At 44.2% G+C, this 56,599-nt stretch overlaps 1 protein-coding gene across 1 annotated transcript; it reads left to right on the top strand.

Annotated features, from left to right (window-relative positions):
- Nucleotides 1-2,668: 2,668 nt before the first annotated feature.
- LOC144768879 (uncharacterized) lies at nucleotides 2,669-25,442 on the top strand. Its single transcript, XM_078652887.1, has 4 exons — nucleotides 2,669-2,735; nucleotides 9,225-9,306; nucleotides 19,561-19,659; nucleotides 24,347-25,442. Exons 2-4 carry the CDS (start codon nucleotides 9,261-9,263, stop codon nucleotides 24,562-24,564), a joined length of 363 nt encoding a protein of 120 aa, XP_078509013.1. The 5' UTR covers nucleotides 2,669-2,735; nucleotides 9,225-9,260; the 3' UTR covers nucleotides 24,565-25,442.
- The last annotated feature ends 31,157 nt before the right edge of the window (nucleotides 25,443-56,599 follow it).

Here is a 56,599-nt window from a genome sequence, read left to right on the forward strand (position 1 = left end):
AGATTGGCTTCATCTTTTGAAGACTGTTTTGGTGGGAAACCACTGATGTCACTTCCTGCCTAAATGGATGATGGGAAATCCAGTGATGTTATTTCCTGTGCATATGGATGATGGGAAATAAAGTCCTTTTGTTTGGCTTCTTCTTTTAAACACGGTTTTGGTGGAAAAAAGCATTTCTGCCTTACAGCCTCAGAGCCTACAGCCAAGTTCTTCCACATCTCTAAACTTCCATGATGCTCCGAACTGTGATAATGGAATGTACAATGACCTGAATCTTATCAAGCGTTAATTATGTATTTTTATAATTTACAATAACACACAAATCACTGGTGCGATCTTGCTCTTACATGGTGTGCCTTAATAATCTCTTCCGTAGGGGAGTGCTCAATAAAATCAGCAAATCCAAAGTGTACGGTTGTATTCTTTTATAAAATTATTAACCTATAAGAAAGCTTTTTGCCTTCGCCCCTTATACAAGTGCTTCTTCCCCACAAAAGACCATTTAATTTAAAAAGAGACTGCGGCGAGGTGCAACGACAGCAAGCTTAACGTAAGTTACGTAACCACCTATGACATCCAAGCCAGAATGATGTGTTGTGCTTGCTGGCTGCGAGGGGGCACCTGGAGCGCAGGGCCCCACCGCAACGCGGGGGCTGTGGGGGGTGTGTTACGCCCCTGGTTGATGAATGTTGAATGAATGAAGTATGAATGTGGCATGAGTGACAGTATGTATTGGGTTTTAGCATGAGTGGTGTGTCAGGTTGAGCAACTTTGAGAACATACACTTATGGTTTTTGTGTACTACACATGTATTTACTTAAATACTGTGGCTGTTTATATATTTGTGTATGTGTATTTTGTTGATAGCCGTTTAAAGAAAAAAAAATTATAATACTGAACACGTTTCTTCTTCTATTAAGGATGTGTTGTGATTGTTTATGAGCTCAAGATTTTGTGTTGAATGTTAAAATATGAAGGTTATACTGATTCAAAGAAATCTGAGTTGGCAGGTTTTTGTGTTCCTATGGGTGACCCACGGGATTCTGGGCGCCCCAGGCTGCAGCAGTGACTAGAATCTTCTGCCGTGCTTACACAAGGTATGAGGGAGTATTTGAGAGTGACATCAACCCAAAAAAATGTTAGAAAATAAGAGCAAAGAACACCAGGCCAGGTCAAACTATACAGTGTTATATGCAGGTACTCTATAGATCTATAAAGAAGTTTTCTTTTTGTTATCATGGTGTATATATTAGTTTGTTTGTTGAAATGGATATGATATATTTCCCTATACTAATTACCACTAACCCTGTTTGGGTTCCAGAGTAGCGTGCTACTCATCGAAAAGCGCTTCACCACCTCATCAGGGGGAGCAAGCGCTATATAAATGCAAAACTTTCCCCCATTCTATCCCTCCACTATCCTTCTCAATCCAAATAACTGACTAACATATCCACCACTCAAATTACTTCCATATTTCACTATACTAATTCACCACTATTATATTCTGGGTTCTGGAGTAGCGTGCTATTCACCCAAAAAGCGCTTCGACGCCTCATCACACGTAGTGGGCACTCTATAAATGCAATTCTTTGAATCTTCGACCAGGCAGCTCGTGGTGCAGGCGACGGTGATTTCTCGGCTTGATTATGCCAGCTCCCTCTTGGTAGGGATGAACCAGGCTGAAATCACTCGTCTTCAATGCGTGCAAAACGCGGCAGCTAGAGCAGTGGTGGGTTTGCCCAGGTTCTGTTCCGCTGCCAATACTCTGCGTTCCCTCCATTGGCTGCCGGTTAAGCAGAGAATTCAATTTAAAGTGCTCTGTCTTTCTTATAAGATCCTTAAGGGCTCTCCTGCCCAGATTCTTTCGAATCTCTTGTCTCTCTATGTTCCTGTCCGCTCTCTACGTTCGCTGGGCCTTGAACTTGCAGTAGCCCCCCGGTTCAAGCGTAGTCGGGCTGGTGGCCGCTCATTTCGAGTACGTGCTGCTGCCTTGTGGAACTCCTTGCCTCCAAAGATCCGTGCCCTTGATGATCTTTTCTCATTTCGTAGGGCCATCAAGACTTTCTTATTCTCTTAAATTGTTTTACTTTTTAGTCTGGTGCCTCTTTTAGCTGTGTTATGTTGTTACCTTGTCCTGCGCCAGGACGCTCCTTTGCTGGAGCAGCTGTGCGCGTAATAAATCTCCATAACATAACATAACATAACATAACATAACATTGCAATACACAGTAAGCCTTAACATGTACTGTGTCTATTCACATTACATCTTCATCACCCTATACATATTTAAATCAACACATCGCCTTCTTATATTATGGGTCTTCTCAATATTCCCTTGGAATTATATGATCACGTAAGGTCTTCTGGTTAGCATTCAATTTCTGTCAGCCTTAGAGAGGTGCCTCGTCCCCGCCAAACTCTACAGGCCCCTCCTCGTGTCCTGTGTAAGCACGGCAGAAGAATCCCGGCGCCGCTGAAGCCTGGGGCACCCGGCACCCGGCGGGCACCCGTAGCTGCAGGCGAGGGAGGCAAACAGGGCTGTTTGAAGAGAAAGCATGAGACTTTTCTATTAGAATAAGAGCACATGCATTCTTGATAGGTGGGGGGAAGAGGGGCAGGCCCGAACCTCCGGCTTTCGTATCCTGCTTCACCGTATAAAATCTGGGCATCTCCAGAGCCCATCACAGACCAGCAAGCCAGAGCCCGGACGGTGGAGAAGCAGAGAGAAGAAGCGGGTAAGAACGGGTACTGTCCCCGGAAGAACGGGCGCTGCGCCGCATCCTTAGCTCTTGCTGTCCGTTGACTGTATTAACTTTTTTATAAAGTGCGTCACACTGACTTTAGTAGGGACTGTAGATAGCAGGTGGTTTCCATTGCCCGCTTTAATCGTACTCAATGCGTCGACCTCGCAATAAAAGTTTGAGCTGGTTTAGTCAGAATCGAACCTTTGACCTTTTAAATCTCAGTGGATGCTGCTAACACATTTCTCCCTCCAGTCTGTCGCATGCCCCTTTAAAAAAATGTTCCCTCAATTTTAATCTGCTAGCCGGCAGTTTTTGAGCAGTCGCTAAAGTGAATACAGCACACACAGCAATATACGTTTTCATTGAAAATATAAAATCAGAGTGTACAGCCTATATTAACCTTTAATAAGGCATATTTTTTCCACATTACCCATTATGGAAAGCCTTACTAGGGACACAGTGCTCGAATGAGTGACTCGCTGGGTTTATTGTGGTTGGATGGTTTTAGGCCTGAGCTTCGCAGATGAAGGGCGTGATGCTCCAGCCATTGTGTTTAGTTCAACAATCGAATACATTCTGGGAGTTGTAGTTCTAGTGCACTTTATTTGATCCCACTGAACTTACAGAAATGACTCACCCCCAGATTCCAACACAGCCAGATACCGAGGCAAGATGGCGCTGGGGTGGCAGTGGGCCCCACCAGCTCTGAGCCAGAGATGGGCACCAGTGTCCCCTTCGTCGTGGCTTACGCAGGGCTTTAAGTGGAATGAAAAAACTGGGGGTCTCTAAAAGGGGCGTGGGTGATGTAATTAAGGTCGTGGCTTAAAGAGACACAAGCTAAAAATCTGAGTTTAGCAGAGAGTGCCGTCCGACTGGTATTTTACTGCTTCTGTCATTGCATACAGATATATAATACAGCAAATAACATTACACCTACAACAAGTAGGGGCTATTGACTTTGCCAATGGTTGTGAGTTGTGTAAAATAAAGAAGCAACAACTATAGCTTCATTGTATAAAATACTGTAAATACCTTAGTTCTGAAATGATGAGACTGTGAAAGAACTATAACCGGTCTCTTTGAACTTATGTCAAAAGCACTGAAGGGTGGTACTGCTACAGAATAAAGATTCTTTTTTTACACCCTGAGGGTGAAAACGGAGAACCCAAGAGAGACCCGTCCCGGCACCTGCTTTTTAGAAATGCCGGTGCCGCGCACCAGCAGGAGTCCCAGGGCCGGCACTAGCCATGGGCAGTGTGGGAAGCTGCCCAGGGCCTCGCACTCTGCTCTGCCTGCCAGGATGTGGTCCTGCACAATGCAACACCCCACCAGTCCTCGTGTGCTCCTGCCGATCAGAGTGAAATAAATGCGTCTCTTTACAATTGGGCTCATGAGAGGGCCCCCCAGCCTCTAAGGGATGATGTGGGAAGGCCTTATGGAAGGGGGACACCTCTCGGAGTGCCCATTCAGAGACTCGGCAGGGCGGCCATTGTCAGCACTTTAGCCCACACAGGTTTAACTCAGCCCCCAAGCAATTTTCTCACCTTCAGTCCGAAATGGGCTGTGCAAGAGGTGCTTAAGGTGGCTGAGAGGAGGAGCGGCGGCCCAGGTGGAGTCTGCAAAAAGCAGCTTCCACAAGATCGGAAGGTGTCACTTATGTAAATATCAAGGGCCTCGCACATTCTCTTTTGCCCAGGGCCCTGAAATCCTAGGACCGGCCCTGGGCAGGACACTGCCCACTTAAAGCCAGGGCTTACCGCAACTCTGGGGCTCGACCCTGGTGATTTATTTAGTCCCAGGGAAGAGGCACGAGTCACACCACTATATACTTAGGAACACTTAATTAATCTCTAGGATCACCCTACCCTGGTTTAGGAAATATTCTGCATTAAAAGGGAGCTTCGCTGTCCCTGAGAGACAGTAGTGCCGTCTCAGATTTTGCAATAAATAATCCACTACCATTAAAACGTTACCATGTGGAAAGCTAACATGTACTCTGGTAGTGAATGCGTAATTCGGAATTCCTCACCTCAGTGGTGGACAGAGTACCAAATAGGTAAAGTAGGCACTGGCCTATGGGCCCCACTCCTTTTAGGGGCCCGCGACAACAGATCAAAATAATATTGATTTGATCTTGAAAGAAAGTACAATCAAGCTTTCTTAAATTTTTCCCAAAAACTAGAAACAAATGAATCAACTCAAAGAAACGAAAACTTTACATTGAAGACTCTATAGAGAAAATACTATATTAATGTAATGTACCCATTGAAAATTTAAAAGGGTGAGTGCCTCGAAAATAAGGGCCAGATGTGTCAAAGGGTTTTGCCCATTCTGTGTCTATGGGGAAATGTGTTGATACATATGGCCCTAAGAGTCCATTATCAGAGGGCAGTCCACAAACCAGCCTGTCTTTTCATACACCGACTAGTTTTCTAACTGCACTTTATATATGCCTGATGTACCAGTCGGTCCCATCGCAAAATGCACATTCCCAGGAAGCCCCAAATCCTGCTGGCTCCACATATATGAGGAGGGAGACATTTTGAGAGCCCCTGCAAACGCAGAGATGGAGGCCTGCGAGGGACCGGACTCTTCCATGCCTGCTGCTGCATTCCTTGCAATTCGACATTATCTTTAAAAGCATCGCCTGCTCCTTAAAGCGACAGAGGGTGCTTTTAAAAGAAAAAAAAAAGAAACATGGAATATTATAAGGGGGGCGTGCCACAGAACACTGGATCAGTGCCTGCACACTGAAGCCCCCCACTATCATTCACAAGGTGGAAGGAAGCAGTTACACGTGACCAGGTTCCATTTTGCAAGTCGGTTACAGCCCTAAATCGGGTGTCTGTAGTGTAAACTGTCAGAGGTTAACCAAAGCAGTGATCACAAAGCTTTGATACATGTGACTCAACTTGCTATGAAGAGGCAGGACACCCCTCTGAGTGATTTGGAATGAGTGTTCAGCGGGACCTTGTGAGTTGGAAATGCCTTTTTGACTTGCAAAGTATATTTCGTGAATTGTGACTTGAGCCTTTGCAATTGCAACGCATGTGATTCGCAGGGTTTGCAACCACAAAACACACGTTGTACATCTGGGCCAAATTAAATTCAAAATTCAAAGAAGTAAGCAGAAGAGCAGGATAACCCTCAAAGTTGCATATCACCATTTAACCCGGTGCACATAAGAGCTGGGACAACCAAACAAACATCAGACAAAAGCATAAAAGACCTCCTTTGACGGAGAAGATTACGCTTAAAATGGCAAAAGTCGGCAAACTTCATATCTCAGATTCCATACAGAAATCTGCATCAAGATTAAAGCCCACAGACAGAGGAGAGTGAACCAAAGTTGGAGAACTATCAAGAGGGACAGAGCATAAAGCCAAAGTATAAACGGACACATCAAGAAATTCGAAGCAAAAAATGCAAAATTCAGGGCCTTATTTAAAAGAAACTGACGCATCGATGCGTCAGTTTCCTTGCGCCTATGCCAAATGTTCTTGCAACACCATGCATGCACTGTATTTACAATACAGGGCTCCACGGAGCAATGATCAGCCAATGAGCCGAAAAGTCTGACACATCTGTTGGCGCAAAAGTGACGCATTGCTGGAGTTGGTCGTAAATCTGATGCAATCCTAGCAATGCATCAGAAAAAATAAGGCATGTCCAGCTGTGAAAGCCCATGTGTCATTCCAAGTAGGCATAAGGATTTTGACGCAATGAACTCGTAAAGTGATGCAGTGAAATGTTGTACATTTCACTGCACCAGTTCTCCATGGCTTTTTGCCTGGGAACGCCTACCCTGCATACATTATACCTGGCCCAGGTATAATGTGACGCAAGGATCTACAAAATGACGCACTGGACCCAATGTGTCAGTTTGTAGATATGGTGCAGTGTGGCACACTGATTGCACCACAGCTGAGTCAAAAAATGGTGAAGCAGAGGTGGCGCAAGGGGCTTGTAAATGAGACCCTCAGTTTTTGAAGGATTGCACTTTACAGATGATGAACTTGGGCAAAGTTTTATGGCTTTAGTCACCTGACCCAGGGTAAATTTACATTTTCTACTTCCTGGGCGTGCTGCAGCGGGGAATTGCGCTGCCTGTGGGGCTGTAACCATTCGGGTGGTATCCAGATACGACTTGCTAGGAGAATGGTTACCAAGCTGTGTTGGGTTACTGACGGTCAAACGCAGTCAAGGCAATGAGGTCCTACTGCCGCAATGGGCAGCTACTGGGGCCCCTATTTTTATACTGCATGGCCTTTGCAAATCAAAAAATCAAAAAAATCAAAGTTGAAAGTTGGGAAAGTTTAATTGCGAAGTTGCAAGTCGGGAATCTTTGCAACTTCTGACACTCCCTAATGGCATTACCCACGAACTGGAGAGTGACCATCCCTGTGTTACAGCCATCCTATTAGTATGCTGTTTTTAATAATGGGTGCATTTTACAGGATTTAACAATATCTGGTAAAAAGCCAGAGTCTAAAGAGGATCTAAAAAAGGCAGACCCCATGCTTCCAACAGGTTAAAATGTAAACAACCCCAACAGTGTTGCATGGAGAGACACTGAACCCCAGCAGTGTAACAGGAAGAGACCCTATCACCTCCAATATTGTAAAAGCTAGAGATCCTCACCTCAACTCTGTAACAGCTGTGCACAATGCTTAACATGTAAAAATAATAAAATAAGGACAGGGGTCCTAAGTTTCTGTTAGAAGCCAACCGCTGTTACTGCCAAGTTGCCAGGGTTGCAGCGTACCAAGCATGCCGAGTATGGATTCCACCTTCTGTATGCTTTCTTCCACCACCCTACACTTCTTGTCTCTTAAGCTCGCTCTTGAAGGTTATTTTTTGGTCCCTGCTTTCTTCCTTTGTCACTGTTTTTCCTATATTCCTCAGTCGCGTTCTTTTTTGTCTTTTCCACCTCACTCTCGTCCTCTCGGACAAATTCTGATGGGGAAACATAAGTCCTCGAGAAAAATAATCAAAATATGGGGCAAGTGGAATAAGAGACATGGAAAAAACTAAGTCGAAAAACTCTGCGACAGGCGCCAGAGTTAGCATGAAATGGTTTCTTACCGTGTCACTAGGGTCAGTGGTAAGCTCATTTGACATTTCCAACTATGACGTGTTCGGACTATATGACGGCTCAGTACGAGTCATCCCATGGATGTATCATGCAACAAGTATGTAGGCTGTAGCTTTACAAATGCCTATACCAGGTCACTCACTATGTTGGTATTTGTTAAAAACCAATTAAATTTTCTTTGCTGACCACCTCTAACAACTGGCAGAAATTGAGCAATGAATGGGCTTTTGAGATGTGGCCTTTTGGCTCGGGCTGCCGACTTTGGAACTGGGGAGCCAGGTTTGAATTCTGGTCTTGGCTCAACATCCTATATCTGGGAAAATTATTTAATCACCCCTCCATAAGAAATGTGTAATGTACTCAAATCTCCTGGGCCAGGATCGCACAAAATAATTAAAATGAACAAAAACCTAATTTCACGCTGAGTAATGACACCAGATCCTGCAGTTGGAAGCTTACCATTGGCTGGATTTCCCTCCTGGTTCTTGCTTCATATACGTTTTTTGAGCTGTATTCATGTAGCCTTATAGCCCGCCGTAGAGGGCTATACCGGCTATTAAAGGCCCTCTCCAGCGTTAAAGGCCTCGAGCCAAAGGCGAGGGCCTTTAACAAGGTAGAGGGACTTTAATAGCGGTATAGCCCATCTACGAAGGGCTATAAGGCTATTAGAACATTCTGTCACTAGAGGACAGAATGTTCTAACAAAAAAAACAAAGCCTTTTGGGAGCGTGAGGGGATTGGAATTCCCTCAGGTTCGCTAAAGCCTTTGTTCACAACCAGAGCCTTTGAACAAAGAAACATTGGAATGTTGGTGCTCCAGGCTTATACCAGCCATTATAAGCCCAGAACACTCCATTGTTTTCAATGGAGCTCCCAACATGCCAATTTTCTAATAGTAATTAATGTTTATGTCATGGAATATCTTGTCACATCATTCAGAATCAATAATATACGCTTTAATTTTTTGGCTTATTTGTTCAATTCTTAACATTTGCTGTTTGCTGTTGGAAATGTTCTCCCCAAAGGCCACTGTGGCCCACTGCCCCAAGTATTATGTCTTGCGGTCTCTAAATCTGGAAGCAGTCCAAACTCTTGGACCTATGGGAGGGCATTTTATAGTAAACTTCATGTTGTCAAATAAATTGAGTCTTTCCGGCTACTGAAATGTAGTAAATGCACAATTGTCTCACCAATGTACAAGACTTGCTCAACTCTGTTCCCTTATTCAAGGGTTCATGATCTTAATCTTACTCCATATTTTTATGGACTCCCCCGCTCTTTCTTCTACTTTCTGTGCTCTAACACGACATTATTCTTTCCTTTACCCGCCACACGCCTTCTCTTCACCTTTGTGAGATCGCTAACATATTCCTTTTGTTCTGCAGAATTCCGACTCGAGAGATCTCTGACAGGACACTACAATGCAGTTGCTATTTGTCGTCGTTATGCTGGCCTCAGCCTATTGTGGTAAGTTGTTGAATAATTAGTTCTCTAAAAAATGTTCAAAGGATTTCAGGGGTCTAAAACTTTTCATAGTAGCCTGCCACTGGCATTGTGACATGCCAGACGTGCCAGCTGCCAGAGGTATCTTGTTTTTATTCCACCACGTGCCTCTTTCTTTCATTACCCCACACTTCCTGTCATTTTAATTCACTCTGCAGGGTCCTTTTCATCCATGCTTATTCCATTTGCTGTGGTTGCTGTTTTACTACATTTGTCCTCCTTTCTCCCTTTTTATGTTTTTCTCTCTCTCTCTAGCTCTAGATCTAAGTCAAAGTCTTATATGAAAAATAAGTCCTTGTCCCCAAAAATGAGTAATGGTCCTCACTACCTATAACCACCAGCACGAATTGGGCACTGTAAATATTGTATTCCAATTTCAACCGGCTGCCATGGTTAAGGAATAGTTTGGGCTGCGTGGTGATGCATGCATGTCAAAAATCTTTCATGGTACCTATGTTAAAAATGTTGTGCATAGCCTCCAGTTTTTTTATTTAAGGAGCAATTCATAACTAGAAAAAATACCCTCAGAGGAAAGAGAAAACACAGCATGCGGCACCAACCAGTAATGTTGCGTTAGCCGATTAGTGAATAAACTTGTCTTAAAAAGATGGAAAAACCTTGTATCTTGAGCACGGCGATATTGGTCCTAAATGTAATCTATACTGTTCTTAACATAACATGTGTAGTTGTAAAGTGCACGTTTTACCCAAGGGTCTCAAGGTGGTGAATAACAGTTGATGTTGTTACCCAACTCAATGGTACTCATTTTATTGACCTCAGATGGATGAAAGGTTGAGTGCACCCCCTGAGATTAGAACCTATGACCATGAGGTCAAACACAGGCTACTTCAGTGGATGCATTAGTCCACTGCGCCACCAGACCCGGCATGTTCTTATACAATTTAATTCTAAACAGAACTCTATTCCTCAAAATCCTTCACAACCTGGGGGGGGGTTCATCGTTAAGTTGCTCCTCATCTGATGGGCAAGTCACAGATGGGTCTCATCAAAGTTCTTTTTCCATGTCCGAAGAAGCTATTTGTTGTATCTATAAGGCATTTTCTAATGATTTTTGTCCATAGTAAAACAAGCAGATACTGTTGAATATCAAAGTGTACATCTGAACATTCACAAAAAATAAAAAATCCAGTATTTGTAAAGCACGAACCCAAAGGGCATCCTGGTGCTGGGGGCCGCTGGGAAGATTAAGCGAGCTAATGCTCGGAGTAGCATGGTGCTGGGCTGACCTGCCACCAGTGATCGAACCGTGAGCCCCAGATTCCAGCGTCAGTCACCCTGGCCGCGGCACCACACCTCTTCCCCCTTCTTCAAATAATACTCTGCAACATCGAACCATACACAGTATGGAGTGATAACACTGCAACTAAAAGTGCTGTCAAACAGAGATCAACCAGGTGTAAACAAGTGCACAGAGACACCAAAAAAAAGAAGCCTAGATGCAAGAAATGGTTGTTTGCTTACAGGATTAGTTCAAGAGAGGGTCCATAGCAAAGCACTGGGTAAGGCAGTCCAAGGAGAATTGCCCAGGGTTGTGCTTATGGAGCTGTCTGTACCTGAAGAGGTGATCCGCCAACCCTGCTGAGTGGCATTCAGAAGAACTCCACAGACCTCTGAAGAGTGAAAAGTCGAGAGTGAGCTTGGAACAGTGCCATTCTTCAATGACACCAAAGAAAGAAACCAAGTTTCTTGTCAGTGTCAAAGACGACCCAGAGGCTAGTACATCACACGGCCTCAGAATTGGTTTGCATAAACAAGATCACCACACTGTGATGAAAAACATTACTCTCAATGTCAGTAAGTTCCACACATGGTTATAATTCTATTGCCTTCTTGAATCCACCATAATCATTCGATACTGCCAAAAAGCTAAATATTAGTGACGGTCCGGACTGTGTGGATAGAGACATTTCAAGATTTCATTGATGCACTTGCAGAGACTGATAACAAACAGATGATCAAGTACCTCAAAAATCTCGCTGGTAATGGCATAAAGGAAGTCATAAAGAAGATGCTATGAACTGAAGAAGAAATCACATACCGTCCGATTAAAGAAACTTGGAATTTCAAGTTCAATGCTGGAACGAGTGCTAATGGCTGATAGAGCTGAAGAGCATGCTGATCGACAAGCTGCTGACATGGAACCCTGAGGTTTCCAGACTGAATCAGTCATGAGTGTGAAAAGCAAGTCACAGGTAAAAGACTAAGGGACACATGGATATGTCTACAGGTAAATAGATGTTATGTTTTTGATGTAAATTTTCATTTCCACACAAACACATAGGCGAGGTCAGCGCTCAAGTCGGGCCGGCCTCCCACCCTCCTCCTCCCTATATTATGTGTCACCCAACCAGACGGCGCAGCGGGCTGGCGCAGCGGGCGCGCCGGAAGCGCGCCGAAGTCGAGCCAAAGTCCAGCCCGTCTGCGCCCGTCAGCGGCAGTCCGGGGCTCGGGGCCACAACCCCTGGCAGTTCAACTCAAAACACCATAAGGTATGGCAGACACGCACTACTTGCTCTACAACCAGACACACCTATCGATTGCAAACACGCAATGTCTGCCCAGTCACTTACAGAATGCACGAGGTGTCGCTTTGTACCCCTTCCTCAAATCCCTGACACTAACTCGGGCCCTATCATCAAAGCTGCACTATTGAACTGTAGATCCCTACGGAAGCATGCTTTAGAAATCTACCATTTACTAGAAGACCTAAATCTTCAGATCCTCTTTCTAACTGAAACCTGGCTAGATGATCACTCGGATCCGGACATCATCCAGGCCATGCCCGACGGCTATTCCCTAGCTAGATTGGACAGACAGGACGGCAGAGGAGGCGGCATCGCCATAGCCACGAAAGCTCCTCTAGTCTGTTCCCTAGTACACACTCAGGTTGATCACAGTGAAGCCGGCACCTTCACAATTAACACTGGCCCCAATCATTCGATCTCTGGCATTTTGATATACCGACCGCCAGGTACACTACATGAGTTTACATCGACCCTAATGGAAGCGGTCACTCATCTAGCACTGAGGAAATCCAGACTGTTAGTGCTAGGTGATCTCAATGCTCATTTCGAAGATCATCTAGATAAAAACGCTGATGACATCCGGATGGAATTGCAATCTATTCAGCTTGATCAAATAAATAATGAGCCTTCTCATCAATTAGGACACCTTCTAGACCCCGTTTTTAGTAATTGGCAGGGAGTGCATACCTCTGATCCTATACCCATACCCTGGTCAGACCATTATATTATTCCCATCACATTACAGCTTGACAGAATGGAAATTGTTCGGCATCAATCCCTGCGATACAAACGCAGGAAATGGAAGAACTTCTCCCTTGATTCATTTAAGCAAATTGTACATGACGAAGGCCCTCCCAAAGGGGTCGACTGTGAGGCAGCTAATGACAACTTAAACAACATCGTCACCAAGGCCCTGGACATTACAGCCCCAAGTCGTACCCTGTCCAATGCCAGGAGACCTAAGAAAACTGCTCCTTGGTTTAGCCAAGAACTGCAAGCCATGAAAACGGCTTGTAAGAAACTCGAGAGAGCTTGGCGCCAGAATCTCTGTGCTGATATTAAAACACAATATAAAACAACACAGAGAGAATATTATAAATCAGTTCGTTTGGCCAAAGCAGAGCATTATCACACCCGCATTATGGAAGCAGGCAATTCCTCCAAGGAACTGTTTCTGATATATAAAGAGATATCCATAGTGGACGTCACTTCCCCCGCGCACTATGACTCGGTGGAAGTGTGCAACAATATTGCACAATATTTTGCAGGCAAAATACATAAAATCTATTCTAGTTTCTCTAACCAGACAGATTCGGCCACGGATTTTATCGAAAATGACAAACTTGTAAATACACCTGTATGTTTAAACTCTTTTACAGTCCCTTCCTATGAAATCCTGTCCAAAATGTGCAAAAAAATTAAATCAGGATCCCCTAGGGATCCAGCACCCCCGAAAATTTTAGCCGAAGCCTTTCCTGTACTAGAGCCTCATTTCAGGCACTTATTACACGCTTCCTTTACTACCTCCTGCCTCCCGGAGGAGTGGAAACAGGCAATAGTATTACCCATGAAGAAAAAATCAAACATCAGCTTGGACATAATGGACAACCTACGACCCATATCCCTGCTGCCTTACGTGGCCAAGTTAGCAGAGAAAATCGCTAACAGTCAACTTATGGAACACCTTGAGAACCATAATGTTTTCCATAAATCTCAGTCGGGTTTCAGAACTGGCTTCTCTACGGAGACAGCTCTCCTGAGGGCCACTGAAACTTTACGTGAAGGAGCAGATAAGGGAAAGACAATGGCCCTCATCATGCTTGATCTCAGTGCCGCTTTTGACACTGTAGCACACTCCATCTTGCTACAGTGTCTAAATAAAGCGGGTGTCACCAACAAGGCACTGGGTTGGCTGAAATCTTTCCTGATTAACAGGACCTTCCAGGTTCAAAGAGGGACTTTCCTCTCCGACAGGGTGATGTTGGAACAGGGGGTTCCTCAGGGCTCTGCCCTGAGTCCTACCCTGCTCAATCTCTACATGGCCCCTCTGGCAGAAGTGGTGCAATCGTTCGGCGTAGAGCTTGTCTCTTACGCCGACGACACGCAACTTCTCATATCCCTGACCCATGCCCCTTCTAAGGAAGCTGATAACTTCAACGCCTGCATGTCCAAACTAGCTATGTGGATGAATGAACACTGTTTGAAATTAAATGGGACAAAAACAGAGGTCCTCATTATGGGAGGAAATGAGGTCAAATGGACGAAAGAGTGGTGGCCCAGCTGTCTGGGTCCCCTGCCCACGCCTGCACAAGAGGCGAAGAACTTAGGTGTATGGGTGGACAATAAACTGTCCTTTGACAGCCACGTAAAGAGGACTGTTGGCAAATGTTTTGGGGTGATGAAAACCCTCAACCGCACCCTCGACCTGTTACCCACTAACTCCAGGCGTACCATGACGCAGGCACTAATAACGTCCCGCATTGATTACGGTAATGTACTACTCATGGGGACTTCAGTGAAAAACATAAACAAACTACAGGTTCTACAAAACTCGGCAGCTCGCCTGGTGCTAAGGCTTCCCCGCCGTGCTCCCTCACGTCCCTCTCTAGCAGCCCTCCACTGGTTACCGATCAGTAAGAGGATTGTTTTTAAAGCAATGCTCTGGTGCCATAAAATTATTCTTCACAGAGCACCGGCATATATGTCTGATTTGGTGTCTGTGTACGAACCCAACAGATCTCTTAGATCCAAAGGAATGGGTCTACTTAAAACTACCTGCCCCAAAAAAGCTAAAATGGGTGGCAGATCATTCCGCACCTTAGCTGCCAGGCAATGGAACCTCCTGCCTCTAGATATCAGGTTGGAGAGTAATGAAATCGTATTTAGGAAGAAGCTGAAAACTTGCCTCTTTGCTGTGTGAACTGGCTCTTTCTTTTTTCCTCTGCTGCTGCTCTCTTTCTCTATAGCGCGGGGACACGCCGGGAGGTGTTACCATGCGCTCTACAAACTCCTTTAAACTAAAAACTAAACATATGTCCTGCCATTGGAACGATATGTAAGGGCTGTTGAAAATAAAAAAAAATTGTGACAGCTTGCAAAGCAAAGATAAAAACTATTGCATCATGGTGTGAAGACAAAATGGCTGCCAGAACATTCCAAAAGCAACGTTCTACCACACCCACAAGGCTGAGTTGAGGTATTAGGTACGACAAATAGATACTGACAAAGATGGATGTGTCATCACGATGTTTACCTCAGAAAGGCGTGCACAAATTGGACTGGCTAAATGTGAAGAAAAATGCTAGTCAGCGAAAAGTCGACATGCCAAAGCACCAAAGTCATTCAAACATTGTTCGAAAATTACACTAAAAGTAAATGGTTGTTTGATATTTTTTACCATTGACAGTGGTGCATCGATAAACATGCCTGAAGAGAAACATAATGAATTGTATCACTTACAGCAACTTGCGCCATCAAAAACCAAAGTGTTTGCTTGGGCTGCATTAACACCCTAAAAAAGTAAATGTTCATTTCTAGTTATGATGAAACACAAGAAAACTAAGGTGCAAGCACCCATCCACCTGCTTCAAGGGGAAATTTAAGTGCCTGTCTACTCCGCTTCAGCACAGCTGCTGATGTGGGCCTGATTTCTGTGAACTACAGCATGAATGCTCACCATGAAATAATAAGTCAGTTCCCTTCATTGTTTCATGGTTTGGTAAAGCTTAAGACTATGAAAGTAAAACTGCATGTTAATCAGGATGCCTCTCCTGTTGCTCAAAGACATTAAAAAATTGCTTTTCATTTACAAGATGCTGTTGAGAAAGAACTTGAATTGTTACGTAAGCATGATATCATTGAGTGTTCTACTCGTCCAATGTCATGGGTTTATCCAAACGTGGCAGTGCCAAAAAAGGACAGTGAAGGAGCTGTACACATATGCGTTGACATGTGTCAGCAAACAAGGCAATTGAACGAGAATAACATCCAGGACCACACATTGTTGATATAACGCAATTAAATCGTGCAAAGATTTTCTCTTGCCTTGATTTGAATGAAGTTGGTCATTAGTTGGAACTCGGAGAAAGCTGCAAGTACATTACAACCATTTCTTCTCATGTTGGTCTATTTTGGTACAAATGATTAACCATTGGTGTGTCAACAGCAACAGAACTTTTCTAAGATGTCATTCTTAGTATCATACAGCTTGTCAATTATAGTGATGACATATTGGTTTTCAGAGCTACTCCAAAGAAACACAATAAGGCTGTCACACAAGTATGTCGTTTACTGGCTGCTGCAGGTTTGACTATGAAAGCAGATAAATGTAAGTTCTATAAGACAAAGCTAAAAAACTTTGGCCATATCTTTTCTGATGGGGGTATGACACCTGATCCTGCTAAAGTAGAAGCGCGTGGCCAGCTACTGTTCCAGATATATATATATATATATATATATATATATATATATATATATATATATATATATATATACAAGACTTTGCCACTGTCAGTGATCCATTGTGAGAGTTGACAAAAAAGATTGTTTTATTTCATTGGTCATGTGAATGTAAATACATTTTAATGAAATTTGAACAAACCATTGATAATGCTACTGAATTGGCTTATTTCAATCTAAATCATATTGTGTTGAATGCCAGAAGGAGTTTGTCCCAGCCAGAACGTGCTTACTCACAATCTAAGAAAGAAAGTTTATCCGTGGTATGGGCATCTGAACACTTCTATATATTCCTGTATGGAAATCCTTTTATGATGGTAAGTGATAATCAAGCTTTACTAACAATATTTGGCAATCCAAAGGCCAAGATGCCTGCTTGCATTGAATGTTGAGGACCAAGGTTACAAGAGTAAAATTATAACATTGTACATCATCCAGGGAAGGATCAGAATACTGCTGGCTCATTTTTCAGAGTGCCCATTCAAGGTCATGGCTCTCCATCCTTGTTAGCTCAAGCTTATATTAATTTCATTGTAGAATCAAACACATCAGCTGCCATTTTGCTTGCCCAGATTATCACTGCCACAAACCACGAATGTGACATGCTAAAATTGAAAAGATATATTTACACATCAGTTGTGGAACCTGCACACTCAACCTCTCGGCAGTGAGGGTGAATACCAAAAATACAGAAAATTCAAAGATGAACTGTTCATAACTCAAGAGAGAGTTATATTGCGAGGATTGAGAATCTTAATTACGAAGGGTATGTGGCAGAAAATAATTATAGTGGCCCACGAAGGACATATGGAAATCATTATTACAAAAAGATCACTCCGAAACCAAGATAGGGTTTCCGTATAGCTCGACGAGTGGGTTGAAAAAAAATTAAAGGCCTGTCATCTATGCAGCTGCCTGTCTACAAAAGTTGCTCAACACACCCTAAACATGTCAGAACTCCCGAAGCATGCCTGGGAAAGAATTGCAATTGACTTTTCCGGTCCACTCAACAATAGATACCACCTTCAGGTGATTGTGGATGAATACTTGTGATTTCCATTAATTGAGGTTCTCTCATAAACCACTCAAGAGTTATTGAGAAACTTGATGGCATCTTTGTGACCTGGGGTGTTCTAGCCATACTAAAATCTGAAAATGGACTGCCTTTTAATAGTTTAAAGAAGTTCAAAGACTTTTTAGAGCATCTGAATATAAAGCATTAAAAGAGCACTCCTCTGTGGCCGAAGGCCAAAGGACTAGTTAAGAGATTTACGAGTACGTTAAAGAAAGCTGTGCAGTGTGCTACCCATGAGAATCTCAATTTACAAACTTTGTTAAGCTCTACATTGAGAGCTTACTGTTCAACACCTCACTCGACCACCGGTGAAAGTCCGGCGACCTTGATGTTCGGGAGAGCAATGACAACCAAGCCACCTCAGTGTGCAACTAAGAGAGAAAGAGATAACAATGCAACTCGTACAAAATACTTGGTTCAGAAATAAAAGATGAAGACATATACTGACTGAAGATGACATGCAAGAAACATTGTGTTTCAGAGAGGAGATAGAGTGCTTGCACATCAGATGCGGAAAAGAAAATCTGATGCTCTTTTTGATGAAGAACCTTTTCGAGTGGCGTCAGCCAAAGGACACATGGTGACTGCCCAGTGCCCTGGGCAGCCTATTACCACAGGCGCTTCTCACTTTAGTCTTTTAACTAATCATTCACCAGATCTTCATGTCAAAGGAGGGACTGATTTTGAAGCACCAGTGACTGCTGTTGCATTTCCACTATCCCAGCAAATCTTGGATCTTGATGATGGGAGGTCTCAACTTCCCACAACACGATTAGGTTGAACAATTACAATGCCAAAGAGATTAATTGAAGAGATTTAAGTATTCGGTGAGGAATGTATAGCAACAAAATGAAGTTGTCTTGTTAAATGGCCACAAGGGGTTCTCCATCCAACATTATTTCTTATGAGGTTCTATTTTATGTCCCTACCATAATTATTGTCTACGGGAGGGTGTTAAAATACTAATGGCTGACCATGTGTGATGCTGGACGTACTCCAGGTCTGCATTGGAGCACATTTTTGGTTCTTTTTGGCTTTAGTAACTATAGATGTGCAGAAGTGGGCTCACTCTCTGTGGATGGATGCACGTTCCTCCCTAAATACCTCTTTAATCCTCCCTAAAACCCTCCTCTCTTGTCCTTAACCTTTGCATTTTTTTACATAAGTATTCCTAATTTTGCAGCCACTCCTTCCTATCCCCCTACATTTCCTACTAAAATACAATCCTATGGAGATCTTCTCAGTCTGGGCGGGGATCGCCACATTTAAATGATAGGAGACGTGTAGGCAGAGACCTCCGCACATAGGTTAGTGAATAGGCTTTTGTAGTACATGAGTAGTTCTGTTGGAGTACTACTGAACATGCCACAAAATGAAGTTTGTAAATAGGTCCCCCTATCTTTAAACAACCCTTCAGATATATATCCTACAAATAGCTGTGCATTTGACCCTCTTATTTAAATCTAGAGGCATTTGTAGCAAATTTAGTACAGTAAATGTTCTTCAGTTCTTGCAGCAGTAGGAAAATTCAAATTGATAAAATAATCTAATACCATACAAGTGGTCTTTAAAGGTGATTTGATAAAAAGAGGAAATTAATCAACTGCGATTCACTTGGATAGCGAATCCATCACACAATAAATTTGAATCCACTGGATAATCTTAAGAAATGGAAATAGATCCATAGAAACCTAAATTTGAATAATTTCCCTTGGTTTTTGAGGAATTGAGCCATGCTATAGGTGAAAAGAGAAAGTTGGCAGATGTACAGGTAAAATCTATGAGTACCATTTCTGAAAAAGTAACAAGGTCCCTGAAAAGGTGATTCTTCCCGCTAGTAGATTACCTTGAATGCTGAATCAAAGGGGCAATATAATGAGAAAGACTAAAAATTGTATGAAATGTAAAATGATTACTCTTGTTTAGCAACTATTCTTTCATACAATGTAAATGTTTGAGCATGAATGTGTTTGTTTGAGGAAGGTATGTTCCCTCACAGCCTTCATATTTCATCGACTGTCCCTGCCCAGTGGAATTCACTAAACTGAAGAGATACAGTGTGTTCATTTTTTTCTCTTGATAAATAAGACCTTGTCAATGCTTTTTATCTTTGCTCATGCTCTTCTCTCATTTTTGTAGCCTCCGCCTTTGACTGTTTCAAGGGGAACGGACCGGATGTGTGTATCACAACGTGCCCTAAAATCAAGGATGTCTGTTCGACCACCTACAACGTAAAACGTAAGGGACGGGGTCACATAGTGGGCAGTGGGAAGGGAGTAGGGGCAATTGGAAGCAATGAGGATATGCAGCGGGCAGTGAGAGGGCATGAAGAAGTGTAAGGGGCCATGGTAAGGTAAGGAGATATGACGGTGCTGTGGAATGGAATGAAGATATACTGGGAACCCTGGCAATGAAATTAAGAAGACATGGTAAATTATATACAAACAGTAATAGCTCTTTGAAAAAACAAACAGATTTATTCACTGCTCATTTTTTTCATAACTGTAAAATATTGTAATTCAATATAAGTGCTTCAATCTAGCGATGTGAGTAGTGATGAATGTTACAGTAGGTGTGCTGGTACTATATAGAAGCAAATGGACAGTACCTGAGGCTGATATACAGATATAATTTTTTCATGACTTAAAATGAATGTACACATCAAATATTAACATAAATGATATTAGTTCACAAGTGTAAATGACAATGTTTTGACCCTATTAAAACAATTTTGGGTAGGGTCGTCATCAGGACCAAAAATGGTAGCAACCAAAAGCCAGGTTAGCCTAAACTTTGTTTTAAGGGAGCCCCACTTGTCAGGGCACCAATTGGTTTGAAAGAGGAAACCACCAACAATAACTTGGAGCCGCTGTCAGACTGCCTTTCTGAAAGCCAGCATCTGTCTGTGGCTCCAAGGTATTGTGGGTGCTGGTTTCCAATCTCTGAATGGCAATAGAAATCACCATTTTGGTGGCTTCCTCCTTCAGTCAATTGGTGCCCCGACAAGTGGGGGCCCTTTTTAACACAGCTCCGAATAATTCAGTTTTTGGTTGCTCCCATTTTCACTCCTGATGATGACCCTGCACCAATTTTTTTAATATGGCTGAAACTTCGACATTTATATTGGTGGACTGCCATCATTTATGTTAATATGTCAATGTACTTTAATTTGTAGTCGAAAATCCCTAACAAAGAACACTGGCACGCTCCTCCTCAGGCAATACCTCTGAAATCTAGAACTGTCTCCCAGTATATATCAGGACTAACCCCTCTGTCATCAGCTTTAAGATACAGCTAAAGGATCTCCTCCTCAATCTGCATCTTAACTAGCTGGCGAACAATCACCAAGCGATAGGGTATCTATACCCCGGAATTTCTTTTCCCCCTGAGGTCCAGCCCTGGTTTGACTCTCCACACAGTTGTTATTTGAACTAATTGTTGTCTGTTTTTGCTGTGGTGATATTGTAAAGTGCTCTAATACATTCTGTACTTACCAGCACTATATAAAACTATAAAATAAATAAATCATCAGGATCCTGCTAGTGAAACAGAGGATGAGAAGTTTCTTTTTATTTCCAGTGGGGACTTGTATTCCCTCATAAAGGAGACATTGAACTCAACATTGGCTTGAGGCACAGGATCGGAGACTAAAACTGTACTTAAGGAGGACTCTGAAGAGGGTCCGTAGGGGAAATATATTCAAGTGCTTCACTTGATGGAGTTGGCAGACCATATATTAGACATCCTAAAATCTCAATAGAAATCTCAGCAGGTTGAGGAAGGTATCTTTTCTCAGTATACTGTTCCTCAGGTGGACACTCTCCTGTTTTGCAATGTGGTAAACTCCATAATATTGAATGAATGGAAGAACTTAGCGAAGCCTTTGCTTCCAAGCTTCCTATCAAAAATATATTAATTGGAGCAATGTGAAGTCAATGTTCCTCCAGTCCCAAGGTGTAATGCAGTTTTTATAAGTATGGCTTCCACTACTTTCTTAGCCTCTGCGGAGTCTTCTCTACCAGAGTCTGTGGAATGCAAAATAGAGAGTGTGCTTAATAGGAGAAATTTGGTATCACACTTTGCATTAGGATCTGATACATATGCAGCTTATGCTTCCTAAGCGAACTTGATAAACTACTAGTTGCTCTCTGGTTGTTTGAATGACAGCAAAGATCATACAGAGATATTGGGAAGGGTGAAACCTCTGGCACAATCTTTGTCAGATACTGTGTTTGATTCTTTACGGGCAGCATCAACAACTTCAGTGGCCGCAATTGCTGGTAGGAGGTTGATGTGAACGAAACTGTGGAAGATTCATCAAGCACAGAGATCACTGGTCTATCAACTCTCATTGTTGTTCGATAAATCATCTGATTCGCAGTTGGGTTACATGGTTTGAAAAAATATTGATGAAGGAAAGAAAGATGCTGTTTCTCTTTCATGCTTCTCTGGCAAAGAAGTAATTCTTTCAAAACAGGTCAGGGATACAAAAGCATCCCTTTCGAGTTTGAGACAGGGCTCAGGGTCATGGGGTGGCACTCTTCTCAAAATCCCAGCCATAGTCAGACAATCAACAACCTGGTAAATCCATATACATAGGAATTGCAGTGAGTACCCTTCTAAGAAACCTTTATTGACAGTGGCTTTGTGTGATAATGTACAAATGGGTTCTGCAGGTGGTAAGAGATAATTAATCCATAGAGTTTGACTACCGAGCTCCAGATTGTTGGTTCCAATCTATCCCCATTCAAAAGGGCCTGGTAAGGAAACAAGCAGTGTTACACAGGATCCAAGCGATCATCCAGAAGCGAGTCATAGTGCCAGTTCCACAAAGTGTATGAATCCTATTGTTCTATATGTAAGTGTTTGGTTTCAAAAGAGGGGTCTTTCTTATTTGCATTTTTTTTGGTGTGAGTGTTTTGCGTTGGTGTTGTCTCGCTCAATGTTGGAGGCACAATGGGCAAAGATTAAAGGCTATAGATAGCCTTCTGATAATACTTTAAAAAAATCTGCCACTGGTGGTAATAGGTTTGAGGGATTTTAGGTCAAAAAACATATCAATCCATTCTCTGACAGCTGCTTGGGATTTATCCATAGTGCCGAAGGGCTTGCAGGAAATGCCACTCGAACCCTTGAAGCCCACATATATGGCTTGGGTCACTGCAAAAGGAGGTTTTCTATTGACTGTAACTTCAGCCAAAATATTGAGGAAAACAATGCCATTGTTCTCAGAAAATTGCTTTGTCATTGATCGCCAAAGTTACAGGGTCTAACCTCCCTGAGGCCATAGGTGCAAAAAAGAGCTCTGGCAGTTTAGTAGACTAAACCAAAGTCTTTTCACTCAACGCGTACTTTGTTTGTCACTTATGGGCATTGAATAAAGATAAAAAGGTTGCCAATGTAAGGCTGAGAAGGTGAGTGAAACAGATTATCTCTCAGACAAATGTTTCTACTTGATGTGATGTGCTGGAGGGTTTACAAGGAAGACCTACAAGGTTGGGTCCAAATCTTGGGCAGAGTCTGCTAGGGTGTCTCTACGACAAATCTGTAGAGTTGTTACTTGATCCATTACTTACTGGCCATCTTTATTACTCTGAGTATGGAGCTCCTCGTCCCAGTCCGGTTCTGAGTCCTCCCCCTCCCAGCACAGCACCGATAAATTGGGTTGTAAAGACAGGAAGTGCCTTAGGGCAGGGAGGATCTTTAAGGTATTCCTACAAACATTGAAAGAGGACTATGTGTTTTACTAGATCTTGCGTGGGCACTGACAGGGAGGCAGAGTCTCAAGCACTATGACTGGAACGAGGAGCTCCTGATTTAGTGTAATATTAGGTTGACCAACCGTCCGTAAATTTCACAGACAATCCCTCATTTTGGTGTCAGGTATGTTGTCCATCATCATTTCGTTTATGGACGCCTTTGGTCCATATCTCTGAGCATTTCAGCAAGCTGTGCGGTTCCCCTGGGAGAAGTCCCAGGAGTTAAAGCTTCTCACAATCGGGGTCAGCTGGCACTTCTCTTTTGAGCTCCACAGGATGCAGCAGCTCCTCCTCGACTTCGGCCAGGCTGAGGACAGGCCCATTGGCATTCCGATTGCAGCTGATTATCACATTTAGAATGACAATGGGCCGTCTCTGCCTTATAACATATCATGTGCAGGCAAGTGCGTGCCTTGGAACCAGTAGATTGCAGCAGAGGAGCTTTCCCCAATCAGAGTACTGTGGGGGACTTGAGGCCTTATGTAATTTGCCAAAATTGTTCACTGAGAGCCCGACATAAATCAAGAACATTAATGCCCGGGGATGTGGTACCTTGCCTGCTGCCATTGCCAGAGGATGTATTTCCGGCATGCTGCACTCCTTTGCCGAACTACTTTGGAGACACAGAAAGGTCTGTCTCCTTATGAGATGGTTACAGTCCAGCAATTAAAAATCTGTGTGGGTGAGACGTTGACAGCACATCCATTGCTTTGTGTGTCCAGGACTGTTTGATTTTATGTTAATTATCTATTTATTTACGTATATACTAATGCATGACCTCCTCTGATGTGTCTGTAAAACGTACCTTTTGTCCGAAATTTCTGTCGTAAATTTTGACCTTCTGTCCTGACTTTCTGTCCTGAATTTTGAACCTTTGTCCTGAATTTTGCACTCACCGTCCTGAATTTGCACCCATGCCAGTTGGTCACCCTACGTAATATATAGTGTTTCAGATGAATGCACGCGCACACACACACACCATATATCTCTATTTTGCTCCTCCCGCTCATCCCAAAAGTCACACCAACCCTCATTTCAAACCTTTTCCATGCACCCTCCTGCTTGAAACTGTCAGCCTTGGTGCCTCAACTTGCCGAGAGCCGCTATTGTACTCAACCACTGTTGTCAGATTGTCTGAACCCCTTCTTTGTGTCCATCCCTCACAGCTGGCGCTTACCCTAACTCACGGACCTGCGCCTCATCGGCAGAGTGCGAGAAATGGAAGAGGGACGCCCTTGCACAAAAACCCTTCCCAGCGTACACCATCTACTGCTGCAAAGGCGATCTGTGCAACGACCAGGAGGTCGTCGGTGAATACACGACCGAGAGAACCCCAAAAGATACAAAACGCTGTAAAGAATACAAGACAGAAGGGTCTTACTAAGATGCATCACTTCTCCTGATCCGCTTTTCACTCACTCCAGCCTCAGCCCCGCCATCCCTTAACCTGCCTAGAAAAAGTCTTTCTTGAAATTGATTTTATCATGTAATCAGCTGGGTTTCCAGGCCCTATCAGATTAGTTTCACACGCTGGATTAGTTAAATAGAAAACAAATAGTATCTTTGCTTGCTCTTTCAATCACCTCTATCTGGTTGTTACTGACATCATGAGAACCGCCAGGATATATATATACCTTTTAAAACAGGAAGTAGATACAAACTCTTCCATTGGAAGTGGACTAAAAATAACTTAGTAGACGCATATCTGAGGAAGGCATAGGAGGTCCTTGGGAGTGCATAAGGGACCCATATGGAGCAGAGCCCATTAAAATGCCCTACCACTAATTTCTGGGCTTCAGAATGCTTGACCATCAGCTCATGCTGATTTCCTTGGCATTCTTATTGGGTTTTATGTTTTTTTGACAAGTCGCTTCTTATCATCAGGGGATGCTTGTGATGAAGATGCAGATTGCCACATACTTAATAATAGGCTGTTCACATTAGTTTATTAATTACTTTACTTATTTAAACCAATTGCTGGCCATATCCTGATCCTATGGGCAGGAGGGCTTTCTTTGCTTCTGTTATGTTATGTTTTAGGTTTCCTACATAGATCACAATTGCCCTGGGGAGCTTTTTAGCACTTTCGGCCTCAGCAAGCAGAAGACATGGTCTGCACAAGGTCCGGGGGTGGAAAATCTGGGAAACCTGTTTGGCTGGAGGGGTAATTATTTTTGGAAATTGTAATTTTACTATCATCTGCTCATTGCTGGCTGTAATAATGTAACTACAGCGTTTCATTAAACAATATGAGAATTTAAAGTCTTGTTTCGGATGATTTACCTGGCCAGTTGCTACTGGCATTGTCTGTGTTCAATATCTGTAGAATGAGCCCAGTTGGTAGAGCAAATGGGTAATCAAGCGCATGAGTGATCTGATCAGGGAACAGGTGGCAACGTGGAAGAGAGTGCTTAAAAAATGGTGTTGCAGCCTCAGTATTGGATTTAGGAGAGTGAGATGGGTAAGTAACATATTTGCCAATGCTGATGAAAAGAGTGGAAAGTCAAATAAGGTTGACTACTGTAGCAAAGGTTCTAAGAACCAGCTGGCCGAATCATTGGTAGAAAATGATCTGTATTTGCACGTTATATACATCAAAAGGCAACGAGATATATTGAAAGAACCCGATTGGTAAGACAATTGAAAGAGGAATGTGCAAATTGCTTGACTTTGAAGGAGCCCGTGAACATAGTAAAAGGACTGCTCAGTAAGGGAAGGCATTCTCAACAGAGGTGTGGGCAGTGAATATCGAAGCTAGAATATTGGCGGGTCAGAATGTCGTGACCAATATACAGAGGGACAAAATCTCGAAAGGTAAGTTTGAATAGATTTTTAATACCTAAGGCTAAAATTCTTACCTTGGTGATGTATATATTTTCAAGGTACATGGAAGTTAAGTTGAGAATAGTCAGTCCATGCCTCTCTCTGTGAACTTACCTCTTCTTTATTGTGACCCTTCGATATTCTTGCTTCGATAAGCTCTACTACAATCTTCAACAGTAATCAACATGGTCAATGGCCACCGTTGGCTTTAGAGCGGTCCACCTCAAAGCTTTGTACAGCGCTTTCTTACTGTAAGGCATGTAAGCGCTTTACAATTCTCCAAAAGATACAAGAGGAGATCCGGGAAGAAACATTGATGTAACTGGCTTCTAAAGTGCACTGAACTTATTTTTTTCCTTTCTAATATTTTCATGCAAGAGTAAACAAGAGAAACTGACAATCCTAGGATAAAAATGCATTGCAAAGAACAAATGTGAGGCGTACAAAGCGGGAGATGAAAACATGTTAAGCAACGACAATGTATAGCCTCCACACTGGGATCTACTAGTATTACATAGTTACAGTCTTTAAATTTGCATTTACCATTCCCACATACATCACGTGGTTATTTCTTGCTCTTCATGCCACCTTTTTTTCTTTTCTAAATACTCTAAATAAAAGATGTTACTAATTTAAAAAGAAGGTACTCAGGGGTTTATTTACAAGTCCATTGCGCCGCCGGTGCATCACTTTTTTGGACGCATCGGCTGGGCAGTGTGCCCGACCCTATTTACAAGGCCATGTAAAGTCACACTGCGTGACCTTTCATGGCCTTGTAAATACAGCTCCCTTTCGTGCATACTCTGCGTGAAAGGGGCTTTCCGTGGGTGTTGCTGTGAGCCTTACCACGCAACATCCATGGACCATGACGCATTCCCAGATTTACAAGGTTTAGTAAACCTGTGAATGAGTCAGATTCCTTCACCTCCCTAGTGGAGGCGTAAGGGAGGTGCAACGAGGAGAAAGATCTGTATTGCTCCTCGTTTTTCCTTTTTCAATGCATGCTGCATTCTTCAGCACACATAGAAGGAGGAAAAACACCTCTTGTGGTTGTTTTTGTGCACAAAGGTGTCCCTTCCTGCACAAAAACAATCACCCCTACAACGCAGACACCCTTTCACTATGGCGCATGGGTGCCTATGTTAGCGCATGGCATCCCATTGTGCTCCAGAGTAGGGGAAAGGACAGGAATGCACTGTATCTTGTAGATTAGAGGGTCAAGATCACCTTCTACTGGGACAGGATTTCCTGTTAAGGGAACCCTCCCACTTGTTCCATGCAGGTTTGTTGGAGGTTTACAGAGTAAATCACACGCATCAAGATCTCACAGTGGCGTGAATCTGTTGCTTAATGATATGGCAGGATTCGTTTGAACAGAGCAAGGGTAGGGAGATGACTGAAAATAGGAAGGCACAGTATATTTAACAAGGGGACCCGATCAAGTAGCTTTGGCCCACGGGTAATTACTTATTTTAAAGAACATAGGTCGTTAGCCTAACAATTGATAATGAAAACATTTTCGCATAGACTTCAATGACAACTATGGATAGTCTTCCAATGCCCAGCCGGACAAAGGATTATTTATTAAGACAAATGCAAAAAGAATAAACAAGAGTAAGAGCACCAAAGAGATGAAGCAAGGGCACAATCCTGTACCAAGCGTGAGAGAAGGAAAATGAGAAGAAAACAAAGTATCAGGCAAATACGTTGGAGCAAGTGGTGGCTTACAATACAATGCAAGCTTCAGTAAGCTCTACCCAGCAGTTACCACAAAACAATTTACACAATGGATAAATTGCGGTACTGTTTGACAGTACCGCAATTTAGCCATTGTGTCTATGCGAAAATGTTTTCATTATCAATTGTTAGGCTAAGGACTTATGTTCTTTAAAATATGAAAATAGGAAGGGGAAAGGAAATTAAAGGCCTTCGCCCTTGTGTATGCTGGTGTAATAGTGCTAGAGGGTTTGTAAAAAAAATCCAAATGGTAGTGCAACGATCTCGGTGTCAAACAATTGGGTGCTGGGCAGTGTTCTCAGCAATTCACCCACCAAATGCCGACTGAAGGGTCACCTTCCTCCACATAAACAGTCAATGGCCTTTTGTTATTTCTATGTGTGCTACACAACGTTTCTCCTCCTTGTGCCTGTTTAAGACCATATTTTCCCTGGTCTTAATTTTGGTGCTGCCCCATATTTACGCTGCCCTTGTAAATATGGGGCCGTGTCAAAATCCCTGGGTGTGGCGGTGGAAAGCCCACCACAACATCCATTGCCTGCCCCTTTCACACTAAGTATAGCGTGAAAGCCTTATTTACAAGGCAGCATTAAGCCACGTTAAGTGCCTTAACGCTGCCTTGTAAATAGGGCGATGCCCATATAGCCACTGGAACGTCACTGAAGGTGACTTTCCTGTGGCGATAGGGGCTTGTAAATATGCCCCATCATGTCTACTCCTGCATTGGATAACAAAGAGGATATTGAAAAGGAATCTATACACAGAGGATGTGATATTAACAAAGGAGCTGATTAAAGAATGGGCAGGTTTTGACTCCCTAAGGAAACTTAGTGAGTATGAAAAGGGGGTCTTACATTTTGGTGTTACACACACTTAAGTTAGAACTACAATAAAGGCTAGTAATAAATGGAAAAAAGCAGGCCCAGTTGGGCTTCAAGTGAAAATATACAATGCATTGGAGGACACAGTATTGGGGGAATATTTCACAAAGTTAATGCACTGACATGGAATGAAGCTACAGTTACCTCTCTTCTTAAACTAGGGAAAAATCCAGTGTACTAGGAAACATATAGACCTATATCACTTCTAAATAGCGATTATAAAGTTCTTGCTAAGGTGCTAGCTGGGCGGTTGAATCAGATAGGAGGAACCCTGCTCAATGAGGATCAAAATGGATTCTTTAGGGGTAGAATCCTTCATTAACTAATGCATGCCCTTCTTGGTTCAATCAACCTGGCCACCACATTTATGGTTCCACTAGCCATACTAATATTAGATGCATCCAAAGCCTTTGATAAGGTAAATTGGAAACACCTGCAAAGAGTGTTGAAGCAGTGCAATTTGGGAGAGATCTTCTGCAGAGTGGTACATCTGATATAGCAAGCTCCAAATGTCTTAATATTGGTAAACAGTAATTTGACTTCCTATTTTCAAATAACTAGAGGTACAAGACAAGGATGTCCACTCTCTCCACTCCTTTTCAATTTATATTTTGAGCCCTGGGCATGCAGGATTAGGCAAGAGTCTGCACGTTTGACTTTTACCTGTAATGGATGAGCTATAAGAGTCTCCCTATTTGCAGATGACCTCATAATCTATACTTGATCTATACTTCTGACATACATACTCCTCTCCCAGCCATTGACCAGCTGACAACAAAGTTTTGAAAGTGTCAAGATACTCAGTGAACACTTCAAAAACTGAGATAATGACCTGAAATTTGTCAAAGGATGATTTCAGTGTAGAAATGAGATGAAGTATTTAGGTTTGAAAATTACACTAGACCCAAGTAAGATCTCGGAGGTAAACTTCACAAAAGCCAAGGTGGAGGTGAACAAACTGATGGAGAGCTAGGTCCACCTCCTGTTGACTATTTTTGATAGTGTTCATTTGGTAAAAAGGATAATCTTGCCTAAATTCACTTTCCTCTTTAATACAATTCTGCTACTTTTTTTTAGAAAGATTGGTTAGAGAAGCTACAGGATATCATCAGCATCTTTTTATGGGCTCACAAGGAAGCAAGGATTTCCTGGAAAAAGCTTAATAGAAAGCGTGATAAGTGGGGTTTGACACTACCAGATATACAATTCTATGCCTGGGCATTCCAGTTTAAAAAAAAAAGATTCTCAACGATTAAGATGGCTTAGAGATTGGAATACTCTGAGACCTAAACTGAAAGATGTTAGTGGTGGGGAAACCCATTTCTTGTATATGTTTGGTGACACTACATACTACAAGAAGGTAAGGCTAAAGGTGTTACAATCAATGGCTGTCCTGTGGGCACATCTAAGTAAGACCACAAGATTTGCACATTACAATAGTGCAAAAACAACAATTGATGGACAGAATGCAGAACAATGTCATACATTCACCCCAGTACAGAGATCTGGGCCTAAATCCATCGTTTTTTTGCACTCCACACCACCCCAGGTCAGACATGGCCATATGCAAATCAGCCTTGACCCTGTGCCTCATGGGAACAGTCCAACCCGAACTGCCAAGCCATGTCTTTCCTGGACCGGAATCAAGCATCCAAGGACCGGTTTCTGGCTATCAGCCGTCATCAGCCTGGATAGCTTGACTCCAGTGGTGTGGAGAGCATGGGACTCACGTCTGAGCACACCCATCCCACTCGGGGTGACAAATGCAAAAACAACAATTGATGGACAGAATGCAGAACAATATCATATATTCACCCCAGTACAGAGATCTGGGCCTAAATCCATCGTTTTTTTGCACTCCACACCACCCCAGGTCAGACATGGCCATATGCAAATCAGCCTTGACCCTGTGCCTCATGGGAACAGTCCAGCCCGAACTGCCAAGCCATGTCTTTCCTGGACCGGAATCAAGCATCCAAAGACCAGTTTCTGGCTATCAGCCGTCATCAGCCTGGATAGCTTGACTCCAGTGGTGTGGAGAGCATGGGACTCACGTCTGAGCATACCCATCCCACTCGGGGTGACAAATGCAAAAACAACAATTGATGGACAGAATGCAGAACAATGTCATACATTCACCCCAGTACAGAGATCTGGGCCTAAATCCATCGTTTTTTTGCACTCCACACCACCCCAGGTCAGACATGGCCATATGCAAATCAGCCTTGACCCTGTGCCTCATGGGAACAGTTCAGCCCGAACTGCCAAGCCATGTCTTTCCTGGACCGGAATCAAGCATCCAAGGACCGGTTTCTGGCTATCAGCCGTCATCAGCCTGGATAGCTTGACTCCAGTGGTGTGGAGAGCATGGGACTCACGTCAGAGCATACCCATCCCACTCGGGGTGACAAATGCAAAAACAATAATTGATGGACAGAATGCAGAACAATGTCATACATTCACCCCAGTACAGAGATCTGGGCCTAAATCCATTGTTTTTTTGCACTCCACACCATCCCAGGTCAGACATGGCCATATGCAAATCAGCCTTGACCCTGTGCCTCATGGGAACTGTCCAGCCCGAACTGCCAAGCCATGTCTTCCTAAAACTCCCTCCTTCATATTTACCGATTCATAAATACCGAATCGGTAAAATTCGGTATTTATGAATCGGTAAATACGCTTTTCCTACATCTGGCCCCTAGACTCTCTGTATAGCAAGGGTGATCCCGAACAGATATCTGCTATTAGGATGAATGGGAATACTAAAGAATGCAATATTCAAGTCTATGGCAGTAAAGAATTTAGCAGAAGGAATCCTCGTCAAGATAGTCGTAATGTCAGGGACCACCGGAAACTAGGGAATCACTATTTTCTTAATTTTATGCAAATCAATCACAAAAAGATAAACATCTTCATGATACTCAGAGGGACCCAAAGGCGTCTTTTTATGAATGGGAAGAATAGGCCTATTGCAAACATTGTCAGTCATCTCCTCAACCACTTCTATCACAATCAAATCCTGCAAATCTTTATCAAAGCTCGCTCACCTGCCTGCAGTATCTTATATTGAGGAATACGAGGTAAAATAGCACCTTCCTTAACACAAATCGAAACAGGCGATATCTGCAACAAACCCATATCTGTGTCGCCCGTTGCCCACAGTGTGGGTGGTACGTCTTTCAATTCAGCAGGGAGGCATGCATCTTTAGATAGACACTGCTTAAATCCCACCACAACAGGTCCCATCGTCATATAGACGTAGCATGACATTTCTTCAACAAGTCCAAACCCATCAAATTCTCTCCGCAATTGGACGTCAACAAAAATGGCAAATCCACAGTGAAAGGAACAATAGTCAACACAATAGGTTTTGAAATGGGGCTCGCAATCGGTACACCAGAAAATCCTACAGAAACATTATTATGGCCAGACAGTCGCCCCAGGGAGGAAGGAACGAGAAATAGAGCTGATGTACATCCGCACTAACATACAGACTTCGCTGTTCTTCAGGTATCAAAACTGGTCCCTCACCCTGTCCCCGGCTGTCCTAGCTGTAAGACATCCCGGTCACCTTATCCGTATTGTATTCATCATGATAATACAGTTTGCCCGAGGGTCATCAAATAGTTCTGATCACTACAACCCTGCGATGTCCCATCTGTCTGAGCCCTGTCCTGGCCACCATCTCCACGACCCCATCCACGAGACCCCCGCCCTCTTGGAACCGCCACGTTCTGCAAAAGTACAGGACACTCGCTGTGCCAGTGTCCCTTCTCCTTACAATATGCACACTGGTTTGGTCCTACAGGCGTAGCATTCCTGCTAGTGCGCGGGAGCTGTCTGGCCATACCACCACGTCCTCTACCATTTACCATGGAAGCCTGCTGCAACAACACCTTTGTCTTCAAATTTGTCTGCTTCTCCTCCGCCTTCTCCTTCTCCTCATTGTCCCTGTGCTCATAATACTGCGGCATATTCAAGATAACAGAAGGAGAAGTTATGGAGCAGATACTCTCGGAAGCCTGTAATCGAGTCACAATCCCAGGGAGCAAATTTGAAACAAATCCATTAACAAACAAACGCACACAACACCTTCGATCGACAAGTCCTGCCTACTATAATCTAGAAACACACCTTCAAACTGAGTGAAAAAATCAGACACACTCTCATCTTTCTTCTGACGACAAGACGAAAGCTTGACCCAATCAACCGGGCAGGATAAGAGAATGCATGTACATAATGATACGACCGGGTAGAGGCAGTATCTCTGCTTTAAGCTTCTCACCAGGCTTCCTTTCCTGATCCCATACCTTAATTTGATCACAGGTACCACCCAATTCTGGAACATGATCCTGTGTGTGTACTTGTCTCCAAATATCAACCTGGACCAACAAACCAAAGAATATATCAATATCCGCAAGCATCATTACTGTCGAAGAAGCTGCCTCAGTCAATTCTTTATAACATGCAGTAGGATTTTTCCTAAGGTCAGGTAGCTGAGCTTTAAGGGACAAAATTCACTCCTTTTCCATTGAGTATAAACCCACTGTTCTTGGAAACGGATCGCTACCCCATATCTAGTAACAACATCATGCTGATCCCATACCTCTGGTATTTCAGGGTGATATTTGGGGTGGACCTCCCTCATCAGAAACTGAGATACTGTTGTCAGGCTCTTCCCAAGCAGCCTACCCCAATAATCAACCAGCGTCACAACATTATCAAAAACTTGACCAGGCACCACATCAGCAACGTAAACACGATCCTTAATATCATAGATAATCTGTTGTGCTGTATCATTGAAACACTGCTCCTAAAGTCAAATCAGAGTAGCCGACATGTGCTTAAGTGTATGCTGTTGGACAAAAGGCTCATAATCTTTCATCACATTCCATACTTCCTCCACACCATAAAGGGGGTTGCGAGCCTACTGCACTGCCTGATTAGTCACTACCTGTTTCTCTGCTTCTCCCATATGAAATCGCACCAACGTTCGCCCCAGGCGTTCCTTAAATTTCATCCAGTCTCTATCCTCAGGGCCACGTACTGGAGCCCCAATACTCTAGTATCGGGGAATGGAGGAACACCGTGGAACTGATAACAGAGGCAGTGGCCATTAACTTTGCCAGTTGGCTGGGTCGTGCGTATAAGAGCTGGTGAAAGGGATGCCGAAGCAATAGGCGTTGCAGGAATGCTAACAGTCGTAGTTGCCACGGACGGCGAAGAAAAAGAAAGGACAGGAGGTGCTGTGACCAAGGCAGTCTGATCAACAATAACAGAAGCAGAAACAGCAGAGACAGAAGAACCTGGCAGCTAGGCCTGTGGGGGAAGAGCGGGATATACCCTCTGTGGGGCATACAGAGGTGGGGGTCGAGCATCAAGCAATTCTTCCACAAAAGCATAATTTTCTTCTCGAGCTATATAAGATTTATCAATAATCTGTCGAAACCTCCTATCTTCACATTCAATTGCTATCTCCTGCTTCTTATATTATGCGCTACAGCTTTCAGAGTCAATGTTTGCATTCTCCCCTTCCGGGCCTCTTTCTCTGCTTTCATTCAACTCTGTTTATCCTCTTTTTGCCATGATCTGAGGGAATCAAACATAGACTGCCTACGTCTCCTTGCAAACAACATTTCCAGTAAGATCCCAATTTTTTGTTCATCAAAGGTGCCCGTCAAAGGCCACTGTAACTCAAAATTGTCCCTCGAATATTTGTGCCATAACGTACTAAACATAAAAGGGACAATGCCATGTTTTACATATAAATCAAAATTTGGAGTGCCTTCCAGAAGCGCTGGCTGACTTTTTTCCAGTCGAGCATCAGCAGAAGAACAACGACAACAAGAAACTAAAAAGCGACTGACCTCTGGCATTTTTCAAAAGTAAGCCAAATTTGTTATGTTGCCGGGCAAAGTGTCCGCAAACACCTTGTATCCAAAACGGTCCTCAGACCGTACCAAATGCAAGTCAAAATCGGTCCTCAGACCGTACCAAAGACAAACCAAAATTGTACCATATCCACAAAGAACCAAAACAAACTCACCTGGTGCATACAGGACTAACAAATTTATTCTCCACTGCCTACTCTTCGGACCAAGCAGTCAGATCCAAGGTTTCGCCTGAAAGACCCCAGTCGGGATGACCGCTGGGCGAGGCACCGCCCGGTCAGACGGACAGGGCAGCTGTGAGTTCAGGACTCTCTTGTGCAGGGATCCCTGGTCTATCCGTCTGACCCGACGATGCACCGACCTCCACACCCGGCCGTAGGCGAGGATGGGTCACCCGATGGAGTCCCTGTTCGGGTGCCAACTGAAGGAAGTGACCAGATTAGGGCCACCCGGGTCACTCTTGACCACCTCTCAGCCTTCCATACAAATGAAGAGTCGGTCAGACAGTTGAGAATACAAATCAAGTATATTTTATTCAGGTACACTCGAGTAGAGTACAGTCTGACCAACCTCTTAGGATTGCTGCAGAGGGACTGACTTCAGCAAACATAGAGCTACATTATGTACGTTTCTGAACCAAGAATGTCCTGCTCCTAATAGGAATCTACTAGCAGGTGCAGCTAAAACAAATAAGTACAGTAAGATGAGTTTCGACTCTGAGACCGTGCAGAAATTATCTTACTGCCAAGGTCATTCAGTTTGTGTCTATTACTAGGCTAGGAGGGAGAAAGCCTCTATCTATGGGAAATGAATATGTTAATAAGAACAGCGTATTCATTAGCAGAGCAAGGCCTAACCTTGGAAAAATTAACATTTCGACAGCCTGCTTCTCGAGACAGAGAATACGCAACTGATGACATCGTTCAAAATGGCGGCTGAACATAAAAGGGTGCCGCGAATGCTAACTTAACACGAGAGCAAAGCACAAATGAAATAGCAAAACATTTTTATTTCATCAGATGGGGGCATTGGCATGCCCATCTCGGGCAGCCCCCACCTCTAAATAAAATAAAACAACTAATCCCAGTTATCTAGTGGGGTTTTTGCTCAGGGGCAGACCGGGGGTTACTGCCCCAATATGCCTCCCAGGGGGGCAGAAAACCTGTGGAATTTTGCAGGAGGGTGGGCGATTGGTATGCCCATGTCAGGCAGCCCCCACCCCTAAATAAAATTAGACAAATAATCCCTGGAATCTAGTGGGCTTTCTGCCTCCCCGGCGGGGGGAGGGGGGTGTAAATCGGGGCTTATGCCCCTATCTGTCATCAAGGGGGACAGAAAGACTGTGGAATATTTTCGGGGTAGGGGCATTTGCAAGAAGTCATTGGGGGAGGGCTGTTCCCCCCTCCCTGGTGCCTAGTGAGTGGATCCCTGCTTGGGGATCGCCCTCATGGGAGATTCTCCCCCTTCCAACAATACCTCTCCTGACTTTCTACATGCTCAGGGGGCTGAAATGGCCCCTGAGCACGTAGAAAGTGAAACTGAAATGAGCCTTTTGCCTCATTTCAGTTTCGGTTTCTCTGAAATGAGGTCAGCGCGATGTGCGTGCTGATCTTCATTTCAGAGAAACCAAACATATGGCCTCGGGAACTGGGGAAAGCCCTTTCCCAGCTACCAAGGCTGTTAGGGGGAAAATGAAATCCCTCTAGTGCACGCACCAGAAGGATTTCCAGTGCTCTGTGATCCGACGGCTGGGAGCCGTCCGACGCACATGAGCACTGGTGTATCAGGCGGCTCCTGGCCGTTCGGCACACCGAAGGTGTTAAGAAGAAACCATCTCTTTTCCCTCCACAGGTCATACTGGACACCATATAGAATCTCAAAGCTTGAAAGACGGGGTGCAACGGAATGCCTGAAACGTCATCTGGAGAAAGCAAAAAATTTACACATGTTTATGGAATGCCCGACGATACAGCTGTTTCTGGAAAATATGCTAAGGTAATGAGCAGGTTGGGAGATAATATAAAAGTAAGCCATTGTCTCATTATTTTTGGCATCTTAGAGGGCACTGTGTGCTTTAGCAAGGACAAGATCAGATTATTGTTCTATATGGTTCTGTTGGCACGAAGAGAGATCTGTAGGAAATGGCTCACTGCAGTAGCCCCATCCAGTGTTGAATGGCTTAAATCTGTGATATATATTTCAAAAATTAGATTCTATAGTGGCAACGACCAAGAAACAAAAGATTTGGGACACCCCCCGGATGAACTGGGTAAAAACAAATCAAGTGGGAATCCCTCAGACTCTAACTCCTAAAATTTGCCTTCTTTTGAAATCAATCAATCAATCAATCAATCACTGCATTTCTAAAGCGCGCTACATACCCGTGAGTGTCTCAAGGCGCTTGGGGTGGGGGGGCTGCTACTGATCGAAGAGCCAGGTCTTGAGGAGTCTTCTGAAGGCCAGCAGGTCCTGAGTCTGTCGTAGGCTGGTAGGGAGAGCGTTCGAGGTCTTGGCGGCGAGGTAGGAGAAGGATCTGCCGCCGGCGGTGGCTTTCCGGATACGAGGAACTGTGGCGAGGGCGAGGATGGCTGAGCGGAGGCTTCGGGTGGGGGTGTGGAAGCTGAGTCTGTTGTTGAGGTATGTAGGTCCGGTGTTGTGTAGTGCTTTGTGTGCGTGGATGAGGAGTTTGAAGGTGATCCTCTTGTTGTAGGGGAGCCAGTGCAGGCCTCTCAGGTGTGGTGTGATGTGGCTGCGTCGGGGGACGTCGAGGATCAGTCGTGCCGAGGCGTTCTGGATTCTTTGTAGTCATCTCAGGAGCTTGGTTGTTGTGCCTGAGTAGAGGGCGTTCCTGTAATTGAGTCTGCTGGTGATGAGGCCCTGGGTGACAGTTTTTCTTGTGTCGGGGGGGATCCATTTGAAGATCCTGTGGAGCATACGGAGGGTGTTGAAGCAGGACGCGGAGACGGCGTTGACTTGCCTGGTCATGGAGAGGGTGGAGTCGAGGATGACCCCCAGGTTGCGTGCGTGGTCTGTGGGTTCCGGGGCTGTGCCTAGCGATGTGGGCCACAAAGAGTCATCCCAGGCTGATGGGGTGGGTCCGAGGATGAGGACCTCCGTCTTGTCTGAGTTCAGCTTCAGTCTGCTGTCCTTCATCCAGTCGGCTACGGCCTTCATTCCTCTGTGGAGGTTGGCTTTGGCGGAGTGGGGGTCTTCGGTGAGGGATATGATCAGCTGGGTGTCGTCGGCGTAGGAGATGATGTTGAGGTTATGTTGTCCTGCGACGTGTGCGAGTGGTGCCATGTAGATGTTGAACAGCGTCGGGCTGAGGGAGGATCCCTGTGGGATGCCGCAGATGATCTCGGTGGTTTTTGAGTGGAAGGGTGGGAGGCGGACACTCTGGGTCCTGCCGGAGAGGAAGGATGTGGTCCAGGCCAGGGCCTTCTCTTGAATTCCGGCGTCATGGAGGCGTGCTGAAAGGGTTTGGTGGCAGACTGTATCAAAGGCTGCTGATAGGTCCAGGAGGATGAGGGCGGCTGTTTCTCCTTTGTCCATCAGGATCCTGATGTCGTCAGTGGCAGCGATGAGGGCGGTTTCGGTGCTGTAGTTGCTGCGAAAACCAGATTGGGAAGGGTCCAGGATGTTGTTGTCTTCGAGGTAGCGGGTTAGCTGTTTGTTGACAATCTTCTCTGTCACTTTTGCCAGGAACGGGAGCAGGGAGATGGGCCGGACGTTCTTGAGGTCCTTGGGGTCCGCCTTGGGCTTTTGCAGAAGGGCGTTGATCTCGGCGTGCTTCCAGCTTTCCGGGAAGGTTGCAGTATCGAAGGAACTGTTGATTGTTTTCCGGAGATGGGGTGCGATGGTTGTGCTGGCTTTGTTGAAGACGTGGTGAGGGCAGGGGTCGGATGGGGATCCGAAGTGAATGGAGTTCATGGTTTTGATGGTGTCTTCGTCGCTTACGCGAGACCAGGCGGTCAACCGGCTGCTGCTGGTGGTGATCTCAGGGGTGGTGGAATCGGTGGTGGGTGTGGGGGTGTTGGAGTTGAAGCTGTCGTGGATGTCCGCGATCTTGCGGTGAAAGAGGTGGCCAGAGAGTCGCACAGGTCTTGCGATGGTGGGATGTCGTTGGTGTTGGAGCTGGGGTTGGAGAGTTCTTTCACGATGCTGAAGAGCTCTTTGGTGTTGTGTGCGTTGTTGTCTAAGCGGTCCTCTTGGCGGTCCTCTTGGCAGTCCTGATGAGTTGGTGGTGTCTGCGGGTGGTTCTTTTGTGGGCTGTGTGGCTGTCTGGTGTTTGATCGTGGAGCCATTTCTTCTCTAGCTTCCGACAGGTGCGCTTGGAGATCCGGAGGTCTTCGGTGAACCAGGCGGATTTCTTGTTGGTGTGGTTAGTTGTAGAGGTCTTGAGAGGGGCGAGGGTGTTGGCGCAGTCGTTGATCCACTGTTTGAGGTTGGTCGCGGCGGTGTCTTGGTCGGTGGGGTCGGCGGGTGGTCTCAGGGCGAGGGTGGTAATCAGTTGGTCCTTGGTGACCTTGCCCCAGCAGCGGCGTGGTAGCTGTTGGGTGCGGAGGTGTGTGGCGGGTTTCCTGAAGGTGAAGTGGACGCATCTGTGGTCGGTCCAGTGGGGTTCGGTAGTGTGGTTGAAGGAGACGTGGGGGCTTGTGGAGAAGATGGGGTCCAGCGTGTGTCCAGTGGTGTGGGTGTGTGTCGTCACGAGCTGTTTGAGTCCGAGGTTGGTGATCAGGGCGGTAGAGTTGGCGTCTTTGTTGTTCTCGAGGTGGAAGTTCGGGTGCTGATGAGGTCGGCGATGGCGTTGCAGAACTGTGGTCGTGGTCCGGGTGGTCTGTAGACGAGTGTTCCTCTGAGGGTGGTGTTGAGGTCGATGTGGATCTGGAAGTGCATGTGCTCAGCGGTGGTGAGTGTGTCGTCGGTGTTGGTCGAGACTCTGAGGGTGTCCTTGTGGATGATGGCGATTCCCCCTCCAACTCCATTGGTGCGGTCTCTGCGGGAGAGCTTGTAGCCCTGTGGGATGGCTATGGCAATGTCTGGTGCTGAGGTGGCGTTCAGCCAGGTCTCTGTCAGGAAATGGAAATACATGTCCAAATGATTGCACCTATTCTTGTTTCCTGACTTGCGGTGTATGTTTGAAGAAAACCAAGTACCCCCTTGGGCAAGGCTACCCCGCAACAGAGGAAACAGCTAGGAAATATGGGGTATGTGCCTTAGGTAAATGAGGGCAAAAAAAAGAGCAAGAGTACATTGTCGCAGATATTCAACACTTGAGAGGAATTTTTACTCGGATAATGTGCCCGACTTGACAAATTATGAACTGAGGGCAGAACCACTTGAACCCCCATGATGTGCCACAGCAGTAATATTAATTGAACTTAATCAATCAATCTGTCATTGATGAACTGTGTCTGAGCTGAACTGCATTCAAATTAACTTTACAATTATTATTGTAAAACAAAAAGAGAATGAAACAAATACATAAAGTATCAAGAAGATTACTTAGGGCCAGGGCTGCAGAAGAAGGGTAGGGTTGCCATTCTAGAAGAAGATGGAGTAGGGTTAGAGATGCCGAACAAAGACTGCTGTAAATAAGCTGAATGAAATATCCGCAATTAACAACAAAAGATTTGCTCATTTTGCACAAGAGAGTGACTTCAAGAATATTACTCGTCTACTTGCTGCTACATTCTGCTCATGGTCTGGCTATAGACAAACATGTGTTTCCTTACCAAGACTGGATATAGGATAGTGTTTGCTGTGACGTTAACAGCTGTTATGATAGTAATAATAACCATTTTAGTTGGTATGAGTATTACTCCTGAGATATGTACCCTTATGTCAACCCTAACATCACCTGCACTTTCAATAGATCAGATAAAACATAAGTCTTCATTTATAGATCCTTGAGGGGGAGATTTAACGTAAAACGGTTTTTCTAGATTAGTGCAAGAATACAGACATGCCCTAGTTGCTAAGGATTGCTATGTTTGTTCAGACTTACCAGTTGCAGCTGCTGTGGATGTGACCTATCATCATATCCCACTTTCATATGCAATTACCTGTAGTATATTGCTTATTTTATTTTATAGGCAGAAACATTTTGAGTATTATTTTTTTAATTATGATTTCATTCTTCCAGAACTTTCCCTTCATAAGAGAATTAATCCTCATCCACCAGCTAAGGAGATGGAAACAGCTTGATATTTCTATATGTCTCCTAATAGAATAGACACTGTTAAAGAATATGAGCCAAATGTAACATGTCCTATGAATCCACTAGAGAAGACATTAGTTTGAGCTTTGGAGGAAAGGAGAGCTTTGTGTTTCATAAGACAACAGAAAAGGAAGATGGTTTAAAAAATGTGTGGAAAAAAGAGGAAGATGAGTATAAAGGAAAGAGGATGTGTCCTAGGTTAAAATTAGGCAGTGAAAGGAAGAGAAAGCTATGCATTTACAAAAGAAGGAATTACACTAGAATTCGACAATTGGAAATAAGAGTGTATGAGCAGACATTTGACATTTTTGGAGGATCTATTCTGATTCTTACTGGAGAATATCCTAATGGTTGACACATTGCCTCCAGGCCAACATGCTTGCAAGACCCAATAAACCATGTCGTTTTTTTTCTGTTTTAAGGACTACCTAAAGCCCCTCCCTGCGGCAAGACACTTTCTGCTTGTAAGCCGTTTTGGCGTCCTGCTGCACCATTCTTTAACAAGCATTTACAATGCAACGGTTTTGCCTTTGTAAAAGTTAGAGCTATTGGCATTGTAAATGACAATTTTTTTTATTTATGTGTTGGTTTTGAAAACCTATAAATAAATGGCATTGTCATTTACAATGCCAATAGCTTAATCTCTCGCAAATGCGAGACCTATTGCATTTGCATCCACACGCACACACACAGAGAGCCACACACACAGAGCCACCCACACATAGAGCCACCTACAAAAAAAGCTAGCCACACAGACAGAGCCCCAACACACACAGAGCCCCAACACACACAGAGCCCCAACACACACAGAGCAGAAAATAAGTTGAGGACTGTGCACCAACGCTCTGTAATGACAACAGGGCACTAGAGCTTTATGCCACAAGAAAATAGGCACTGGAAGAGCAAGTAACCATGGCCTTGTGCGGCAGGAGACTGTGTGCAGAATGAGCTGCTCACTAGGCCCTGTTTAACAAGAGGGGCGCCAGGGCGTGTGGTGCAGCTGTAGATCTGGTGCAACATGCAATAATGTTGTCCACTGCAAATTGTGGACACACGTCCCTAAAATCTCCCCAATCAAATCAAATCATAAGAAGGCAAAAGGGGCCAGGGCTAGATTGTATTTCCTATGCACCACAAGGGCTGCACAAGCCTATGTCGCGTGCCTGCCAAAATGTGCATGTCGCTAAGGCACTGATGCAGCAGGAAAGAAAAACTGTGCAAGACGAGCAGCTTGATCGTCTGCAGACTGGACTCTGCACCTGGAGTTTAATTTCTGATTCCCACAACAAACGGTCTCTGTGAACAAGAGGCGGGAAGGTGCTAATAATGCGTCCTGCAACCAGGGCACGATCTGCAGGGAGAGGCGAGTCACTGAGCCATGGGCAGGGCAGCATCTGTAGGGAGAGATTACAAGCTCCCTTAACCAGGAAAACATTAGCACTTTCAGCAGGATGGGAGCTTCAGCAGGGAGTAGTGGCCACCAGGGCTGTCAGTCAGTCAGAGGGAAGCATGCACATGGGAAGCTGATCATACGGGTCCTAAAAACACTAAGATAATTATACGAAGGTCTGATGACTAGCAGCGTTGTGACGTAAACAGCACTTAGCAGCAGTTAAAGGTAAAGGATATTGAAATTGCAGGGCTCGGAGCAAGTTCACATGACATCTCCTTAGGGATCAGACAACAGTGGGGGTTCCAGTCATATGTGGGCAGGTGCATCTCATATAGTGCTTAGCCTGTAGGAGTGTGTGTGCGTAGAGGCTGCACCCGCACTGCCCCTACCGATGCTAGATTGGGAGCGTAGGGGATTACTGAAAACAACAGCAAACCATGCCCCATCAATTACATACGTAGCACAAGGGGGCCACCGCCTTCCTCTGCACGTTTAGACGACAGGACATGGGGCTGGACACAGCCCCGGCTCTTACCTCCCGGTCACCGCCGCCGCCGACTCTGCTAAATGTGTTGAAAAACGAATGTGATCCTTAAGTTACGTTTGCAGGACAACGTATTTGCTTCTTTTCTAGTTAGCCTGTAAATAAGCGCTTTTCCGTTTATGTGACATGTTCTTGAATGTTAGTGCCTTCAGCAGTAAGCAGCAGCCCAGTGCAGTCATCCAGCTGGGGCTCGTGTGAAGGCCAGGAGCGCCCCCTGCAGCCCGCAGGACGTACTGTGAGAACCTGCACAACGTAGCATTCTTGCCAACAAGACACGCTGCACCTCAACATGCATCGGAGCACTTCAAACAGAAGACACTCCACAGGCATCCTACACGCACGCACACACGCACCCTACACAATGTACACGAGACATGTAGGCCGCTGTCGTAGCGCTACAGACAGTAAACACCCAAACATGCCTCACAGAAGATCCCAACGCAAACCTTTCCGCAAGGCGCTGTGGAGAGGTAACAAGGTGCAGGGACAGCACAGCTGACACAGAGCAGCTCTGAACCCCCCTGCGCAGCTCTGACACCCCCTGCGCAGCTCTGACACCCCCTGAGTAGCTCTGTCACCCCCTGCCGAGAGCAGCTCCGCCCTCTCTCCTATTTGTATTGTAAGTTCATATATATAGCGCTTAGACTCCCTGACGAGGTTTTGAAGCGCTGTATGCCGAGCAGCACTTTGCTCTTAAACTCAAGTGTACTGGTTAGTGCAGTTGTCATGTTGTTTTGTTCTTGATACAGGCCCCGTTCTCACAAGGAACCGCCCCATGCAGCTGTTCGTGTTTCTTTGGGGGAGTCAGGTGTGCTCAGAAGTGGGGGTTGTGAAAGTTGATGAAACGGTAGGTGGGATTAATGTGAGGTTGGAGGAGGCGCTACCCTCAGACCTCAGGGTGTGGGTTCAAAGAAGGAGAGCTCGTGGCCTGTGAAAGGGGAGAGGGCCCTCTGGCGAAGAGCAAACAGGAACAAGACAGAGAACAAGTGACGGGCGCTTTCTATTGCGATATGGATAATTGGACAGCTCATCAAGGGAAATTATTTACGTACGGACGGGAAGAGAAGTGGTGAAATCGTGTGTGTGTCTAAACGTAAATATAAGCAAGCTCATTACCGATAACAGCAGGAGCAGCCGTGTCAGTGAGAGTACCACAGGAAAAAGAACAAGTGGTGCGGGAACGGGCACACGGAGAGCGGGAGGGGGGGGCAGGGGCGGGAACGTGCACACGGAGAGCGGGAGGGGGGGAGCGACCGACGGGAACACTCGACTTTGAGAGAGAGCTTTTGTTTAAATAAAAAATCGACTTCGCAGTGTAATCTTAACCGAGCCGACCCGATTTTATGCAGTGCATTACGTTACGGGAATGGAGGCTGAAAGCAACTCACCTGGACTTCGGTCGGCCGCGGAATGGCCAAAACAAACCTCGACGAGCAAAAAAAATTAAACCCCGCCCACCGCCGCACTGACGAGACAAAAGGGGCCGGATGAGAAAAATTCTCCAGGAACGCCCACGAGTCGCCTCGCAGGATGACGGACGCCTCTGTTTGCCAATGGCTAGCGTCCATTTATGGAGCTAGCCAATGGGAAACAGAGGCGGGAAGAACATCGATACTGTAACTCAAAAGATTTCGCCCTGGTCGGGGCCCTGCAAGCAGTGCCCTCGCCAGGTCGAAACCTAAAAACGCAAGTAAAATGGGGGATATGTAAAGGTATACCATACAGTACAAGCTGATGGTGTCTCGTAATTGCTTTGAAGGAAATATGTGATCTTTGCTGTAAAGTGGCACAGAAAGTTACTTTAAGTCAGTACAGATTAGAAAACATTAAGAAACAGCAAAAAGACCAATTAATGGTCCAAAACAGTTGTCGGGTGGACATCAGATACCTAAGGAAATTGGATTTGGGTACCTCTAACATTCAAAAGACAGGATGTTTTATTGATCTGAACAACATTGTACTTACTGATCAAAGCCCGATTGCTGGCGATATCACCAACCAACAAGGTTTGTTGCTGAATGCCAAGCTGCATACTTCCTTCTTTTTATTTATCAAATGTTCCCCATACGGCCCTAATTTGTGTCACCCTCAGTTCTTTTAGAATGTGTCACCCATGTTAGCCGACTAGAAAGAAAGCTTTACATCTGCAACAACAAAATCAAATAATACCATTGAGGGTGACTGAGTAACTCAAGACACCCCTCCATTTAATAAGGAAACTTTTTCTGGTAACTGTAAAATTGACTTTTCTGAAACTATTGTGAAAGCTGATCATTCTAGCTGCTTGGAGCAAATGGAATTTGATCTTTCCTGCCTGAACCCAAAGGATAAGCTTTGAAGTAACAGAAAGGGTCACTTAAAGTTTGGCATAGAGGGAGCACTGTGATAAAGCAGCTGTACTCCTGCCATGCTGAAAACATGGTGCACAGACCACAGTAGTGGTGGGGGAGCCACAAGGTTTTACACCGTTGTAAACCTCTGAACTGACTTCTGGTCAACTTCAAGGCTGTCAGTTTATAGTGGCGGACATTGAGCCCTATTCATCAGTGGTGTAGCAAGGTTGCCCTGGGCCCTAGTGCAGTCAAAGAAAATGGGCTCCACCCCTTGTATGGAAGTAAAAAATGTCCATTGCTGACTACGATATGTACCTATTTAAAGAATATGATTTAAGTCCTGTAATCCTCTATTGCAGAGTGGATATATACGCTGATCGCTAGAAATGCGGCTCCAATCCCCTACTACTGCCATCAGTGGTGTTCTGTTCGCTCTCAGTAAAAACATAGGGGTCTATTTATGAGCTGTTTGCATCGCTCTTGCACCACGCAACATGCACACATGGAAAGAGGAATATGCCTCTCAAGAAAGTTTTTGTGCAGGAAGGTTTTCCTTCCTGCACAAAAACAACCCTGCATACAACGTAGGCGCCTTTGCACCATGGTGCAAGAGTGCCTGTAGAGGCGCCAGGCTGCCAAAAGGATGCCAGCTCAGGGGAAAAGGCAGGAATGCCCTTTGCCTGTCACGTAGTGCAGGGCGGCAAGATGACTTGCTGCGCTACACTCCAAGACATTCTCGGAAATAAGCCCCATATTTCTTTTAGAACAATGTTCGGAAGCCATCAATAAGCATGGTTGCATCTTTCCACCTAAGTTTAGTGCTTGCACTAGTTGTTGTGTGGTGTTTTAAGCTTCGAGTGAATTTTCCCGATTCATGCCCTTATATAGGTACAAGTCACATTGCCCTTATACAGGCATAGAAATCACTCCCTTTTTTAGGCATAGCCCATTCTACCCAAATACAGGCATGGCTACTTCCACCCATACCAAACGTCACAATGATTTCTTGGGAAACCAGCTCAAGCAGTTAGGGAACTTCCCCTTGCTTGAATATTGATTTATCCAAAAACTCAGTTACATCACAAAGAACAACTATTCCCTAGAGGTTCTTTCCTGACGTTCATATGCCCGACTTTACGTCAAACTATGGCATTCCTAAACACCTTCAAGGTATAAATACACCTACACATGCTCTAGCAAGACACACGGGTTCGGAGCAGTTCGAAGACCTACTTGCCCGACGCAGCTCGCTACAGCAAGTGCAGAAGGAAGCCGACTCTCCAGCTGACACACTGATCAGGAAGCTGCCTTTCTCTTGCAGAGAATCCAGCTCCAGTATTTCCGGCTCTACTTGCGGGGTGTTGGGAAATCGAGTCCCGAGACAGAGATACCAGCCCTCCTTCATTCTAACCAAGGTATGGAGCTGATTAGAACCTAGAGAAACCTTTGGTAGATTCTTGGCAAAAACTAAACCTATGCTACACAATACCTACTTCTTCCCGCGTACTAGACTTAGGTTAGGTACATTGGGGTAGGCATATTTTAGAAGCACCAGTTGAGTATTTTAGTCAATGTTATTTACGTATGTATTTTTATATGGCTTAGAAACCATAAAATGCTCTTACAGTATTATTTCATATTACTGTTTACGCTGTATGCATTATACTTTGCAGTCTGCATAATGATTGCAGCAGTTCACTTCTCTTGCATGAGAAAGAATACTGTGCAATAAACTTTTTTATTGAAAACGCCCGTCTCACTATTTCTTTGCAATTCTGTAGAAACGAAGCATGCACGATTGACTAGGTGAAATACTTATCTATTGCTTCCGCCACTCTGAGAGATATATTCTTATTCTTGGGAAACAAAGTTGTCATTTTTATGCGGTTGTCAGAAACTAATCCCTTCTTGTGTATTCGAGAACGTTTCTAGTGACCTCTGAGTTAGCTGGCAAACACAATTAAGTTTTGTATATTCCATAGAGACCTAGTTGACCTCAGTCCTACGTCTAATCTATAGGATATATTATTCCAATGCACAGAGCCTATTGGGAATATAGGAACTACACTACATGATGGGCACACAGAGTAGAGCGGGAAGTCCTGTAACTTTAAGGATGGAATGATGTGCTGATCTGTTTCAGAGATCTGCATACCATAGACATAAGAACCTTCAAGCTCCAGAAGCAGAAGGCTGACAGCTCAGATCGTATTGGTCAAAAGTCATATCTGTTACTGTCAACTAGATAAACCTCAGGATGTGCCACCCAGGAGACCGACAAAGTTTGAGTAGCAGTGAGTGCACACAGTAGCATGTGTACCCACATTTATCATATTCTTACTGGATCGCAAACCAGCCAAAGATCTAAAAAGGTTAAAGGATGTGCCTCACAATCAATAGGCGGAAGGACTAAGGCTTCTAACCAAGTTATTAACAATACTTTATGTTTGATAATGGAACAAACAAAACGGTGATGGAAGGAATACTTGAATTAACTGCAGCTTTGGCAATCAATTGGGTTTGCACTTCAGTCTACCGCTTGTTGCCCACTGTGTCACTCTAAGCAGAGACCCACGTTAGGCAAACCAGTCTTGGTCCCTCTCCAGTCGGAAAATTCCAGTCCATCATTTTGTGCCCAGTGTCCTACTCTATACAGAGACTGATATCAGGCAAAGCAATCTTGGTACTGCTCCAATAGGAACAGTCCAGCCCAAACTGCTAAGCCAAGAACTCTCCAGATGGGAATACAAGCAACCCCAGGCCAGTTTTTTCTTTCTTAGATCGAGCATTAGCTTGAATCCTATGGCACAGTGAGCAAGGAACGCACATTTGGCCATACTCGTTGAACTTAAGTCATATAATGCAACTAACATTATGATGATGAAAGGAATGTTTGAATTACTCTCTTCCACTGGCAGTCACTCGGCTGCATTCCAGTCCATCGTTTTTCAGCCACCCTGCGACTCTATACACAGACCAACATTATGCAAAGCAATCTTATTTCTGCTCGAGTAGTAACAATCAAGCCCGAACTGCCAGGCCAAGTTTCCCCCAGATGGAAATACAAGCAATTGTAAGCCAGTCTGGGGTTGCTTGTGTTCTTGGTCATAGGGGATCTGCCTTGGCAGTTTGGGCTGCACTGTTCCTACTGGAGAAGGGTCAAGGATGATTTTCGTATGGATTGGTCCTCTCTGAGGTGGCGTGGTATACAAAACAACAATGGTCTGGGATGCAGCCCAGAGTACTTACCCGCAGCTGATACCACTTCAGATAATCAACCCACTCTTTTTGTGCCCTATGTTTGAAAAAGGTCACTGTGCATTTCCTTTAATGTTTGAAAATCTAACTACACCACTGACGCAGGGGCATCGCATTCCACCCCCTTCACTTACCAGGATTGTGAGGGAAAGCTTTTGAGTGGGTCTTTTATTACTTATCCAAATGCATCGGATTTAATTCAGATGGAATCCTCAAGACCAAGATCTCTACACTTAGGCCACAGTTTGCAATAATGTTCAATCCTATCATTATCCATTTGCATAATCTATGGAGAACTAATAGGATAAATCACAGGTGTCCAGAATTATGGCTAACTCTTTTTGATTACTGAGCCCTTTAGACAGTGTATCTCTCTTCCATGCCTATGCCATTCTGCTGATCGTTTGATATAGTCCTTCTTGAGCAGGTGGATCTCCATTGGCTTCTAAAAACCAGTTAGCTAGTGCTGCAGTATTCTTAAGTGTCATTCCGCAGTTTACCTGTGCAAAATAGTGAGATGCCGACCCTGGGGTAAAAAGTGATTGGCATCTAATAGAATCTGGTTACTAAGAAATTAGACATTACATTACAGTGATCAAGAGTCTAAGGCACTTTTAATTGATTCATCCATGCAGATTAGATGTCAGTGTGGTTAGGTGCCAGAAATCGATACTTCTTCGACCTCATTGCAGGTTTTTTATCCCTGTCTTATTTTTACAGGAGGGATATTGAAGTTAACACTCTCTGCAGGGTCACCTCCAAATGGCCTGCTTTCAACCCTCTTATTTTTCCTCATTTGCTTTTGTTGGCCTTAGTACTCGTTGTACTTTACCTCTCCTAAACTGTGCTAATGTGCTTGTGCTCACTCCTTAAAACATGATGAAATTAACTTATACTGATTGGCATATTTAATTTACTTATAAGTCTCTAGTATGGTGGTATAACACAGACCCAGAGTTGGTAAATTAAATGTTACTGGTGAGCCTGCAGTACTTATTGGCTGGCCTCTTAATTAGAAATTAAGGGACACGAAAGCTTCAACCATCTTGAACCCACTTCTGGACTCAGCCTGAGTGAGTCTTTGCACTCCAAGTGGTGCCCCTCCAGTCCTGTACCATTGGAAGTTGTGCTAAAGGAATCCAGTTGGCCCAAACCTAAAACTTGGGACTTAAAAACACTTCCGAGAGGAGACCGGGACCTACCTGCTCGTCGATCCACCAAGGTGCATCGCAGGTTGCCTGATTTTGCAGCATCTCCCACTACATTTTGCTCCACAGCAGCAAATCCTGTTCAGCAGCTTCTCGCAGAAGGGGCATCCAGCCTAGTGGAGCCCATATCATCTACAGCCTGCTGCTTCGTCCCATTGGAGATCAATCTCCATAAAAGGGACTAAGTCTAAATGAAGAAATCTTCACCATGAGGTCATCCTGCGGCTTCTCGACAACTATACCTCCTCCTCAGACACCGCCGGCTTCCTTGCCCCACTGAATTTTACCTTCTCAGACATTTTTCTTTGAGAATTCTTCTAAGTTCCAAGGTAAATGGAGACTGAGCACAATCCACTTCGGGTATCCGAACCATACTTCACCGGGGTTAGCCATGACATTTGACTTTGCTCCAGTCTTGCATGCATAGATGTCCATGGTTGGGTCTTTGATATTTTAGGTGAAATTTACACTTTAAACTTTAAAAGTCCATAAGTCTGGTTCTACTGATTGACTTTTGTTTTGGTGTCAAATGATTTATTACATTTTACTCAATTTATTAACTGGTGTGGGATTTTCCCTGTGCTGTATTTTCACTTTATTACTGTTTGTGTGCTGCATACATACTTTACACCTTGCCTCTAGGTTAGGCCTGACTGCTTTTGTGCCAAGGTACAGGAGGGTTAAATACAGATTAATTTAGTGACTTTTGTGGTTCATCCTGATGAGGATTGTGGCTATTTCATGTGAAGGGCTCACCCCCCCACAAACAACAACCCACTTTCTCACAAGGAATTAAATACAATTTTATATTAATGCGATATTATAGGTGCTGTATTCTTTGACAATTTACTTCTTCTCTTTCTTACTGCATTCTGTCTCTGTAACACTGTAACCGGTGATATTGGTAGCTAACTTAAATTTATTTTGTTTCCCTATCTCAGGAGAAAGTATGAAAGTTTGAATCAGCTATGTCAGGATTTCAAATTGTGGCTCTTTAAACATAGATTTTAGCATCACACTCTTAACTGAGCTATTTTACATGTTTGACAAGAACAGAGAAAAATGTGTTGATTTAGAAAGGCTGCCAAGTCAAGAGGTCCCATCAAACATACAAAATAGCCTTTCAAGGTGTATGTAAGGCTTTGCAGTTGCTATTTTTGGTAATTACAAAAATGTAAATTGTCTAAAATTCCGATTAGAAATTGGGAATCAAATTTGTGATTCCCTAAGCACATGTACCAAACATTTTCTAAATGTAAACTGTGCATTTAGGAAATACTATTGCCATCGACTCCAAGTCAATGGTAACCATGTGCAATTTTTGAAAAATGCACAAAAATGCATTTTTCGAAGTACCATGTAGAGCACACATGCCCCCAGGGCATGTGTGAGATTTACATGTGCACATTCTTTTGAGGTGCTTGGTATTGCATTACGTAATTTGAGATTACCAATCAAGTAATCGCAAATTAGGTAATGCGAAACCATTAGCACCTATGGGCCTTTAGGCTCATAGGAACGAATGGAGTAGTATTACCTAATAGCAATCATCTAATCGCGATTGCAAATCTTCAAGAATCACTATTAAGTAATCGCTATTTTCTTACATACCATTTTGCATTCCTTAAATAGCAATTACCTTTAATTTGCTATTTAAGGAATGCAGAATAGATAGTTGATACATGTGGCCCTTAGTTTTTTTATTGAGGAAATTACTGAACGAGTAGAAACACGCAAGGGAGGAAGCACCACAGTTTAGCTAGAGTGAGCGTGATTAGGCTTGATCTTTTTCTAGAAGGCAGCTGATGATCCTTATTTGCCATTTCTAGCACGCTAGTGATCATCGAGATTCATAGCGCACCCCGCTTAAGCATTAGCGTCTACTTGTAATTGAAAGGAGAGCTCACTCCAGGGTACTCAGAATCTTGGCTGAAGACAGAGCCAGACCAGGGCCCTAATTGAGTTTACCTCATTGTCATTCCGTTTCAATGTCTTGTCACAAAGTGGCCTCCAGCTTCCAGGGGTCCGAAGTCGTGCTTCAACATGGAACACAAGCAGAAATTGAACAGAAAGACACACAGCTCTGCTCAAGGACAACAGGAACAGCTCACAGAGTGTGTGGTGAAAGGCCTGGGGTGTGTTCAGTTCTCCTTACAGTACCATAGCTTCCAAGTTTTCAGATTGCTTATGCATGACATTTCCATAATTTCAGTGTACTTATGAGTGACTTTCAGCAGCCGAAAGTGTGACACTGAGGCCCTCATTAGGATGGCGGTCGGATGAGATGGGCAGGTGTGCCTCCGTCCGACAATGAGTTGGCAGTCCCACCTGCCCAATTACAATGGGACCTCCAGCACGGTGGTCGGAATGTCCTTTTTTGTACTGCAGCCTGTGCTGCGTCCCAAGAAAAGTGCTGCAGCACAAGCCGCAGTACAAACAGCCACTTTTCAAACATCAAAGCACGGTATGCCAGGCACCATGTGGAGCCTGGCATACGGTGCCTCAATTGTAGGGAATGGTGTCTGACTGCCACCTGAAGGGCTCTCCTTGAGCCTGTTGGAGGCAGCGGTCTGGCCCCAAGACCGCTGCGTCTTGCGGCAGTCAGACCGATGTCCTGGATGTAGGTACGACCGCCACCGAAGGCCTGTCCGTGGCAGTCCCAGCAACATCTACTATTCTAAATGAGGCCCTTGGAGTGACACTTTCTCGCAAGTATATCCACGAATGAGGTGCATGGAAAGGGGTAAATATCTGAAATTACACCTTTTAAGTAATGAGAAACTCTATCAATATCTTAAAACTGCTGCAAAACCCCTGAAATGAAAGGCTTATCCTGACTGTATAATGAACACTGAGGGCCAGATGTATAAAGCTTTTTTCAGCGTGCAAATAGCTGAACGAATTTTTTTTTTAATATACAAAACTCTATTTGCGATTCTGCAAGCTATTACTGAATCGCAAATTGGGTTTGCAAGTCGCTATTAGGAAGGGGCGTGCCAAGGGCGTCCCTTCCTAATAACGAGTCAAAGGGGCATGTTTGAATGTTTTGCATCCGGAATGTGGTCACAAAGCATTCATACTTTACCCATTATGTGAAGGAGGTGGTAACTCATTTGCAAACAGGAAGAGGTTCCTAAGGGAGCCCTTCACCTATGTGAATGTCTGCACCAGCACTTCATGTCTAGGAGCAGTACCGCAAGCTTATCCTAGAGGTGGGAAACAACATTTACAACGCAACTTTTACAACGCACTACCATTACAACGCATTTTTTACAACGCAAAAACTTTTACAACGCATACCATTACAACGCATGTTTTTACAACGCAAGTACTTTTACAACGCATGCCATTACAATGTAAGTATTGGTAAGTATATAATTATATTTAATATTTTATATGTTTGGTTTTTTTTTACGTTTTCATCTTTTGGGTAAAGGGGTATTTTTAGGGTTCAGGGTCAGTTTTCAGTTTTTGGGTAAAGGGGTATTTTTAGGGTTCAGGGTCAGTTTTCAGTTTTTGGGTAAAGGGGTATTTTTAGGGTTCAGGGTCAGTTTTCAGTTTTTGGGTAAAGGGGTATTTTTAGGGTTCAGGGTCAGTTTTTGGGTAAAGGGGTATTTTTAGGGTTCAGGGTCAGTTTTCAGTTTTTGGGTAAAGGGGTATTTTTAGGGTTCAGGGTCAGTTTTCAGTTTTTGGGTAAAAGGGTATTTTTAGGGTTCAGGGTCAGTTTTCAGTTTTTGGGTAAAAGGGTATTTTTAGGGTTCAGGGTCAGTTTTCAGTTTTTGGGTAAAGGGGTATTTTTAGGGTTCAGGGTCAGTTTTCAGTTTTTGGGTAAAAGGGTATTTTTAGGGTTCAGGGTCAGTTTTCAGTTTTTGGGTAAAGGGGTATTTTTAGGGTTCAGGGTCAGTTTTCAGTTTTTGGGTACAGGGGTATTTTTAGGGTTCAGGGTTAGTTTTCAGTTTTTGGGTACAGGGTATTTTTAGGGTTCAGGGACAGTTTTGGGTTTATGAGATACAGGGTTTTTTTTGGGTTCAGGGACAGTTTTGGGTTTTTGAGGTACAGGGGTATTTTTAGGTTTCTGGGTTAATTTGGGTTTTGGGGGTACAGGGGTACAGGGTAAAAAAATTAAATTAAATAAATTAAATTAAATTAAATTATATTAATTACAATTAATTAAAAAAAAATATATTATATATTTACCAATACTTACGTTGTAATGGCATGCGTTGTAAAAGTACTTGCGTTGTAAAAACATGCGTTGTAATGGTATGCGTTGTAAAAGTTTTTGCGTTGTAAAAAATGCGTTGTAACGGTATGCGTTGTAAAAGTGTGCGTTGTAACATCATAGATCCCCTAGAGGTCCCTAGTGAGAAAGGCACCAGCACTGCATGTCTACAAAGTTGTAGGTATTGGCATTATAAATGGCAATGTTTTTTACCTACAAAATACACAAGATGATTGACGGAATGTTGCACAATGGAAAAACATTCACCCCCAGTCACAGAAGTGGGTTTAATCCATCATTATTTTGCTCACCAAGCCACCCCAGTTCAGACATGGCCATATGCAAATCAGTCTTGACCCTGTGCCTCATGGGAACAGTCCAGACCGAACTGCCACGCCATGTTTTCCCTGGACCGGAATCAAGCATCCTAGGACCGGTTTCTGGCTATCAGCCGTCTTCAGCCAGCATAACTTGACTCCAGTGGCTTAGTGAGCACGAGACCCATGTCTGGGCATACCCTTCCCACATAGGGTGACCAGCAAAATTCACAAGATGATGGACAGAATGTTGCACAATGGCAAAACATTCACCGCCAGACACAGATCTGGGTTTAATCCAATGTTATTTTGCTCACCAAGCCACCCCAGTTCAGACATGGCCATATGCAAATCAGTCTTGACCCTGTGCCTCATGGGAACAGTCCAGACTGATTTGCATATGGCCATGTCTGAACTGGGGTGGCAGAGTGGGCTAAAGAATGGTGATGGATTAAACCCAGATCTGTTGACTGGGTGTGAGTGTTTGATTTGTTCAGATAATCTGTCCATCACCACCCCTTTTTGTACCGCAATGTTTTTTACCTAGCCATGTTGCAGGGTGCAGTACCATTATGTGGCCAAAAGGGGACCTCTTTCGATCACATAGGGCACTGCACCCTGCAGAAAATATGGTAAATCCACCATACCCATAATGCATTGCATACAACACAGTACTACAAGTACATTCAAACAGCCATATGTCCATATATATAATTAGTAGCTTTGAAAAGTGACAGAAGAATTATTACATTATTGTTGGATTAGGCTGTACTCTGTATGGAACTGATAAAGGGAGATTTATAGACGGTGTCATATAAATGTAAGATGTTCTAGTGAGGGAACTAACCACTACTAGCCTAGCTTAGGACCAAGTGTGTGTCCTGCCTGTAGCCTTTTAAGAAAATAGTGCCTTGAGGCTGTAATTAAAACCTATTGAGTAACAACACTTGTAACAGTGGGTGTCCTCATGGGAGGTTACAAGAAGAGACAAGGCAGTACTAAAGACTACTAAGCCTATTGACCAATGAAAAGCCACTATTTTCAATGGACAGGGACAGGAGCCAATTAAAAAGATGGATGGAAAGTGGGCGGAGCTTTATGCCCATATCCTGAATACAGCATGTCTCGAAGAGACAGCACAATCGCTGCCTAGGCGAGACCAAAAACTGCTTTATTTAAAAAGGCAGTAGGCTGTAATTCATACACTCTTCTATTCCTTGCAAAGCCCTTGCAATGTGTGTCTTTACAAGTTGAAGCCTGCCACAATTTGCAAACTTTGGTCTGGTTACTTTTTTAACTAACTTATTCACTAATGTCGCACTTGGTCTGAGAAGAGAGTCACAGGCACCATGATGTCTTCTCGCTGTGAAGTGTTATTTATCCTGCCTTTGACATCCATTTTCTGATGGTCGGGAAAGACAGTACAGATTAGATACACCCCAGGCCCATGTCAAGTTTATAGTCTGAGTCAGCTGAGCTGAGGTCTCTGCGGCAACAGCCTGAGGAAAGTAGGCTCAGGTTGTAAATTATGTGTACAGGTTTTTATATAGTGAACATAGTGGGTCATGAATCACACAGACCTGAGCCGTGGCTGCACCGACTCTTGCAGCACAGCACCAAAGGTAGTCTGATCGTTTGTAAACATCATGATCCTGTCTCTGCAGCGATGACTGTGTGACCTGTCGTCTCCCAATAAATGATCGCTCAGGACGAGGTACCAATTAAACTGTCTATAAAAAAACAGAGTACCTTCTCCTGGGTTCACTATGAATCAGATCTCTTCCTATTCATAGAGGCATTGAATAACGGCGCAAGGGTTTGCAGTGTTACATCAGTTACCAAATTTACACTTTGATGCAAATGGTGCCTAAGAGTATCAACAATGACATGAAACAGTGGTGTTGTATATAAACATATTGATCAATCATTTATTATAAAACAGAATAAAAACAAATTAAAAATAAATAGTGACATGTACAGGGTAGATGCCCAATTTATCATAAGATTTTCAAACAAAAACATACATCATGTTTAAAAGATTGTTATTATATCATTAAACCATCATTTTTACAATAAATTCTATAAAAAGAAATTTGTCATGGGAACGAAAAAGTGTCAAATTAAACTGTCAACACCACACAGGCAGCAGTGAGGGTGGTGGCGAACTAAATAAACATGTCTGCTGCTCGCGCCGCGGTTCGCCTCACTCAGACCATGACTTCATATTGGCAAATAGACACACTGACTGTGTGATTACTATTGCAGTCATGTGACGCCATCGCCTCCAGCCCTGGCTGAGTCTCATCAGCGGCTGTCATGATAATAAGTGCAGCCAGTACAGCTGAGCCCCTAGACAGGCACGACCCTCTCCATTCTGATGAGTAAACTTTTCAACTCTACCAGGGATCACGGCAGTGCAGTCACACTCTGCCAGAGCAGCGGGCGGTCCGCTCTGCTTGCTCAATGAGTGCTTATAAATTGGGCAGTGCTCCCGTCTCGCTTATGTATGCCTCAGCGCTGATGGTGTCAGGAGGCACTCTTAAATGCGTGACTCATGCATTTTAGTACAGTGATGCAGACCACCACAGT

The sequence above is a fragment of the Lissotriton helveticus genome, chromosome 7 (genome assembly GCF_964261635.1).
Source record: "Lissotriton helveticus chromosome 7, aLisHel1.1, whole genome shotgun sequence".
Classification (NCBI taxonomy): domain Eukaryota; kingdom Metazoa; phylum Chordata; class Amphibia; order Caudata; family Salamandridae; genus Lissotriton; species Lissotriton helveticus.

Bases quoted from the DNA above. Each gene is read 5' to 3' on its own strand.
- LOC144768879 (XM_078652887.1), top strand. From the start codon at position 9,261: ATGCAGTTGCTATTTGTCGTCGTTATGCTGGCCTCAGCCTATTGTG. The intron at 9,307-19,560 runs GTAAGTTGTTGA...TCATTTTTGTAG, and splicing joins GCTGGCCTCAGCCTATTGTG to CCTCCGCCTTTGACTGTTTC. The intron at 19,660-24,346 runs GTAAGGGACGGG...CATCCCTCACAG, and splicing joins GACCACCTACAACGTAAAAC to CTGGCGCTTACCCTAACTCA.